General features: G+C 28.5%; 3 protein-coding genes and 1 non-coding gene across 7 annotated transcripts; 3 read left to right on the top strand and 1 right to left on the bottom strand.

Moving 5' to 3' along the window:
• Positions 1 to 9,224: 9,224 nt before the first annotated feature.
• Positions 9,225 to 10,845, top strand: LOC124914468 (trihelix transcription factor GT-3b-like). The gene is made up of 2 exons (XM_047455027.1): positions 9,225 to 9,493; positions 10,111 to 10,845. Exons 1-2 carry the CDS (start codon positions 9,341 to 9,343, stop codon positions 10,675 to 10,677), a joined length of 720 nt encoding a protein of 239 aa, XP_047310983.1. The 5' UTR covers positions 9,225 to 9,340; the 3' UTR covers positions 10,678 to 10,845.
• A 31,785-nt stretch (positions 10,846 to 42,630) lies between these two features.
• LOC124914442 (pre-rRNA-processing protein TSR2-like) lies at positions 42,631 to 45,011 on the top strand. 4 transcript variants are annotated; one of them, XR_007096816.1, is made up of 4 exons: positions 42,631 to 42,749; positions 43,137 to 43,733; positions 44,251 to 44,339; positions 44,791 to 45,011. XR_007096816.1 is itself a non-coding variant. In XM_047455012.1 (3 exons), the coding sequence occupies exon 2, from the start codon at positions 43,162 to 43,164 to the stop codon at positions 43,726 to 43,728; it is 567 nt and encodes a 188-aa protein (XP_047310968.1). In that variant the 5' UTR covers positions 42,631 to 42,749; positions 43,137 to 43,161; the 3' UTR covers positions 43,729 to 43,733; positions 44,251 to 44,537. The 4 variants fall into 4 exon arrangements, 3 of the variants coding, with proteins under 3 accessions (XP_047310968.1, XP_047310951.1, XP_047310960.1); XM_047455012.1 differs by lacking the exon at positions 44,791 to 45,011 and having other exon boundaries at positions 44,251 to 44,537; XM_047454995.1 differs by lacking the exons at positions 44,251 to 44,339; positions 44,791 to 45,011 and having other exon boundaries at positions 43,137 to 43,945.
• Positions 45,012 to 60,490: 15,479 nt separating this feature from the next.
• LOC124920073 (pyruvate decarboxylase 1-like) lies at positions 60,491 to 62,492 on the top strand. The gene is made up of 4 exons (XM_047460474.1): positions 60,491 to 60,979; positions 61,061 to 61,224; positions 61,298 to 61,948; positions 62,014 to 62,492. Exons 1-4 carry the CDS (start codon positions 60,491 to 60,493, stop codon positions 62,489 to 62,491), a joined length of 1,782 nt encoding a protein of 593 aa, XP_047316430.1. The 3' UTR covers position 62,492.
• Positions 62,493 to 65,886: 3,394 nt separating this feature from the next.
• On the bottom strand, positions 65,887 to 65,958 carry TRNAE-UUC. Its single transcript has one exon. It is a non-coding gene; the product is annotated as a tRNA-Glu (tRNA).
• Positions 65,959 to 72,089: the final 6,131 nt, after the last annotated feature.

The following is a 72,089-nucleotide window of genomic DNA, read 5'->3' as shown; positions in this document are numbered from 1 at the left end:
TTTTCATGACATCTTATCCGTCGCTATTAGTATAATTTCCACTAGTGATTATACATATTACCCTAATTAAATATATTTATCTCAATACACACATATAATTTGAAGACCTAAAAGATTCAAGAGATCGCCCTTGACCTATCTTGATTAAGACCGAAAACCTATCTAAAGTGGAGCCTTGTTTAAATTGCCAAAGAATGTTGAGCTGGAAACTCCTGATAGTCGAAGTTCTCATCCTATAGAGGTTTATAAGATATTGGGATAAGGAAGAAAAAGAAAAAGAGGGAGTGTAGTTCTATATCACCTGACAATACATATCAAAAAGTCGGCCCCAACCAAGTCAAGTTAGTCAAATATGTATTTCTCTAAAGGTTCAAACACACTTACTTGCAAGTTCTATCCTTTATGTTTCAACATTAGTTACACATTCATTTGGATATATAATTATAAAAAACAATATAGTCGAAGAAAATACATCCTCAAATGAATGGTTTTGTTTTAGATGTTTTTAATGTCACCAAGTGGAATGCATCTAAAATTTGTAATATATATAATCTCAATTTTCTTAAATAATTGGCTACTCGCAACACACCACATGATATTTTTGTAAACGGATCGGGTTATTATTTTGTAGGTTGACCTGTCAATAAAATTTGAAAATGATAAATTTAAAAAATAAGATTAAAAATGACATATAAATTTTAAACTTGTAACCTAACAATTTAAATACAAGACTTTAACCAACTAAACTAATAAAACTTTATATTTAAAAATCAACATAAAATTTGATAAACATATGACATTATATTTATATAATTTTAAATTTTGTATTAATTTTTTATAATATATATATATATAAAAACATAATTTTCTCAAATCACTATGTCTTTCCACCACAATACACTCCCATTTTGTTAGAGTAAATGGGTCGGGTTGCTAATTTTTGGGTTGACCCGCCATAAAACTTAAAACAATTAAATTTTTAAAAATAAGATTAAAAATAACATATGTAAGTCTTAAACTTATAACCTAACAATATAAGTAGAACACTATAACCAAGATAAACTAATAAAATTTTATATTTTTTAAATTAACAAAAAAAAAATTATAAACGTGTGACATTTCATTAATATAATTTTAATTTTTTTTATTAATTTCTTATAATATATATATATATATACAATTTTTTTCAAATTACTAAATTTTCGCACCACAACCATAGTTTTAAAATCCGGCCCAACCCGTCGGTCAGATTGGAAAACCCGATGAATCAGTCGTCAAACTGGGCTGGGTTGATAAAAAAATTGGAAATGCAATTAACCTAATTGAACTCGGTCAACCGGCCGATTGGACTAGAAATCTGGAAACCCGGGTTAACCCAGCTGGTGTATCCTATTTTTAAAAAATTACTTCTTTACTTTCTTAATTATCACTCTCTCAGTTTCCCTCTCCCCATTTTTTGGTTCTCATTGGGTTTACCTATTTTTAGTTCTGTGTGAGTGAATTATTGATTTCTAGTTCTAGACACTAAGAATGATAAACTCTTTCATTTATCTCGAGCTCCATCTCCTATTTAAATCAGCTAATTCCGCTTTTACCAGACTAAAAAATGATTTAAGGTGACATTGTAAGTCATAACTTAAACCTAGTTTCTTCTCTAGATAAAAACATAGTTATCCAAAAATTGGATGTTGTAGTTTGATTTGAGTCTTGTCCCCTGCATAATCTAATTAAGTCTCTTTTATTTTAACTTCTTTTAAGTTATTGTCACCATTTTTTTGTCAAAATTTGGCTTATTTTGAGATTCATATTTCTTATAGTTGATGACAGTAGTTTTATATTATTTTGAGGTTCATACTTCATATAGTGAGATACTTCATATAGTGATTATTAAGTCTTTGTATTATCTTTTTATGTGTAGTATGAAACCCACTAGTTGAACCAGTTGACCCACCGGTTGGAACTAGTAACCTAACACCGTCTCTTCACCAAGTTGATGACTGAGATAGGTTTTAAAACTATGACCACAGCATGACCCATTTTTTAGAGTAAATGAGTCGGGTTGTTAATTTATGGGTTGACCCGTATATATATATTATATTTTAACCAATTAAACTAATAATATTTTATATTTTAAAATAAATATAAAATTAGTTAAAATTGAGACATTTAATTTATATAATTTTAATTTTTTTATTATTTTTTTATAATATATATATATATATATATATATATATATATATATATATATATATATATATATATATATATATATATATATATATATAAACACAAATGAATAAGGTGGCTGGGTTAAATTTAAAAATAATATTAAAAATGAAATATATAAGTTTTAAACTTTCAACCTAATAATATAAGTGCAACATTTTCACTAATTAAGTTAATAGAATTTTATATTTTAAAATTAATATAAAGTTTGATAAACACGTGATATTGCATTAATATAATTTTAATTTTTTTATTAATTTTTTATAATATATATATAAAATTTTCTCAAATCACTAGGAACAAGCACCACAAAGCGTGATCCATTTTATTAGAGTAAATGAGTCGGGTAGTTAATTTACGGATTGACCCGCCCATAAAATTATAAACGGTTAAATTTAAAAAAATATATATGATAGAATTTTAAATTATATTCATCATATAAATATTACTATCAATATAAATGGTGAAATAGTTTTTTTTAATAAATTTTAAATATTATATTCACATTAGTTTTATGTTATAAAATATAAATTTATAACTAAACGTGGACAATGGACTTAAAATGCATTTTCTTATAATTTTCTTTTTAGATAATAGAAAAAATTTCAAACTCTCTTTTAAAAAGATAATTATATAGATAAATATTTTTTAGGATAAGTATGTTGATTAGGATGACTATTTATACAAATATATACCTTTAAGGCACCTTATATAAGATATAAAATTATTTTATATTTAGTTCAAGTAATAAGCATTAAGAATTTTACTTAAAACATCAAAATTCTTAAATTTAATTTATAACACAAGTAATTGTTAGAATAAAGAGAAGTTTTGTATTGAATGATAATATTTAGAGTTACACAAGTTATATCTAATATATAGGAGTGTTCATCGGTTTGGTTTCGGGTTATTCGAGTTTTGGTTTTAATTTTTTGAATTTTTATTTTTTTAAGCAAATTTGAAAACCGAACTTATTTGAATAAATTCAAATTCGATCGAATATTCAAATTCAGGCCAAATATTGAACACCTCATACCCATAACATGAAATAAATATTTTTAAGAGAATTATACGAAAAAATAAGTTGTTAGAGATCTTATTTACTAATATTATAAAAACAAATAGTATAAAACACCCAAACTATGTTTAGTGATTGACCGTCAATGTTCGGCAGTTGAACGACGAAAATAAAAGTAGAACGGTGTTGATGGCGACCAGATATGATGGTGGAGAGGTGTTTGTGATGGTAGTGAGTGTTTTTGTCGAGAAAGAATGAGAGATAGGTCAATACTCAAGAGTGGACGGTTGGAGTGGTTGACCTAAATTAATATATAATAAAATATATAATTATTTAATTATATATAATAAATTATATAATATGTAATTAAAATAAATAATACAAAATAAATTCAGGGTTTTCGGGTTGAAACCCCAACTCAAAAAACAAATCGAAAACGTAATTTGAATTTGAATTGGTTTAAAATTCGATTCAAAAACTAAAAATAAAATTCGAATTCGATTTATTCGAAATTGGTGAATTCAAATTCGGTCGGATATTTGTTTCAGACCAAATATTAAACAACATTACTAATATATAGACATTAGATTAAACTTATAAGGAAACTAATATAATATTAATATTATCACAATTTATCATATTATGATAATATCTTACATATATATTATCTTTATATTATAACATTCTTCCTCAAACTTAAGATGAAAAGGACTTGAACAACTTTAGGTTGAATACGAGAGGTTAAAATGTTGATGATGTATTTTTCAAGTTTCAGAAACTCTTGAGTTCCATTTAGTTACATATTTGCAATATTTTGACTAATAAACCAGTAAAAAGGTAGAATCACGTAGGCATTAAATTCTGGGTGAAACAATAATCGGATGAACTCTGAAGTTACTTGTGAGTCTCGAGATTCATCCAACAACGGGATGACAATGTGTTACATAAAAGAAAATCAGCGAAAAAGGTAGAATTTCATGAGTATAGAATACTTTGGTGAAACAACACCTGAAAATAAATTTATTCTAACGAAATGATGAGATTGTGTTGACAAATAACTAATAAAGAAACACATATAATTAAATGAAGACCAATAAAAATATGAACATTGACTACTGGTATAAAGTAACAACTAAAAATAAAACTCAGACAATATGATTGTCAAGAAAAATAAAAGCATTAACAGAATTATTTAAAAAAAAGTATTATTAAAAAATATAATAATAATTAATAAAAAATTATTAGAGTCCTTCATTCATGACTAAAATAATTATTGATAAAAGACACCTAAATATATTAAATTATCCGATAATTAATTAAGGGACATAAATTAAGGGACATAAATAAAATATTAAAGTGGTTAAATTTGATTCATATTAGGAATAAATGACCCTCGTAATATTATAATTCCCTCTTATAATAGGAATATTAAGGCACATTCCATTTCAAGTTTTCAGATTCAACATGTTTATCGGTCAATGGACCATATACACGTGTGGATACTCAAATACCCAAACCATTAACTGAAGTCATAGTCCTGAAGTCATAGTCGTGCTCTTATAAATGACTTAAATTCTTATTATTATTCTGGTTTTAAATAAATATAGTTTAAATAATATTATGTAAATTTTGATATTCCTAATTTTATAATTTATTAGTTATTCTCTGTTCTGATTCTCATTTGATGTGCGTTAAAATGCTAACCTTTCTAATCGGGCAAAATAAGTTGGTATGCATATGCCCATATTGGAAATAAAAGTAAATTTTAATTTTAAATATTAATGAATCAAATTTAAAACACCAACTTAAAAAGAAAGAAATTCATTCAAAAAAGAGAATAGTAAATCACACAACATAGAGAAAAATGAAAGAAGCATAGCAAATGAATTATAGTATATGAAAACAAAATAAAATGCTCAAAAGATGATGAGTTTTTTTCCCTAGAATTTTGTTTTGTTAGATTAGTTGGCTTTATATATCTTATATTATTATTATTATATATATATTATTTTATTTTTACCAAAATGTACATTTTTTCATGAAAATTGTGAACGAATGAAAAATTTTCACTTTTCAAATCTCACATAAATAAAATTTACATTTTTTTTTATAGGATTAAGTATTTTAAATTGTCGGTCATATTGCCCAATATTTAAAGTGTTAGGAAGAGATTCTCCTTGCACCTTTAAGCATGTGCATTGAGTTTTTAAAAAAATCTAAAATAGAGTTAGCCTATTATGACAATAATAATATTTCTCTCTAAATTAATTAAACTAGCATTTTTCCCGTGCATTTGCACGAGTATTAATATAAAAATCGTGAAAAAAAATTACGGATAATATTTTTTATTTTATTTTTAACCGTTTTAAGTTTATGGGTGGGTCAATCCACAATTCGACCCAAGTATCCATTTACTCAAAACCTATATATATTAGTTAGTTAAAAAGTTGAACTTATATTAATATTAAAACGTCCCGCGTTTATCAAATTTGGTGTTGAATTTAAAATATAAAGTTTTTATAGCCTAGTTGGTTAAAGAGTTGTACTTGTTTTGTTAAGTTGCAAGTTCGAAACATACCTCTAGCATTTTTAATTTTATTTTTAACCGTTTTAAATTTAAAAACGGGTCAACCCACAATCCGACCCAAGTATCCAAATTAACCACAGCTCTCGACCCGCCAATCCGGACACTTTAAAAATTAAGCTTCATTATATATATATAGATTAGTTAGTTAAAAAATTGAACTTATATTAATATTAAAACGTCCCGCGTTTATCAAATTTGGTGTTGAATTTAAAATATAAAGTCTTTGTAGCCTAGTTGGTTAAAGAGTTGTACTTGTTTTGTTAGGTTGCAAGTTCGAAACATACCTCTAGCATTTTTAATTTTATTTTTAACCGTTTTAAATTTAAAAACGGGTCAACCCACAATCCGACCCAAGTATCCAAATTAACCACAGCTCTCGACCCGGCAATCCGGACACTTTAAAAATTAAGCATCATTATATATATATAGATCTTGACAATTGAAAAGGCTTTTGACTTAAAAGCCCTCAACTTAATAGGGCGGGGATAGTTTTTATATCCATATTCCTTAAAAATATATATATATAATATATCAATATATACTTATTTACAAAATTAATTATTTACAAAATTAAATAAATCAATCTAGATTATTTAAATAAAACTTGAGTTAGCTTAAAAATCTTAATTGTACTCTGATTTTGTGATTGTATTCTTTTACAAGAAAATTAATTTAAAGGATATATATTTTAAAATTATAATGTATTTTAATATTTTATTAATTAATTAAATGATATAATTAATAGTGAGTGTATAAAATAAAAAAATACTTTTAAAAAAAATCAAAATAACTTTATCATTGTTTTTTTTTGGTATTTTAATTATATAATATAAATGGTATTGTTGTTAGAATTTTTTTTTTTAAATAGTCATGTATATTAAAAATGATATAAATCGTTTGAGTAAAAATAAAAGCATTAAATAAAGATAAAAAATAGAAAAATAGAAAAATACTAAAAAAATTAAAAACATTATTGAATAGATTATCGAGTTCGTAAGGTCTCGAGAAAAATGATTAACTCTCCGAATTCTATCGACTTTTAAGAATGAATCTCAAAAAACATCGTAATAACAGCATTATTAATGATATGCATCGTAATGTTATTATTATTAATATGTATTGGACGACTACGATTAGTGAAAATTCGACGATTTTTATTTTTAAAAATGAAAACGTTGATAATAAAATATATAAGTTTATTCCATCTTAGTTTCCTACGTAATTTTTCTCTTATTTTTATTTAATTACATCAATTCTATTAATTATAATTTATAATTTCTTATTAAAATATTAAATTAAAACATATATTAACATGAAATGTGAACATAATATCAAAATTCTGCATGTATGACACGTGTGTCACACCGCGTAGAAAATAATGGTATTTATAAATTATAAAAAGAAATCTAAATTTAAAATAATTAAAATGGACGGCCCACAGAGACGACTAAAGTAAATGAATGAAATCCCCCAAAATTAAAAAGCAGTATCTAGTCACTGGATTATACAAATCCTTCATAAGATAAACACAATAATTACGTTAATTTAAACAATGCAAACTTTATAATTTAATATTCACAATTTCAGATCATATGAAGTTTTTATTATTTTATTATAAAAATATAACACAAACTATAGTCATCTCTCATTTCAACTTAAAATTATATTAAATACAAAATTTGAAATCTCTTCTAAACACAATTATTTTTACCTAAACTATATAATGAGTTAATTTTGTAACATATTAATATATCAATATTTTAAGTAAAATCAATAAACATATTTATTGAAAAGTCAGTCAAAATTAAAATTAATTTAATTTGTTTTGTTCAATATAAGTTTTTTTTAATGGATTATGATCTGAAATATGGTTTAAATCAGGATCTAGATTAAGTGTGATATTTTACTTTATTTAGTATAATTTTTTATATGAATATCTAGTTTATAATGGATTTTTTTCCTTCATTTGGTAGATTTGTTTTTCCTCTCGATATAATAATCCATATTATTTTTAGATTATTATAATTTTAACAAATATAATAAATGTGGATAATTATTTTAAAAAATAAACAAACTTTTAATTAATCCATTTATATTTTTAGATCATAATCTAAATAAAAAATGCATCTAAAACAATCCTATTTAATTTAAATTTCGATAAATAATTTTACTAGAATAAAGATATGCAATATTATAGTAAAGTACGGATAGTAAAACTCTTTGTTTTATAATATTGTCTAAGATTTTCATCAATTGTATATATACATGCATGAATTCTAATTTAAATAATACTTTATTTTTATTTATAATTCTAACAAATTAACTTATAGAATTAATATATTTTGATAATAGATAATTATTAACATTTTAGTTAATCTTTAATTTTAGATAGAGTTGAATAAAATCAAGAGTCTAGATTTGTTATTATGAAATATTGTTTGGATATTAAAGAATCTATTACATTTGTTGTATACTTGTAATTTAATATAAATAAATAAAAATTACGCTATAAAAAAATCTAAGGTAATAAGCATACGACTAAAAAGTCAAAGTCTAACATTTCCGACGACTACCGATGAACATAATAAACTAGTTCGAGATACATATAATTAGAATTATTTCTAAATTTAGACCAGGAAACATGTCGTACCTATATCACGTTGATGTGATATTAGCCTAACCCTTTACCTAATATTGAATACACGAATGCTTAATTAATAGGGAATAACTATTTTTATATTGTTAGTCTAATTTTAGATCGAGGTTTTACCACGGTTCAATGAATTGTCTGAATAAAAATGCAATTTATTTTTATTAGGACATAAAATTAAATATAGTGAAAATAAAGGATGAAAATGAAGACTTATAAAACAAGTTTCTACAACTGGTCACAGATAATAAAAAGCCCCCACCAATTGATTTACATCATGGCTATAGACTCTATTTTCACGTCAGCATGACGAATGTGAAGACGAAATAAGACAAATACAAAATAATAATAAATAAATAAAATATATATATATATATATGGACCCATAATATATATTATCATTACTTATGTACACAAAAAAGAAATTCTAGAGAGAGAATAGTATGCGTTTCCGCGTCGAATGATGATCAAGAGAGAGAAGCAGCCATTTTCGATCTATCTTCTTAAATCTTGCAAGAAACCAAGTTTTCTTTCTTCATCTTCTTCTTTAATTTTGACGATTCATTCACACCTTCTCCCATTTTCACACCTTTTCCATATAAATCTTTCATCTTCTTCTGTCTTTAATTAGTTTTCATATCCTCTCTCTCTCTTCTTTCTCTCTCAAGTATTAGCCATGGAAGGTCATCATCCTCTTCATCAGCAACAGCAACATCAGCATCAACATCATCATCACAATCATCATCAACAGCAGCAGCAACTTCAGCATCATCATCAGCCCACACATCATATTAGTGTGAACGTGGACGCAGGGGATAGATTTCCTCAATGGAGTGTTCAAGAGACTAGGGATTTCTTGATGATTAGGGCTGAGCTTGATCCAACTTTCATGGAGACTAAGAGGAACAAACTCTTATGGGAGGTGACTTCAACAAAGATGAAGGAAAAGGGTTACAATAGAAGTGCTGAACAGTGCAAATGCAAATGGAAAAATCTTGTCACCCGTTATAAGGTTAGACAAATAAATGTTTAGTTTATAAAATTAATTGTTTTTCTTCACATTTAATGAAATAATTAGTCTTTAACAAATGCTTCATTCATTGATTGAATTCATTGTTATTAGGTTTTAAATTTTCTACTAAGGTGATTCATATACATATATATCATTCCTCTTTATTTATAAGCATATACAAGGTGATACATCATTCATTCTTTAATAGATATGAGAATTGAATTGAATTATACTTGATCTACTTTATTTAACTAATTAAACTAATAGACTATTTTTTTTTTAGAAATAGTGGCCTAAAAGACCTTCACCAATCGCAAGTTTTGTTAGTGAAGATTGATTTTTCTAGAAAAAAAAAGTTAAGTTAATTCATATAAGAAGTAGTTTTAAGATTTTTTTTTATTCTTCTAAAATCTTCTAATGGTAATAAACCTCGATCTATTTACTTCATTTATATTGTCATATTCAAATCTAATCCAAGTATCTACTATCTACTATATGTTAACTTGAACTATTTTAGAAGCATTTATTTATTCATATTTTCTACAACAAGTTTTATTTTTGGAAGGATATTTTGTCAATGATCTTGCGGAATGGATCCATATGTTTTCATTTTGTAGGGTTGTGAAACAATGGAGGCGGAAGGAGTGCCACAACAATTTTCATTTTATAGTGAACTTCAAGCGATTTTCGGGGCGAGAATGCAGCGTATGTTGTGGATAGAAGGAGAAGGTGGCTCCTCTAAGAAGAAGGGTACCAACATTTCGTCGGATGATGACGAAGAAAATGAGGATAGTGACTTAGTAGGTACGGGAGAGAAGTGGAGTAACAAGAAGAGAAAGAAGGTTATGGGAAAATCAAATAATATAGTGGGAAGTAGTGGTAATTTGGGGAATGGAAGTGTTAATGCATTGAAGGATATTTTGGACGAGTTCGTGAAACATCAGACACAAACAGAGATGGAATGGTTAAAGGTGTCTGAAGCAAGAGAACAAGAGAGAAGGATGCGAGAGAATGAGTGGAAGCAAAGAATGGAAGCATTGGAGAACGAGAGAACCATGATGGAGAGAAGATGGAGAGAAATAGAAGAACAAAGGAGGATTAGAGATGAAGCTAGGGCTGAGAAGAGAGATGCATTGATAACACAACTTCTAAACAAGCTTAGAAGAGAAGATCGGACTATCTAGTACATAGAAAGATCGAGATTTATTAAATGGCTTTTAATTTCCTTTGTAATGTATGGAAGATGGGAAAGCCAATGAGAGGTTTGTCTTAAAACTCTCAACTTTTGCACCACATCTCTTTGTTTATTGTTCAAATCTTAGACTAACTATTATATCAAATATATATATACATTGTTACACCTTTCTCGGGAATATGGGCGAGTGATCACTAATAATTTTTTGAAAAGGAATTTGTCAAAATCTTTATATTTACATTGTTTTTTTTTTTAGCAAATATAGTCTCCTTAAGTATCTATAGTTATGTGCTCCAATTTTGTGTGCATATTGTGAAGAGATGACCGTGGTTACTGGTTAGACCGACCATAGGGTGAGGTAAACAAGACAACCTAAGCGCTTAGGGTCAACCCTTCCCGGGACCCTAAAAGAACAAAAACAAATTTACTCTCTACAAAGCTTAAAATTGCAACCTTAATTTGTAAGCAACTAGACTAATTAAATTATTGTTTTTTAATTATAATACAAAACTATTATATACTATATATTTTCAATATAACATAAAAGATAACTAGTCAAATAAAAATTAATATTTTTTTCATCTAGGACACTTCAAACTTCGGGTCAGCTCAAAACGTGGATAGGAACCTGAATCCTCTTGTTCGAGCCAACATGTGTCACTAGTTCATCGACAACTAATGATTGAACTATTTTTTGCGTAGCTTAGGACCGAGTCCATTTGGTATTTTGGTGGCATATATCTATCTCTAGCTATTAACGTTTGGTTATAGGTTAGGCTATTCGATTCAAATCTCATTACGTACACTTTGCATATTGTTTTAGCAAAAGAGATATTCTAACATATCAACGCATCCAAAATATCAATAGCATCTAGATATAGTGGATAGATATATAGCTTGTTTCCCACTAATTGGTTAATATTGGGGTTGTTTGTAGTGCTTTATTTGAAATTAATATAAATAAATTAATATTTTATTAATGATTACTTTTTCATTAAATTATAGTTCAAATAAACCCCCCAAGAGATTATTAATAGGTTAATTAGTTATACACTTTTTTTTTCATTTCTTAATGGAAATATCATTTTATCAAATGTGAACATTGTAATTTCAAACAAGAAAACTTAAGGAATCAAAAACCTCCAAATATCCATAAACAGTGAGTAGAGCCAAACATATATATTGATGAAAGTTAATAATTAGAAAAAACAAAAGTCTCATATTTGATTCAGAAATTTGGGAATATAACTATGAATGATCTGTTAATTTTTTAAATTGGAAAAGATATCAAAAGGCCAAATAGAACTCACAACTAGAAAGATTTCAATATGAAGTTTGATTCACTTTTTAATAGCTTTTCTTTGTGGTCCTTAAATTACTTATTTGTTTGTGTGTTTCTCCGCAAATTTAATTACTTGATTATTTTTGTTTTTTTTTAATGTAAACAATATTTAACTAGTCTTTTTTTTTTATCAATTATCTCTAAATCAGAAACAGATCCAATAACCTGAGATTCATGAATATGAGTTGAGGTGGGCTTGAAAAAGTTTTGGATAAACTTAAAGTAATAACGAGAAAATTATGGATAAAATAAGAGTAAATAAAAGTAAATTTTGTCTTTTTTTAAAAAAAAAAAATTAGATACAATAAATTGTGTATTAAATTAAAAAAAAATATAATATTATAAATGATTTATTTTTATTTGATAAAAACCCAAGAAAATGTTAAAAATAAATAATAATTGAATTTGTGAGATAAAAAATTGAGTTTGAAACGTGAAAACTCAAATTCATGACCAAGAATACATGAATTACTACATTCTACTTATGGTTATAAACGAGTCAAGTCGAGTACATACTATTCGAACTCGACTCAATTGGTATTATATATAGTTGAACTCGATCGAGTACCTAAATTTTACTAGAAACCGGCTCGTTGACAATTCTAGCTATTCGAGCTTGAACTCGAAAACTCAAAAAATTATATTTTATTAATTAAAATAGCTAACAAGGACCAAGACAATATTACCTAAGTGAAAGATCAAGCATTTGGAAGATCGATTTGTTTATTTCTTGTGTAGGCAACCTATTTTTACACTAAAATAATTAAAATTAATATACTCGATCTAGTATGATGATCAAATTTGAAGACTAGGCCGAAATATTTAAAATAACAATTAATTCGTAAATCGTCCTGTAAGCACTAAAATTTTACTACCCCAATTTATAAATTTTAAATAATTATTTTTGAATAAATAAATTCAAAATAATTAGAACTAAGGCCAAAATAAAAATAAAAATTAGTCTTAATTAAATCATGGCCAAAACAAATAAAATAAAATAATTTGAGGTAAATATTGTATTTATTTTATCTACAATTAATTTAACAGGACTTAAAATAAATTAAGTAAATAATTTGAATTAAATGTTATATTCATTTAAATTCCAAATTAATTATTTATAAAACTCAAAATATAAAAACAAAATAGACAAAATAAATATTTATGTCTATTAAAATAGTTTTGTATATTTTGTAGGATAAAATAAAAATAAAAGACAGAAGGAAAATCAATTTCAAACAAGCTTTAAGGCTGAAAAATGGTCGTGATCTAGTGCAACTGAAATTAAAAGAAATTGGTTGCAACAGACCACTCAACCATTAGATGAGCGCACATGTATCATTCAATGGACAACAACATGTCGCATCACCCACTACAACGAAAGTTAGGCACTTTTGCGTAGCAGCAGATCGACTAACACCTAAGACAATGTCGTCAGCCCAAACGCGAACGCGACGTTGAACGTTGACGGAATGCGAATGAAACACCCAACGCCGCACCCAGACGTAGACGCGCATCCGTGGCCTCGAAATGTCTATTTCCTCGTGACGAATAAGATAAACATCGGCAAAAACTTTTGATTTTTCAAAAGTGGAACTCTGTCGATATTTCATCAAACAAGTTGATTCAAAGGCTGAAATGATCACTATAGCTTAGTGATTATTTCGCTATGATCATAGGTTCAATCTTAACTTAAATGGATGAGGATGATCGAAAACAGACAAAAGTTATTAATGACAATTTGTCTCAAATTCGATCTACTTGCATCCTCAACCGACCTTGGTTGCCTGTAAATAAACATCCCTGCCCAAGACAACACCAATGATCAGAATCCTGAGCCTCAAATCTAACTCTTACAAAATCCTCCATAAAGTTTTTTTAAGCTTTTGAAAATTTTGGAGATCTTGTATAAAACTCTAAAGCTTTTTTCTGGATCAATAAGAAATTTCACATAGAGTTCAGGAGTGTTTTCCAACTCTTTATAAACTTAAATTCATGTTGTAATCCGACTTATAAATTCAAATCGAAAATTTTACATTCTAATTTCAATAATCTTTGATATTTCTCAATTACTCATTTCTTTGATTTGAATTCGTTCATCAGACTATTTCTAAGCTTTCTATCAAAAACTAATTGGAACAAATCAAGTTAAACAAAATACCCTAATACAATTTAAAAAATTCAAAATCTGGTTCTTGTTTTTGAGATTTAACTCAAGAATAATGATTTAAAAATTTCTTAACGCAATCTTAAAGATGTTAGGAATATTTTCAAATTGATCTTAATCAATTTCGAGCATATTTGCCTAATAACCAAAGTTTTAATAAAATGGAAAATCACAATTCTTGAATTTGTTCACATACATAGTCAGTAATGGTTTTATATGATTTAGATCGATTCTAATAAGTATAAGGAAGCTATTGATAAATTTTTAACATTGAATCAAATTGGAAAAAAATGAATTCAATTTTTGTCCACAAATTTGGAAATTTCGATTCGATCTCCCCTTGATCAAATGATACTCCGGGATGATGTTAAACATGTTCAGCATGAGAAGATAAATTTTCTCATGCCTTCAGATTAAAGGATGAAATCTTGTAGCAAATTCCTAAAACCTGCACATACCTATTGTCAGAAGTTGAAGAGGATCGAGAATTTTTGCATTGGCTTGGTTTTCGACAAAGAAAACCAACTATGTTTGTCTTTTGACCGAGGATTTTACCATGGCCTGATTTTCGACCGAGAAAACTAGCCAGAAATGCCACTCGACTAAGGAACCTTGACACTTGACTAAGGAAATTCAGTTCGGCTTGATTTTGGACCAAGAAAACCAGTTAGACATGCCACTCGATCGAGAATCCTCGCGAGCGACTATGGATCAACCGTCACGTTGACTTGGAGCCTAAGCCTGTTGACCTTGGGCCGAATCAGGCCTAAACCCGCGTATCCGACCCATTTCGTGACCTGGACAACTACCTAACGATCGGTTTATTTGAGGCTTTTAATTTTAATTGTTTTTAACAATTAGAAGCTATAAATCTTTAAAAAATCCAGAAAAATTATAAAATGATATTAAAATATTCTTAAAACATTTTCATAAAAATTATTTTTAACAAAAGCCTGTTTAAATTTATTTTAAAATTCTAACATCCTAAATTGATATTTTTAGGTACATTCCTCTATAATTCTCGACATCAATCGCAAGTAATATCATTTAAATATTATTTTATAATTTTAAATGCAAAAAAAATAAATACATGTCTAGAAGTTATTAAATGTAATAAAACAAAAATTTCAAAGGAATAGTCAAAATTTTATGAAGTAGAGACTGTTTTTTAACGGGCATAGAGGACATAGTTCGAAAGCTCTTTCTCGAGTGCCACCAAATATCGAACTTAATAGAATTTTTGATAAATTACGTTTATACACGTATGAAAATATTTTATTGATTTTAAAATTAAAATCAAATGATTATTTTATCAAATAAATAAGTTTTTAAATTAATTATTTTAAATTAGTTTAAAATAAAATTTCTCCTAATAAAAAATGATTGAAATATTTTAAATCTAAGATTATTTAAATGATCACGAAAATTAAATATTTCCATAATTAATTTTTAAACATCAAAATCGTATAAATATTTCAAATAAAATATTTCCAACACACAAATTTAGACCAATAACTTTTCGGGAAAAGAGATTTATGGGCCTTACATAGCCCTTTCCGACTTATTCCGAGTTAATTTAAACGTGAATTTTCATAAATACTCAAAATCTGAATAATTTGACATATTCTTGACGACCGACTCGAAAAATGATGAATTTTGAGTATAATATTGTTGTATACGTTTTCGAAAAAATGTCATCTCACGCCTACTCTTTGGATTCAAACACGAATTTTCATAACTCAAAATTTATGAAATCTAACACCTTATCAACGATTAGACCGAAAAATAGTGAATTTTGAGTTTAATATTGATTTTACGATTTTAGGAAAATGCTTGAAAAATAAACAAATAAACAAATAAAAAACGGAAGGGAATGAATGATGAATAAGAGACAAAAATATATTTTATCCCACATTGGAAAAAGAAGAATCTTCATGTGCAAAAAAATATATTTTGTGCCACATTAAAAAGAAGAGAATCTTCAAGTGCCAATGCAATTATAATCAAGAGATAACTTTTCACAAGAAGAACACCCAAGATTTTTGGAAGAGAGAAGACCTAGGTTATTTTTAACTTTTTAACACTCTCTAGTTTAGTAATTTTTTTCTCAAGGGAGGAGATCAAGGAAGGTCGGAAGAGAGAAGAAGCACGAAAATAACGGCTTCTAACTCTAAATAAAAATTCGGAGCTTTGGTCGTCGTCAAAAACATACATATCCGTCCTCAGCCACCTCATTTAGCTTCTTACTAATTGTAAGTTCGTCTTTGAAGATTGTAAGGATTTTCTAAGTCCATTTGTTCATACTCACAGTTTTCAACGAATCCTTTATAATTCTCTTCCAACTACTGAATAATTGTATGTAATTGTTTGATTGCCTTAAACGCTAGCTGATAGATTTAGTTAGAATCCTTGATTAATTTCGTTTGATTCTCAACCTAATTCTAAGTTAAAGGCTTAGGAACTTCGTCAGCGTTGTTCTTGAGCTACGACTGTGACGTAGATCATCCCAACACGTAAACATAACTAATCTAAGCTTGTGTTGAACGAGAAATCAAAGACTGAAGAATATCAACTGCCTCACTTAAAATTCAATCGCTCGGAGCTACGGTCCACGTGATATGTCTCGGCTTGATCATAGAAACATCGTAGAAGCCGCATGAGGCTATGTCGAGGAGGGAACCAAGCCGAGATTAAATCAATCATCTATGGTCCCAATCGAGACTCTCTACATACATCATTGATCACCGGGACTCTCCGAGCAAAGCACATGCTGTTAGGAGATACGAGGCTCGCCAATAATCATTTGGTTTAATCTTTTCACCAAAACGACTTCTCTAATTAATTTATACATCTAAATTAATTTAGAAAATTCAAAACAATATAAAAGAAATCAAGAATATTATTCTTGGAAAAAAATCATTAACTTTATGATACCATAACTTGAGTTTCTAGAATTCATAGGTGCTTATAAAATTATTCTTTACAATTTTATGCAAACAAACACCTACTTTAGCAAACTTGAATTCTAAAGTTTCGTTTGTTTACTCTCTTTGTATTAGATTTGTGATAATTTCGATTTTCAATCTCGTCTATTATTATGAATCTCCTATAAATTCTCTATGACCGAAATTAAGCATAAAACTTTAGATGAACAACACAAGTATTTAATCAAACATAGTATAATAATCCTTCAATATTCAAATGATCAACCATTTTGGAGTAGAGACAGTTCGTTTAGGACGGGCGTGTGGGCCATAGAACGGAAACCCTTTCTCACATGTAACAAAGCACCGAACCATTAAAACGAATATTCTAATTTTCTTTCCTTAGTTTCTTTGAGAAATAATCTAAAATGACGACTCTAAAGTCAATTAGATCGATATGTCCGAGCACGTCATCGATCTAAAACATGTACGAGCAAAGGCTTTCTCTAGAGAACTCAATTTTTTATTCCTAATCTCATTTTAAGGATGAGACAACTCCCAAGAGTGGTATTCTCGTATACTTTTACGAGATTCGAGAGAAAAGCAAGTCAAAGGTTCTCTAATAAAACCTAATCGACAAAACATTTTTCTAAAATAGTACTCGGGTCGAGCCTACCATTAAAATCTCTCGTACTCTCTATCGACGGGATTCGAGCAGAATGTAAGACATGAGGCTCAAACTAATTTTAATGTACGAACATCCCTTAAAGATGAGATAATGTTTTGTCACACGAACAAACTAATAAAAACTCGTACAACTTTGAATGTGGAAGATTGATTTGTTCATTTGATTGTAAAGGAGAAAAGAAGAAGGAGAAGACGATAATTTTGGAGAAGATGCTCATATAGAGAAGATGAAGAGTTTGGAGAAAAGATGTGCGGAAAATATTTAGTGTTTCTATTATTATATATATATATATATATATATATATATATATATATATATAATTTATAAAGTGAAAATATATAATTCGAACTCGAGCTCGGTTCAATTTTAAACGACTTACTCACTAGAGTCTTAACTCGTTTACAATCCCTATCTCTTCCTCTAGATTATAAGTTTTCACACTATTTAAATTAATATTAAATAAAAAATAATTATAAATGATACAAAATCACTTTTGATAGGCTAATATAGTAATGTACCTTATTATTATTTTTAAGAATAATTTATGTATATATATTTTTTATTTAAGAGAAATTATATAGAGAATTTTGAAAAAAGAATGAAAAAAAATGTGTTTAAAATAAAAAATATTTCTCTCTCCCCTATCCTATCCTCTTAATTTTTTTAGTCAATAATTCTTTTGTGGATCTCTATCCTAATTTGTTTCTCTATCCCTCCTCCTAATTTAAACAATATTACCAAAAACATTATATTAAAATTTATAAATATATATATATATATTTTATCGCAAGTAATAATAATTATGAATTGTACTGTGATGAAATAGTCAACAAAAGGAACATATTTGATAGAGAGGAGACAGACTATAACATTCATGATTCATACATAATAAATGAGACATATCAGATCACATCAAAATCTAAATTAAGGTTAAAACGAGCTTAATCTACACATTAGTTTGTTGTTTTAATCCATATTAAGTTCATCAACAACCTTCTCAAACATGTCATCAAGCAATTTCTTTCCTAATTCATTACAAATCGCTTCAATTTCTTCAAACCAATCAGAATCACAGTCAATCTGCAATATCTGATCAATCACTTTCACACTATCCTCATCATCTGATGCTTCCCTTTTTCTTGATTTCATCGACTCTTCTTCTTCTTCTTTAAGTGGGTATTCATACTCTGTGATGTCTTTCCTTGCTCGTCTTCTTCTTCTTGAACTTGAAACTTGTAATTCCATTGATGATCCCTCTGCTTCAAATAAGATTATCCAATACATTCAATAAAGATCGTGTTTTTATTACTTTGTAGTGAAATGTTTTACCTCCTAATCTTGTTTCATTTTCAATTTCAGATTTTCTAGAAACAGAACATTTCTTATTCTTCTCCACCACCTTCATTGATTCTACTTCCTTTGATCTCTCTCTGACCCCTTCCCTGGTTCTCTCTGTTAAGATCTTCTCTTCCAAACCCATATCAGATTTAGTTACTCTCAGTGGCATTCCATTTCCGTCTACTCCAATTCCCTCCAAGCACAAGAGAAAAATATCATAACTTGGATCGTCTATAAACGTGGTAAATTCTCGTAAAGACACTGAGGTTTTGACTCTCCTATGTTGATGGTCCTGGTCCTGGTCCTGGTCCGTATCGGGGAGGTAATTGATAGAATTTAATGACCTGCTATGGAGAATCGATTCAAGGGTTCTTCTTCTTGGAACAATAGAACTATCAGTTTCCGGTAATGAATCCAAACCCATTAGTCTAGCGACTATTCCTGGTTTAGCACCTTCGCCGCACTTTTCGGTTTTCGAATCTTGATAGTGATTGAACTCGACGCCAACCACGGCGTCAGAAGGATGATCGGCGCCGCTGCAGAGAAGCCGACGGAGTATACCGGAGAAATAGTTGGATGTGGTAACCATTGTTGTTTGTTTGTGTGAGAGTGAATTGTAGTTTCGACTGTTTGTCATTAAGTAGAGACAAAAAGTAGGCTTGTTTGATTTTTTAATATATATTTTATAAAAAAAACTTTAACATGTTAAATTTATTTTGAAGTTATCAAATAATTCTATTTATCAATACCCTATATTAAATTTAAATAAAAAATATTAAAATTATTAAACAAATTCAAAACTAAATAACCTACCTCATTTATTTTTTATAATGCTTATCATAATCTTATCTTAAAATTAAGGAATTATAAGAAAATCGAACTAATAAGATTTGATCTCTTAAAAAATCCCTTACGATTTGAAACATACTTAATGATTAATAACATATTTATTCGTTAAATTCAAATAACCAAACATCAATAGCTCTAATTGGCCTAGTAATAACTAGGAATGGTGAATATTAGAAGAAAAGTTATAAATGAATTTGGAAGCTACACTATTATGGTGGCATATTTAGGCCCATCCTAAGCTTCTGCCTACCGAAAACAACTACTACTACCTAGTACTAGTTCTTACAGACCCATCTTCATTTTCTCAGTTCCATTTATTGTTTGTCTTGTTTCTTGTTGTTAGTTCTGGTCTCTTTTACCATTCATATATAATAAGTGAACAGTTCACATATTTACTCATATTCCTATATTCACATTTAATTTGTAAATATTTTGTGGAATATTTTATGCACATTATTTTGTTATTAAAAGTGATGTTTTATTTTTATTATTTGTTATGAAAAATGTATATGAGTGGGAAAATGTTTACAACATATTACCTAAAGTTTTTTTTGTTTATGAAATAAATCTATTATCTTGATATTTTGACTAAGTGAAAAAAGAAGGTATCATAAAGTTCAACATGTGTGAAATGAAGAATACTTCCCCATTATAGATCTTTCAGATTTTGCTAAAAGTTGTTCTCTTGTTACGATATTTGTTGCATTTAATGACTTTATGATGTCTCTATAGTCTTTTAAAATTCAGTGTACATTATTTTTGTTGATAATGTTTAAATAAGTGATCAACCACTTATTTTCTTATTTAGTTAGTTGAAAATTGATTAAATTAATAAAAAGTGAAAATTGAAATTTGAAATTTTATATCTTAATGATCACTATTGTCACTTAAACTAGTTTAGTTCGTTTCTTTTATTCAAATAGGGTTCTAAATTTGTATCGGAATAAGAGAGTACTTTGGTTAAATTCGTGAGATGCGTACACTGGTAAAAAAATGGTCAAAACCGAGAGTAAAAACTCTCGGTTTTGAGCCTATAACTTTCGGTATAGACCAAAATTCGAGAGTTAAGGTAACTGTCGCCATCCCTCGGTATTGACTCCGTCGTTAAAAATAATTGTGTATTTACCGAAAGATATCCTCTAGTTCTCGGGTTTTCTTCAAATGAGAAAAACCGAGAGTTATTAACTTAACCTTCGGTTTTTCCCTTGAAAGAAAAACCGAGAGTTATTGAATGAACCTTCGGTTTTTCCTTTGAAGAAAAACCGAGAGTTATTAGCTTAACCTTCGGTTTTTCCCTTTAAAGTAAAACCGAGAGTTATTAGCTTAACCTTCGGTTTTTCCCTTTAAAGAAAAACCGAGAGTTATTAGCTTAACCTTCGGTTTTTCCCTTTAAAGAAAAACCGAGAGTTATTAGTTTAACCTTCGGTTTTTCCCTTTAAAGAAAAACCGAGAGTTATTAGCTTAACCTTCAGTTTTTCCCTTTAAAGAAAAACCGAGAGTTATTAGCTTAACCTTCGGTTTTTCCTTTAAAGAAAAACCGAGAGTTATTAACTTAACCTTCGGTTTTTCCCTTTAAAGAAAAACTGAAAGGTTCCATTTAACTTTCGGGTTTTCTCTTAAAAATTTACAAAATAGCCCTATTGTTTTGTGCTCAACCGAAACCCCAACCGAAACCTAAACCTGTTCAGCCAAACCAATCAATTCATAAAACAAAATCATCATTCCAAAATTCTCCAATCAATCTTTCCAACAACATGTTTTATATTAAACCATTAAACATATTCAATCAAATTCATATAGTCGAAACGTCTTAGAACTAGCTGGTGGGGGGAGGGGGTGGTTGATATTGCCGCATAAACATTTCAAAACTCTCTAATCTTGCATTCAATTCTAACCTTTCCTTCTCCTGTTTTGCACTTTCCCTATCCATTCTTGAAATCAATTCTACCTTTTCCGCTTGGATTTGATTAATCGTTTGAGTTTTTTCTTCATCCCTTTTCTTCAATTCCTCAAGTTCCATCGCCATTCTTTGATTCTCCTCAAACAATCGATTAGTGGCTCGTTGAGAATTGTTAGAACTTCGTAGATCCTGACGAAAGTGTGTGGGTCGGACGCCTGATCCCATACCGAATACTCCCCCATGTTTTTGGCGTCCGAATACTCTCTCCGTCAATTCAAAGTCTGATATTTCCGGTTCGTTACTTAGAACTTCCTCCATCTCAACCTACAAATTTGAAATAATTTGTCAATTATATAATAATTTATAAACTAGTTATAAGTAATTTAATTAAATTCAATTCACTTACAATTTTCTCTTGAACGCGGTCGTCCGGGACGGGAGTTGGGTTTTCTTTTGTCGGTTTTGGGGTACGGGTCCTCTTGAACACTTCAACCACAGATGGAGCCCGTCCCATTTCAATCGCCTGTTGAAAAAAAAATTATATAACTCATAACAATCTTTATATTAAGTTATTTATATAACTCATAACAATCTTACCAACTCTTCTTCAATTTGAGCAAACGGTCTACTTCCCGTATGATGCGGGAATTTTAGCTGCTTTCTGTTAGCCATATTTGTGCTACTATTTTTCTGAAATTCAAATAAAAAAAATTAAAGTTAGAATAACTAATATCATATTTTATTTGAATTATGAAACCGTACCTTAAATTTCTCCGTAAAGAAATGGTTGCGACACACAAACTCCCAATCATCTCGATCGTAGTCTGGTGGAGGATTGGCAAGTACCGCGGCCTCGTCTCCTTTATGGATGCGGATATATTCCTTGTGCAAATCCGAGCGCCATCTATCCCATATCTGTCTGACGTGTCCCATTGCGGTCTTTCGAAAAGAATCAATAGGACCATTAGTAGCCTCGAACGGATCCTGAAAATAAAAACATTCAAATGTTTTAAAATAATTGTTGAATAATCAATGTATAATTAATTAATCTTTACCTTCACAGCATTCCAAATGTAATCCAATTGGTCAGCACTTAATGCCTTCCACTTCAAAAGACGGTGCGAGACGGCTGAGGGATCCCGCACAACCGACCCCACATGTCTAGACCACCTTGTTCTTCCAACGTCAACACCGCCCGGCCTCCCATCTACCTCTCTAAAAGTGAGAGGAATCCTTGTTCCCGCTGGTCTCTTAGATAACGCAATATTCTTGTTTTTCCCTCGTCTCTTGCGGGCACAAGATTCTTCAAAATAGATCAAATTCATAATCAGAAATGTGAATCAATTCAAACTATAACTAATAGTAAACAAGTTACCTGTCGATGATGGGTCGGGAGTCGATCCATGCTCCTCCTCTTCATCCACGTCCCGAGGGTCCTCGTGACCCTCGTCGTCAGCCTCATCGTCCTCATCCCCCACATTAGCAAACGTACTCTCTACAAACTCTTCTGCCTCAGCAGCCTCAACATCCTCGTCTGTTGGGGGAGCAGTAGCTATCGGGACTACAGCAATAGGTGGTGCATCTCTAGTAGACGATTCTCGGAGCCTTAAGTTTTCTGATTATGCAATGAGGTTCTGGTACGGCTTTAAGAGTTTGCTGGGTGTTTTCCTCATACTCCACCAAGGTTCTTTACTACCTTTAGACATTCTTAATGCATACCATTAATAAATGAGCGACTAATTGAAATAAAGTAGTAATAAGAAATAATATATAGTAAAAAACATATAATCTATCTAATTAATCTGATCTATATATTTGTAAACCGCGGTTTTATTTTTGTCACAATCTTCCAACCGGGTCGGGCTGACATATCAAGGGCGTAGAAGACTTGTTTTGCTTGACTCGCCAATATATACGGGTCTTGACTTTAGGTTTTTAAAAATCGGTTTACATTTATACTTACGAAGCCATATTTATCCACTTTCACTCCTAGTTCCCCCGAGTGTGTATCAAACCACTTACACTTGAATAAAACAACTCGTTTGTGAGAAAAGTATTGCACTTCGATTATATCTGTTAAAACTCCGTAGTATGACATAGTTTCAAACCCATTGAACCCTTCAACAACCACCCCACTATTTTGAGTTGTCAAACCTTCGTCGTGTTTTTCTGTACAGAATTTGTATCCGTTTACTTTACACCAAACATACATAGACGAGTACATAGTTGGACCTTCTCCTAAGATCTTGAGGTCTCTTGATATGTCGTTAAATTCGGTTAATTGAGCAACCTATACATACATTTACCCGACATGTAGTTGTTAAAATAAATATAAAGAGTTATAATATATGGTTTATAATGAACTCACTCTATGTTTGAAATATGCGGCAAACGTTTCTCCACGAGACTCGTTGTTATTGCAATACTGCATGTAATCTCTGCAAATAGATCGAATATTAAATAGCATACTTTTTAATGCTAATTAATAACAGCAACATAGAATCTTACATGTAAAAAGGTTCAGCTTCGGGGCAATTTTTCAAAATGTAAGAATGAGCTGTCACTCGATCGATATAATCCAAGTTGTATATTTTTCCGTTAGAAAGGTCTTCCAACGATGAAAATATAGAAATGCCCGAGATTTCAGTTTGTGCATTCTCTTGCTCTTCTTCCTCCATATACCTTGCACATAAACTAATACTCTCATTTACAAGATAGCTCTCGCTTATAGAGGCTTCTGGGTGGTTATTATTCCGCAAATATCTTTTCATTGTACCCATGTAATGTTCAAACGGATACATCCATCGATACTGAACAGGTCCCCCAAGCAAAGCCTCAAATGACAAGTGAACCGGGAGATGCATCATGATGTCGAAAATTGACGGCGGAAAAATCATTTCAAATTTGCAGAGTGTCAATGTAATATCCATGTACAATTGTTCGAGGTCCGCTTGAATCAACTCTTTGAAACACAACAACTGAAAGAACCGAGACAAATTTACTAACGCATCATACACATTATCTGGAAGTAATCCACGGGTTGCTAAAGGAATAAGATATTCCAACAAAATGTGACAATCATGACTCTTTAATCCCGAAATCTTTTTCTCTTCCAAATTTACACAACCACTGATATTTGAGCAAAAACCATCAGGCAACTTGAGATCTTTCAAGAATTTCCAAAAACGTTTTTTATTATCAGATGTCAAAGTGAAAGGCGCTTCTGGATAATGAACCACTCCTTCATCATTTATAGGATGTAACCATGACTTTATGCCTAATAGTTGTAAGTCTTTACGCGCTTTAGGACCATCCTTCGTCTTCTCTTTCACATTCATTATTGTTCCCAACACGCTATCACAAATATTTTTCTCAATATGCATCACATCCAAATTATGTCTCAATAATAATGATTTCCAATAAGGCAAGCGGAAGAAAATGTTCAATTTGTTCCAATTGTCTCCCCGCGTTTCATGATATATCTTGGTTTTCTTGCTTAGATCCGTACTAAGAATTATGTCTTCTAGGTCACGTGCTTGCTCGTAACTTTCTTGACCCGTTAACAATCTAGGGGGCTCTCCATAATCAGTTCGACCATCAAACGACTCTTTATCCCTTCTGTATTTGTGCTTCGGTGGAAGGAAGCGTCTATGACCCATGTAATATTGTTTGGAACCATGAACCAATCAAAGAGATACCGTGTCGTTGTTACAACAAGGACAAGCAAATTTACCTTTCATACTCCAGCCCGATAAATTCGTGTATGCGGGAAAGTCGTTAATGGTCCACAACAACGCTGCTCGCATGTTAAAGTATTGCGAGGTGTGTGCATCAAACGTTCTCACACCAATTTGCCACAGTTCAGTCAACTCGTCGATCAATGGCTGGAGAAATATGTCAATCGCATCTCCCAGACTCTTTGGACCCGGAATTAACATGGATAAAATAAAATTGCTAGAATCCATGCAAGTAGAGGGTGACACATTATAAGGAACGAGAATAACCGGCCAAACACTATATGACTTTTTTCCATTTGCAAATGGTTGAAACCCATCGCTTGATAAACCTAGTCTTACGTTTCGAGATTCAGACGCAAAATCTTTATAATTTTCATCGAACGTTTTCCAGGTTAAGGAATCAGCGGGATGTCTCAACGTATCACTATCAACTCTTCCTTCTTTATGCCATCTCATCATTGAAGCCGTTTTTGAGGACATGTATAGTCTTTGCAGTCTTGGTATTAGAGGGAAATATCTCAACACCTTCTTTAGAATGAATTTCCCATTTTGCTTCTCTCGAACTGTCCCACTTGTTTGGTCGACTTTCCATCTTGAAAGACCACAAACTCTACAAGAATCTTCATTTATGTCGTCTTTCCAAAATAGCATACAGTTGTTCCTACATGCGTCTATCTTGTCATACTTAAGCCCAATATCAGTAATGAATTTTTTACTTTCGTAGTAGGAGTTTGGTAATTGAGCGTCAATCGGTAATATGTAGTCTTTAAGTAGACGCAACAACATATCGAACGAAGAATTTGTCCATTGACAGACATTCTTTATGTGAAGTAGTTTCAATAGTGCCGATGATTTCGTTATTCGAGCACCTTCATACAATGGCCGTTTGGAATCATCAAGCAATTTATAAAATCTCTGCGCATCTTCGACTGGTTCATGGTTGTTCGGGACATCATTAACGTTGGAGAACATATCGTTTATGAAATTGTGCATATAACGTTCTTCATTGACCTCTTCGTTAACTGTATTATTCGTCTCCGTTCTCGGATCGTGAATTCTGGTACGGCATCCTCTGACTGATCATCATCATCATCATCGTAGTCATCGGCATCTTCATCGACATCTTCATTAACCACTTCAGTAGTACGTCTTTTTTCTCCATGACAATACCAGTACTCATAATGCACATTTATTCCATAAATGATGAGGTGAGTCTTCACTTCGTCTATTTCCATAAACGGCGTGTTCAAGCATTTCACGCAAGGACATTTCACTTTTTGTCGGGATGTACTCCTAACAGCAAACTCGAGGAATTTGTCAACACCTTCCTCGTAATCTGGATGATCTCGACGTAAGGTCATCCAGCTTTTATCGGGTACTTCCATCTTTCTAATAAAATGGAAAAAAAACCCTTAATTATTTACTTAAATTTGTCTAAATTAATTAGGCTTACATAATGCTAACATTATTTCTACCTAATCTATCATTATCCAACCAAAATTCAACATACATATAATCTAACATTATTTCATTCATACACAATTCATCCCATATAACAATTCTAACCTAAAATCAAATCTAATTCAAACTCAATCTAATCCAACATAATCTAACATAATCTAACAAACATAATACCTAATCTAACATAAATCAAATCAAACATAAATCAAACTTAAATCTAACATGAAAAGCTAACATTATCTAACATAAATCAAATCAAACATAAATCAAACTTAAATCTAACATGAAAAGCTAACATAATCTAACATAAATCTAACATGATACCTAATCTAACCTAAATCAAATCGAACATAAATCAAACTTAAATCTAACATGAAAAGCTATCATAAATATAGCATTAAACTAAACCTAACCATATAATAAACCAACAAGAACTAACCTAGCACAAAAAGAGCAACGAAGAAGAGAAGCGGATGTAGATCGACGGGCGGGCAGCGGGCGGCTGAAATTCGTAATCCAAACCTAATAAAATTAAATTACAACCAAATCAAACCAATCACAACCAAACCAAAACCTAAATCAAACATCAATTAAACCTAAATCAAAACTCAAATATTTAACCCAAATCAAAGCAACCAAAATCAAACCAATAACACAATCCAATACAATTTCTAAACTTTTTTAACAAAAATAAAAACCTAATCTAACAATAATCCAACATAATCTAAGCAAAAACAAAATCCAACAACCAATTTGAAAAACCTAATCCAAATCTCAATCCAAAACCAAATCTAAAAATCCAATTCAAACAAATTTCAATCCAATTCATACCAATTCCAATAAAATCCAATCCAATTCATACAAATTCCCAAAAAATCCAATTCTAAATTCAATCCAAATCATATAAATTCCAATCAAATCCAATTCAATTCTGATTTCATTCCAATTCTAACAAATTCCCAAAAAATCAAATATAACATATAAACCTAATCCAACCAAATATAACCAAAATCAACATCAATATACAACCTATAACATAAATCAAAATCATATAACCTAATATATAACTTACTCTAACCAAATCATTATCAACATATCTATATCAATTCACATATACAAATAACCAAGAATGAAATTCGATTGTAACCGGAGAAAAATACAAAAATATGAAATTAGAACTGTGTACAATAAATCTAACCTAATAAACCTAAACAAAATAAACCTAATATAAAAAACTAACCTTCAATCGTGTTCTTCAGGCGGAGGCGGAGGTGCAGCGGCGGCAGATACGCAGTCGGATGGACAGAGGAGGTTCAGCGGAGGAGTCTTATTCAGGCGGAGGCGTTGTCGTCTTGGAGGCTTCGTCTCGGCGTCGGCGTCGGCGTCGTCTGGGCGGCGTGGTCTGGGCGGTTTCAATCGGGGAGGGCGGACGGCTGGCTAGGGCGAAAAGAAACGGGAAGAGAGAGATCGGGCAGAGCGGAAAAGAAAAGAGGCTAGGGCTTTTTAATTTTTAAATAAATCATTTCCGAAAGTTTTATATAAAACTTTCGGTTTTGATTAATGTCATTTCCGAAAGTTTAATATAAAACCTTCGGTTTTAATAAGGGTGATTTCCGAAAGTTTTATATAAAACTTTCGGTTTTGATAACGATCATTTCCGAAAGTTTTATATAAAACTTTCGGTTTTGGTGGTTCATTCCGAAAGTTATATGCTTAACTTTCGGTTTTATAATTTTACAAATTGTTAAATTATTTGGTTTCTCAATTTCTAATAACCATGAACAACATTAATTTAACACATTTGATATCCATAAAACATTTGGCAATCCATATGATCAAACATTATACAAATACATAGGATAATCAAACATAAACATTCATATACACTTCTATATATAATCAAACAAGTTCATAAACATTTTAACATTAAAGACAATCTAAATTTTTAAAATAAAAACACACACTGGATTATATTACTTGGGAGTCTAAATTGGAAGGTAGAAAACCAATTAATTTAACAATTTTGTGAAATGATAATTCCGAAAGTTATATAAATAACTTTCGGAAATATCCATCAAAACCGAAGGGTTTATATAAAACCCTCGTTCTTGAGAAATGTCAAAATCGAAAGTTTATATAAAACTTTCGGTTTTGATGGTTTATTTCCGAAAGTGAATTATTTAACTTTCGGAATTGGCACTTGAAAAATTGTTAAATTCTTTGGTTTTTCACCTTCTAATGACCTTTGACAACATTAATTTAACATATTTGATGTCTTTAAAATATTGCACAATCCATATGATCAAACATTACATACATTCATAAGATAATCAAACATGAACATTCATATAGACTTCTCTATAATAATCAAACACAATCATAAATATTTGAACATGAAACACAATATAAATTTTTAAAATACAACACAAAATTGATTATATTAGTTAGAAGTTAAGATTAGTGGGTTAAAAACAAAATAATATAACAAACTAGTTAGTGTTAAAACCGAAAGTTATAAAATTAACTTTCGGTTTTGATGTGTTTTTGCGAAGGTTTTAAATATACCTCTCGGTCTAGACCTTGATCAGAAGTTTTTGGGAATTCTTAAAACCGAAGGTTTATTTGAAAACCTTCGGTTTTTACCCTTCCCCATACTTAGAAAAAAATAGATTTTTTCAACACAGGGGTAAAACCGAAGGTTTATTTGAAAACCTTCGGTTTTTACCCTTCCCCATACTTAGAAAAAAAAAAGATTTTTTCAACACATGGGTAAAACCGAAGGTTTATTTGAAAACCTTCGGTTTTTACCCTTCCCCATACTTAGAAAAAAAATAGGTTTTTTCAACACATGGGTAAAACCGAAGGTTTATTTGAAAACCTTCGGTTTTTACCCTTCCCCATACTTAGAAAAAAAATAGATTTTTTCAACACATGGGTAAAACCGAAGGTTTATTTGAAAACCTTCGGTTTTTACCCTTCCCCATACTTAGAAAAAAATAGATTTTTTCAACACATGGGTAAAACCGAAGGTTTATTTGAAAACCTTCGGTTTTACCCTTCCCCATACTTAGAAAAAAAATAGATTTTTTCAACACATGGGTAAAACCGAAGGTTTATTTGAAAACCTTCGGTTTTTACCCTTCCCCATACTTAGAAAAAAATAGATTTTTTCAACACAGGGGTAAAACCGAAGGTTTATTTGAAAACCTTCGGTTTTTACCCTTCCCCATACTTAGAAAAAAATAAATTTTTTCAACACAGGGGTAAAACCGAAGGTTTATTTGAAAACCTTCGGTTTTTACCCTTCCCCATTTTTTTAAATAGCGGTCTAACCCGAAGGTTTATTTGAAAACCTTCGGTTTTTACCCATAGAAATGGGTCAAAACCGAAAGTTTTCAATTAAACCTTCGGTTTTGGCAATGCGTTTTTTTTTTTAAAAAAAATTGAAAAGTCAATCAAACATTATTATTTAACAACATATTAAACCAAACCAAACCAAACATAATAACAATAATTCATAAATATTAAAACATAACGCATAAAAATATTAATTGTCATAAACCCATAATAAATCCATAATAAATCTAGAAATTAATTATTAGATGGGGTGGAAGGAGGGGGTGGTTGATTCAGTCGACTCCTCAACAATACAAGTTCCTGTTCGAGATTCTCTAATCTCTGAGACATTTCGGCCCGGTCCGCTTTGATTTTACTGAGCAAACGACCTCTTTCCGCATCCCTTAATCGGATTTGTTCCATTTCTAGCGTCATCTTTCTTACCTCTTCCTCACGTGCCGCAATTTCTAATTGTGCTATCAGATTCTAGTAACACAGAGGCAGTTTCTCCGGTGTACTCCGAAGTCTATTCCATGTCGAATCACCCATATCCTAAATGCATTTCAGATATATGTATATATATATATTAATCAAACAAAATAACGTAAACTAACATAAATCTAGATCTATAATATATATATATATATATATAAACTTAAGAAATCTAAATCTTATAATAAACAAAACAAAAAAAACCAAATGAAACAAATTACCTGAAGAGAGGAGAAGAACCCGCGGCTTGGAGGAGGCAGGCGGCGGCGGCGGAAGAGAGAGAAAAGAGAAATGAGCGGAATGAAAAAGAGAAGGGTTAGGGTTTGTATTTATAGAGGTTGAGGCCGAAGGTTTTCATAAAACTTTCGGTTTTGATATTAGTCAAAACCGAGGGTTTATTAAAAAACCTTCGGAAAAAACAAATTCAAAAATTAGAATTTTTTTTATTGAGCAAAACCGAAGGGTCTGTGTTAAACTTTCGAAAATGAAATTTTCAAAAAAGGCAAAACCGAAGGTTCTTTGAATAACCTTCGTAATTAAAAAACCAAGGGATTTCAAAACCGAAGGTTTTTACAAAAACCTTCGCAATTAACCCACATCCAACACTTAGAATTTTTTTGGGTTTTTTGGGAAGGTAAAAACCGAAAGTTCTTTGTAGAACTTTCGGTAATAATGAATAAACCCGAAGGTTTTACACCCCTCTCGGAATCTATTTTTAATCCCGAAGGATTTGTTCCTCTCGGGATTATTTAGGAGAGGTTTACAAAACCTTCGGGAAAAACCGTCGGTAAAGGTCCTTTTTTACCAGTGGTAGTTGTTCATCAAGAAGTCTATAAGCTCATGAGATTTAACATTTAAAGTGATATCTACGCAATGTTAGATGGTTTTGAAGAGTGGACACTGACAAATTTCGAGGACAAAACTTGGTGTGATGATAAATATTTGGTGCCCTAGTTTCTTTTATTATCATTCATAGAGATACAAAAATAAAAATTATGATTGATATTGTTGGGTTTTGTCTTCTTAGTTGGAGAGACCTAACTTAGTGTGAAATTTATTTAGGCTCAGAATATATAATGTGAATAGAAATTATGCTTCATTTAGATTTTTAGTGAGTTTATAAAACAACACGAGAGAGCAGAGAAAAAATAGATTCAGAGATTTTAAGTATCAGTTGGAGAAGATTTCCGTTTGTCAGAGTTTGTACTGTTTGATCGACTTCAAACGTTGACAGCTTGTTGGTTATTTCTAGTGCTACGTTCTGAACGGTGAAAATCAATTTTCTGAAACTTCTAAATCAATCCAAGAGAAACCAGATTTGCATAATTGATAAGGTTGGTTGATCTTGCTTTTTCTACTCTTTGTTTTTTGTCAAGATTGTTGTGTGATCTTGATGCAGATGATTAGATTCTAGTTTGGTTATAACTAGAATGAACCATTAATTGTAATCTTCTTGATTATAGTGCCATGTTTAGGTCTCGTAGTTTTACTCTAAATTTAAAGAGAGATTTTTCCACGCTAAAACTTGTATTGTATTGTCGTTTCAATTTCCTTCTATTTTCCCCATCTCTTATATTCAAATAGTTAAGAAAATGATATATTTTAAAGAATATTTTTTCCCATCAAAGTGATATCAGAGCTTAGTTTTATTTGAATATAAGGATTGAGACTAACATATCCAAAATAGTGAGCTTGAATGATTCTAATTATAATATGTAGAAAGCTATAATGAAGATTTGTTATATGTGAAATTTTTTAATTTGCTAGTGTTCTCTTAAAAGTATGAATGTTGCAAAGTAAGTTGCGTTGACATTCTAATTGAAACAAAGAATGTTCTAAAATATATATATATATATATATATATATATATTTTGTTTAAAGTCAACCAGCACCACATTAATCCACTTATTAGATATTTTCTCTCTCCTACTTTCTCTTTCTTAATTAAATTTTGTTTTTCATTAATATATATTTATCATCTACAAAATTATCTATATTAATATTAATTCAAGATATAAACATATTTTTATTTTTATAAATGCACCTAACTTTATAATTTTTTTATTTATTTATTATATATATATATATTAGAAACTCAATAAATTAATAATCGATTATTTAATAAACTCTCTAAGATAATATTTTTGGCCGGTCACAATTCGGAAATAGGGTGCTAAATTAATAATTCGCTAAAATTATAAGATAATATATTTTTGATAATTTCTTTAGACCCCATATAAATATAAATTAATAATGCTCTTCGAATTTCGTCTGTCATTGTTGTTTTTTTCACACCTTTAAGATGGGAAGCTATGTTTTGTATATGATTTGTTTGTGTTAACCTACAATATTTTGATCTTGTTTATATAGAAAATATTTTTAATGTCCATAAAGTGATACATTGAACCAAGAAACATAATAAGGTGGGAGATTGAAGGTTTCTTTCAAATTGTGTCATTCATTTGATATACAGTACATGCATTGTATACAATAATTAAGTGGAAGTTTAAAGGTATTTGTAAACTAAGTATTTTACTATAAATTAATAAAATGTTAATTAATATATAAATTAATAATTATTAATTTACCGATTAATTAATAAATTTTGGTCGTCCGAAGTGTATTATTTTATAGAGTTTCTACTATATATATATATATATATAAATGTAACTTTCATAATTTTATATTTATTTGTTACCTTATATATATATTATATTATTTTTCATCATTAATTTTATATAAATACATTTTTTCTTTTATCATACATTTTTTCTCTCATCATATATATATATATAATATTTTCTTTATGAGTATAAATAATTTTTATGTTAATATAAAATTAAATAATGGGTAATAAATATTAAATACAAAATATATATACATACACAAAATAATAAAATTATTTCAACAATCATAAGTGGTCTAGCGGTTTAAGTGTTCGCATTTCATACTGAAGACCTGAGTTTAAATCTCAAACCATACGAATTTATATTTTCAAAAATGTATTTGCAACTTTTAAACAAATGATAGGTATTTAAAAGTGTGAGGTCGGAATTAGTGGTTGCTTTGGCAAACATTTGAAAGTCTGAGGTCACGAGATGGAGGTCAGATGGTGGATGGTTTGTCGAGTGTGAGGTCGGAATTAGTGGTTGGTATGACAAGCATTTGAAAGTATGAAATCACGTGATGATGTCGGGTGGTGGGTGATTTATCGAGTGTGAGTTCAGAATTAGTGGTTGGTTTGGCGAGCATTTGAAAATGAGAGGTGTGGTTTGTCGAGTGTGAGGTCGGAATTGGTTGGTTTGATGAGCATTTGAAAGTGTGAGGTCACGAGATGGAGGTCGGGTAATGGGTAGTTTGTCGAGTGTGAGGTTAAAATTAATGGTTGGTTTGACGCACATTTGAAAGTGTGAGGTCACAAGATGAATGTAGGGTGGTAGTTAGTAATAAATATTAAATACAATATATATATATATACATACACAAAATAATAAAATTATTTCAACAATCATAAGTGGTCTAACAATTTAAGTGTTCACATGTCATGCTGAAGACATGGTTTGAATCTTAAAATATGCAAATTAGTGATTGGTATGACGAGCATTTGAAAGTGTGAGATCACGTGATGAGGTCGGGTGGTGGGTGATTTGTCGAGTGTGATGTCTGAATTAGTGGTTGGTTTGACGAGCATTTGAAAGTATGAGGTCACGAGATGGAGATTGGGTGGTGGGTGATTTATCGAGTGTGAGGTCGGAATTAGTGGTTGGTTTGACGAGAATTTAAAAGTGTGAGGTCCCGAGATAGAGGTCAGGTGGTGGGTGGTTTGTTGAGTGTCAGGTTGGAATTAATGGTTGGTTTGACAAACATTTGAAAGTGTGAGGTCACAAGATGAATGTCGGGTGGTGGTTAGTAATAGATATTAAATACAAAATATATATATATACATACATAAAATAATAAAATTATTTCAACAATCGTAAGTGGTCTAACAGTTTAAGAGCTCACATGTCATGCTGGAGACATAGTGAGAATCCTAAAATATGAAAATTTATATTTTCAAAAATGTATTGTTGACTATAATATATGGTGACACAACTTTTAAACAAATGATAGGCATCTGAAGTCGAAGTTAGTGGTTGGTTTGGCGAGCATTTGAAAGTGTGTGGTCATGAGATGTAGGTCGGGTGATGGGTGGTTTATCGAGTGTGAGGTCGGAATTAATGGTTGGTATGATGAGCATTTGATAGTGTGAGGTCATGATATGGAGGTCGAGTGGTGGGTGGTTTGTCGAGTGTGAAATCGGAATTAGTGATTGGTTTGATGAGAATTTGAAAGTGCGAGATCACGAGATGGAGGTCGGATGGTGGGTGATTTGTCGAGTGTGAGGTTTGAATTAATGATTGGTTTGGAGAGCATTTGAAAGTGTGAGGTCATAAGATTAATGTCGGGTGATGGTTGGTAATAAATATTAAATACAATATATATATATATACATACACAAAATAATAAAATTATTTCAACAATCATAAGTGGTCTAACGGTTTAAGTGTTCACATTTTATGCTGAAGACCAGGGTTTGAATCCATTTATATTTTCAAAAATCTATTGTTGACTATAATATATGGTGGCACAACTTTTAAATAAATGATAGGCATCTAAGGTCGGAATTAGTGGTTAGTTTGGCGAACATTTGAAAGTGTGAGGTCACGAGATGGAGGTCGGGTGGTGGGTGGTTCATCGAGTGTGGGGTCAAAATTAGTGGTTGGTATAACGAGCATTTAAAAGTGTGAGGTCACGGGATGGAGGTCGGGTAGTGGGTGATTTGTCAAGTGTGAGGTCATAATTAATGATTAGTTTGACGAGCATTTGAAAGTGTGAGGTCGTGATATGGAGGTCGGGTTGTGGGTGGTTTGTCGAGTTGAGGTTCGAATTAATGATTGGTTTGACGAGCATTTGAAAGTGTGAGGTCATGAGATGAATGTCGTGTGGTGGTTAGTGGTTGGTTTGACATTGGATAAGAGGTTTGTGATCAATTGGGATTGGTTGTTGATTTGCTGAAGTGAGAGTAAAAGAGAGGTTGACTAAGATTGGCGAATGATTTGTCGAGTGATAGAAGCATATGAAAAAGTGTGATTCACAAGATTAGGGTTAGTGAGTGATTTGTCAAGGGATAAAGAAGCATATGAAAAAGTGTGAGTCACAAGATGATGGTCAATTGGACGGTTAGTGGTTGAGTTTTTGACGAGATATAAGAGGTTTGTGATCAACTAGGATTGGTTGTTGATTTGTTGAAGTGAGAGTAAAAGAGATGTTGACTAAGATTGGTGAGTGATTTGTCGAGTGATAGAAGCATATGAAAAAGTGTGAGTCACAAAATTAGGGTCAGTGGGTGGTTTGTCGAGGGGATAAAGATGTATATGAAAAAGTGTGTGTCACAAGATGAGGGTCATTTGGAGGGTTAGTGGTTGAGTTTTTGATGAGATATAAGAGGTGTGTCATCAATTGAGGTCGACTAAGATGTGTGAGTGTTTTGCCGAAGGGATAAAAAATTGCATATGAAAAAGTGTGAGTCACGAGATAAAGAGTTAGTGAGTGTCGAAGAAATTAAATATATGTTAATATTAAGTTTAAGATTAAACTTAATTTTATCTAAAATATTTATAAATAAATAATATTTTATATATATTCATTTGCACGGATATTCATGGCAGTATAATATAATGTGTCTTAGAAATTACCTACTTTTAGAGCCTCTTCTTTCTACATAGTTATCTATTATGAATATTGAGAAAAAAATGTTATGGATAAAATATTTTAATTTCACAAACATGTATTGTTATTTTTAACCATGTCAGTGCTTTTTTTCTCCAACCCTACAGCAAAAAAAAACTCAAAATGAGTTTTTTATTTTCTCCAGCCAAATGCATATATGCTTGTTTGGACAGTAAATCCTGTATTGTGGCCCTTTTTAAAAAATGGCCCTTAGATTATAATTTATTTTTTTTTATAACTTTTTTTTTACATTTAAATTAATCAACTTATATTTTTTTTATTTTTAAGATAAAAAGTTAAATTATTTTTTAAATATATAATTAAATCATTAAATTTATTATATTTGAAATTTAATCTAATTTATTTTATATATTATAATTTATTTTATATTTTTAACTTATATTTTATAATTTTAATTTTATAAATTATCTTATAATATTTTAACAATATTTGTTTTAATATAATAGGTTTGTTTATTTAAATGTATTGGAATTATTTTGTTGTTTATGAATTATTGATATATAATTAATTTTATTTTAATTTTATTAAATGAAAGAGAAAAGATTAGGGTTAAATATATAAAGTTGATAAATATATAGATAATATTAATAAAGTTAAAAAGTTAGTGTAAGAAAGAAATATTCAAATAATATTCTTTTGGATTTGAGAATGAATTTTTGAGTTGGAGATTAATTACTATTTGATGTGATGTTTACTGCATTTTGGGTTTGATAATGGGTTTATGGGTTGGAGATGGTCTAATGAATTACTCATTATATAATTTTATGCAGTTTTCTAACTAATTAATTTTGTAGATTTTTTTTTCATTTCCAAATTTATAAATACAACTTGTTTTTTTTTTATTTTAGTTATGTGAGTTGTGAAAAAATTATTAAATTAATACCAATGTTATTAATACAAAATAATTTGATTTATAATTATTTATTTTTTATATTTGTGTCTAACTTTGTAATTTTTTTTTTATAAAAAATCAAATTATTATTTTTTTCATATGGATAAAATAATGAAAGCAAGTTATAAATAAAATTAATTTAATAAAACAAAAAATTACCATAAATGATTAGTATAATAATATTTTAAGGATAGATTGTAATAAATTATAAAATGTGTTCAATTAGAGATAGTTCAAAGTTGATTTAAAAATTGTCCAACTTAATTTCATTTTAAATGTATTTTAAAATTGCAGAACAGAACCAATTGTAAAGTACCACTAATTTATTGTTAATGCAAAAATATTGAATTCTTTCTCTAGTAAAATTATTAATAAAACTTTAAAATTAATTATGAACAAATACAACATATTATTCCATTTTATTTTATTTTATTTTAATGCTGCGAAAACACTTAGAAAATTGACGTTCATATTTCTTTGAAACTAGTTCCCTTCATGATCTCTCTGCGTCAAATAAGGTTTCCAAATTCCAATACATTCAATAAAGATCATATTTTTATTACTTTGTATGAAATGTTTTACCTCGTAATCTTGTTGTATTTTCAATTTCAAATTTCCTTGAAACAACATATTTCTTCTTCTTCTTCTTCTTCTTCACCTTCCCTTCCCTGTTTCTCTTTGTTCTGATCTTCTCTTCCAAACCCATATCAGATTTAGTAACTTCCACTCCCACTCCCTCCAAGCAAGTGAGAAAAAGATCATAGCTTTAGCTTGGGTCCATAAACGTTGTAAGATCTCGAAAAGACACTGAGGTTTTGACTCTCCTATGTTGATGGGTCTGGTCCGTCTGGAATAAATCGAACTCGGAGAGGTAATTGATAGAATTTAATGACCTGCTATGGAAAATTGATTCGAGGGTTCTTCTTCTTGGAACAATTGTACTATTAATTTATGGTAATGAATCCAAACCCATTAGTCTGGCCACTATTCCTGGTCTAGCACCGCTGCCGCACTTTTCGGTTTTCGAATCTTGATAGTGATTGAACTCGCCTCCAACCATGGTGTCGGAAGGGTGTTGGCTCAGCTGCTACAGAGTAGCCGGTGGAGTATACTTGAGAAACATTTGGATGTGGTAGCCATTGTTGTTTGTCTATGTGAGAAAGTGAATTGTAGTTCCCACTTTGTGAAGAGGTGTTGTCATTAAGTAGGCACAAAGAGTAGAATTTGATTTGTAGAAGCTTGTTTCAAATTTATTTTTGAGTTATCAAATAATTCAGTATCAATTAATTTTATAAAATTTAAATAAAAATATATTAAAGAGAGAATAAAAATGTGAAGAGAGAGATAATAGACCATTTTTTTTAAAATTATTTTAAGTCCAATGTATTATTTCAAATTCACTTGTATATCATTTAAGATTAAATAATCAAAACCAAAACATCAGTTTCTCATTATGTCCAATTCTATCACATTTATTAATCAAAATATTAAAATATTTTTTATTAAAATATTTTTTATTTAAAATTTTTATTTTATTTTATCATTATATATTAATATTTAAATTTTTTTTACCAAAATAATTCACACCTTCTCAAAATTATCTCAAATCATTACTTTTATAAACAACGTATCCAAGCAATAACTTACATTCACTTAAAATTTAGGCGTTTTAATTTAAAATTTAACCTTTAACAATTTATTTTTTTAAAATAATTCTTTATCACTTGAGTTATCTTAATAAGTTAAATAAAACATTTAAGTTTTAAATCCGAATAACCTAATATCAATCCACAAGAGCACTAAGTGGCCTAATAGTAATAACTAGTAACGATGAATTTTAGAAGAGGAGTTATAAATGAATTTGATGCTAGCTAGTAGGGATGGACTATTATGGTGGCATATTTAGGCCCCATCCTAAGCTTTTGTCTACCGAAAATAACTACTACTAGTACTAGCTCTTACGGACCATCTTCATTTTCTCAGTTCCATTGATTGTTTGTCATTGTTTCTTGTTAGTTCTTGTCTCTTTTACCATTCATATATAATAAGTGAATAGTTCACATTTTTACTCATATTCATATCATTCACATTTTTAAATATTTTGTGGAATCTTTTATGCACATATTCGTTATTTTGTTATTAAAAGTGATGTTTTATTTTTATTATTTGTTATGAAAATGTATGTAAATGAGGGTAAATTTTTAGAACATATTACCTAAAGTTTTGTTATTTATCAAATAAGTTTATAATCTTGATATTTTGACAAGTGAAAAAAAAAAGTTATCATAAAGTTCATCATATGTGAAAATGAAGAATATTTCACCATTATTTACTAAATATTGTTCTCGCGTTACTATCTTCTTCATGTTACTTTTGGTGATAAATATTAAATAAGTGATCATCTTGATAACTTATTTTCTTATAATTTGATATAAGTGAGAATCAAATCATTAATCTTTTGAAAATTACTCTAGTCATTTAATATACTTTAATAACTTTTTTATTATCCAAATAGCGTATAGATTTATGTCAAAATAAGACAGTACTTTGGTTAAATTAATTAAATGTAACAGTTAGTTTATCAAAAAGTCTTACAATCTCTTGAGATGCAACATTTAAGGTTGTATCTAATATATTTTGTGAGCATTAAATTTGTATGGTAGGTGATGGACACTCTACCAATTTCATATTTTGATATTAGATATAGAAGAACATTGAACCAGATATACTATTATTTATAGTCAACAATAACAGTTTTAACACATCTTCTCATCCCATGCTACTAGTGAGATATGGTTGGACGGCTCTAGGTAAATCGAAAATATATTTTTTTTAACCATTTTAAAACTAAATCTAGAATAAAGAAAAAAAATTCACATTATTTATAAATAGGTTTCTAACTATTAAAATTGGTTATGTATATTACATATTTATTATTTATATATAATATTTTGCATTAATATATATATATATATATATTAAGAATATTTAAATTAATATTTATGATGTTAATATAATATTTATAAATTATTATAATAAAAAAATTGATAATTATTTAAAATTTAAAATTATTGTGTTAAATAAATTAATATTTATAATTTTTTAATATATATTAAATATTTAACTGATAAATATATATTAACATTTATTTTGTATATATATAATACTTATTTTTAATATTTATCAGAAAAAATTTTAATAATTATTATAAATATTGTATTAAAGTCTATTTTTATTTTATTGTTTAAATATATATATATATATATATATATATATATATATATATATAATAAATATATATAAATAATCAGTATTTCAAAATTTTATTTATATAGTTAAATATAATTATTAGTATTATATTAATTAAATATTTTATATTCTTAAACTTTTCAATTATTTAATTTATTTTATTTTATTAAATAATATAATTTATTTATTTTAATTAATAATATTAATTATTAATATAAAATATATTTTTATTATTTAAAATATTTCAAACTATCATGTTAAAATACCTAAATTTTATACTGTACAAATTAAATAAATAATAATAATTTTAAATATTTTCAAAACTATGTTATTAATTAACCGTATTTTTATTTTTATTTTATAAATATAAATAAATATAATTAAAATTAATAATATTTAATTAAAATAAATAAAATAATATTTTATATTATATATTAAAATAAAATATATTATATTTATATTAAAATAAAATATATTATATGTATATTAAAATAAATTATATTAAAATAACATATTACCTAAATTAAATATTAAAATAAAATATATTATATAAATAAAAATAGATTGTTAGATGAATAAAGAAGAAAAATAATTATGGTGAAAGGGTTAAAGTTTGATTTCAAATAAAATGTTTGTAAAAGTAATTTTATTTTCTATATTTTTATTTTATTGTATTTTATTTTAATATATAATAATTATTTGAATAATTTAATTGAGTATGTTTAATTATAATTATATATATTATATTTATAAAATTAAATAAATATGTGTATTATTTTAATATTGTATTTATTTTAATATATAATATTTAAATTTTATTTTATTTTAAATATTTAATTATGTATTATTAATTTTAATTATATATATTTTATATTTAATAAAATAAAGCAATAAATCTGTTGAGAATAGAGAATTAGTATCTCTTCAAATCCATTAATTAATTTATTTTATAAATAATATATATATATATATAATTATAAAATTACTTAAAACTATGATATATTTATATATATTATATAATATTATGTTATTATTATTAAATAAAACTAATAATTAATAATATTTATTATAAAAAATAATTACATTATGTTTTAAAATTAAATATAAATAATTTGAAAATTATTATTATACATAATATTATGTTATTATTATTAATTAAAAATATTAATTAATAAATATTTTTCAAAAATAATTACATTATTTTTTAAAATTTAAATATAAATAATTTGAAAAATTAAATAATTACAAATATTTAAATTAAAAATAATAAAGAATAATTTACTTTGGTTTATAAAATTTTCAATTCTTTTTAATTTTTTTATAATTTATTTTTGTTATGTTAATGTTTAAATATATTATATATATAATTAATTCTTTTAATAAATTAATTTTTTGAAATTTTATATTTATATTTTTATTAAAATATAAAAATAATTAAATTAATATTTGTGATGAAAAGTAAACTTAAAATAATAAAATAATTATTGAAAATTATCATAATAAATATGAAATAATTATTTAAAAATTTTTAAAAACTGTCTTAAATTAATTGTTTCTTATTTTTAAAGTATATATATATATATTTATTTATTTCCTATAATAACTCAATAGTTTTGATTTTTATTTATGATACTTATTATATTAATATTTGTTATAAAAATAAATATTCAACAATTATAAAATAAATTAGTTAATGTTTTAATATATATATATACATATAAATTTATAATCTGTTCTTTTATATATGGGCTTTTTGTTAGTCGGCCCACAGCTAATACATCCCTCAAAACCCTAAATTATAATCCTTTTTTTCCTCACACTGTAACCCTCTCATCTCAACTTTCTTCTCAATATCTCTGCAAGTCGTCTCTACCTTCAAGTTTTTCTCTTCATTAGGTATTTCTCTTCATTGTTATTGTTATTTCACATTAAAAACTATTTTATGGAATTTCAATTTCTTAATCATTCGTTCATGCTTATATTACTCGAATGTTGCCTAGATGATTATTCTAAGCCAGAAAAGATATGGATTGTTTCCATAGATGACGATTTTAAGCCAAAAAAGTTATGAATTGATGTGTAGATGCAGTTACTGTGATAGTTACTTGATACAGGGACTAAGTTTTACTGTTAATTCATTCATTTTTCGGATGTTTATTTATGTTCTGGACATTGTTATATAACCATAATAGTTCATAAAGGATGATTTTATTCTAAAGCTATTGTCTTAGTTGATACAACAGTTGTAAATTGCTGTTAAACTCTCCACTTACAAAATTTCAGGGCAAGTAGAGGATTAGGTTTTAGAATGGAAGGTGGTAAGGAAAAGCCAGAGCAGTTATCAGCAGAGGGTGCCAGTTTCCTTGAACAAGGAATTGGGTTGTTATTCTCGAGATGGAGTGCGCTTCAGATGGCTGTTTCTGACAATTGGGGAGGTGGTGATTCTATTATGAAGTCACAGAATTTAGCTGCAGAAGTTTTATCATGGTTTACCCATTCGAAAGAAGCAGTACTGTACATAGATGATTTGGAAGATATTCTGGATGAGTCTATGATTTCATTATTCAATACTGAGATAGAAGACAACAGTATTGAAGAGATTGCTGAGAAACTGATGGTGATGCATGAAGAATGTTTGCAGGGAAATTATAATTCAATTCAAATATTGAAAGATGATGTTCCTATTACAGTCAATCTTCCTCATATTAGACAGGAAGCTGCTGGTGATGATGAAGATGAAGATGAATCGGAAGCAATGGTTGTAGAGAATCCTGGGCCTCGGGCTAGAGTTGATGAGCCTAAGGCTCCTGAAGTAGATGAGGAAGGATGGACAATAGTTGGCTCTAGAAGGGGAGGCAATGGGAGAAGGAACTAGCTAAGGTCAATTGTTTTACTTCTGAAGAACAGAATTGGATGTGTTCTATGTGTTTCATTATTTTTTGTGCTACTAGTTTTTATTGGTAATTTTTAAAGCCATGGATACCTTAATTTCATATCATTCCTCTGTAACTTTGATTGTGGCAAATATAGGGTGAACTAAAATTCAATTCAATGTGAGTATTTTTATATTAATGATTATCCATCTTATACAATATCTGGGTGATATCTCTTTATTTGGGTTGCTTTGATCGAATCATGGTGAGTTCATCAGTTGTTTTGGCAGGTCCTAATGATTGTGTTCTAATGAATTTTGTATATTTAACTACAAAAATAATTAATATATTGATGGTTTAACAATTATATTAGGTTATATGAATAGACTCTATAGTTTACAGTGCCCTCCATTGCTGATAAAATTCCTCCCTCTTTGTTTTTTCTTTATTAAGTTTTGGAAAATGATTCGAATTGGGTGATTAGAAAGTGCTTATTTCCTGTTATCATCTGAATTTGAATGCAGAGAAGAAGGATCAAGTCACCATTGTTGCCAAAGCTACTGGTGAAAGTTCTGAAAGTTCTCTGACTATTGTTAAGACAGTGCAAAATGTTGTGAGTCTTTTTAGTTTTTGCTCATCTCTTTCTCATGATCATGAAGAACAGCCAATGAATCCTTATATACTAATTGATGAACATTAACTCTAAATCTCTGAATATCAAGATGGTAACAGATACTTGAATTAAGAGGCTTACCACTAGTTTGAAAGTTATAACCAAGTTATCACTAAATATTTTATGATTGATTGCCATTGAAAGTATTTAGATTTGGCCAAATTTGTTGTTTGAAATGACTGTTTTCTGATATCCCCTATTTTTTCCCATTATCATGAAAAACAGCCAAAGAATCCTATATACTACTATTTGATGAACATTAACTCTAAATCTCTGAATCTCTTATGATTGATTGCCATTGAAAGTATTTAGATTTGGAAGCACTAATTTGGAAATGACTGTTTTCTGATATCCCCTGTTTTTTTTTCTTTTTGGTTTACTCATTGAACAGTGGTATAAACCTAAGATGTCTTGCCCCCTAATAGGATTTGGATTTTCAGGAATTGTAGCTTTTTGGGCATCCATAAATCTGGCTACGGTAATAGTTCATCCTTTTTGTTTTGTTTTGTTTTGTTTTGTTTTGTTTAGGTGACTGATGTTTTTGGTTTTGTGTTGTTCTTTAAAATTATTTAGTTAAGCTATTGACAAGCTTCCTCTTTTGCCAAGTGTGTTTGAATTGGTTGGGAATTGGGATCTTATACGCTTAGGTATGTTTTGTTTTTCTAAAAGATATTAATGTTATTGTTTTTGTTAGTCTCTTAAGTTTAGAATTGGTTGGGTCTCTTTTGTCGATTATCTATAAATGATAATTTGAATGCTCACCTTTAACCTTAGAATTTAGTTTGGGTATAAGACTGTTATAGATTAAAATTTTATTTTCTTAATTGTGTTGTTTGGTCAATACTACATTCAATAACAAAAAATTATAAAATCATAAAATTATAAAAACTAACTTTATGAATTTTACTAATTCATTCATACTATATATATATATATATATATATATAAATAATATTCCATTTCAAAGAAAGTTGAAAAAGAGAAATAATTTTAAAAATATATGGAAGGGATTTAAAAGTGAAAAATTTAGCCTATTTGTATGCCACCAAATAGGAGTAAGTGCAACTCCCAACAGTACTCCATATTCAAACTCAAAATAGGTTTTCAGTCATTTTTTCTCTAACACACTTATTCTTAAACCCAAAATGGGTTTTCACCCATTCTCCCTATTGCAAACGCGTTTGCACTGTTCATTGTAAAACTTTTTTTTCATTTTCAATTCAACACTTAAACTTAGTTTAGGTATATTTTATACATTAAACTTATTTATTTAATTTATTTATATAATTTATTATTTTAATTTATTTATATAACTTATTTATATAACATAAACGTTCAAAAAAATTATAATAATGTTTAAATTTTTTTTATAATAATATTAAAAAATTATAATAATGAAGAATATTTAATAATATTTTTTTTAATAATTTTTGTTTTATTCAATAATATTATTTTATATTATATTTTTTTATAATGTTTTTTTTTTTTTTTTGGTTTGTTGTGTATTATTGAATTTTATAATTAATTTATAATCAAATTAAAATAATAGGGTGATATTAAAAAGTTATAAAAATTGATGTAAGAAATAATATTATAAGAATATTTTTTTGAGTTTGAGAATGAGTTTCTCAGTTGGAGAATAATTACTGTTTGATATGACATTTACACCAAAATGTATTTTTCAGTTGGAGATGGTCTAAGTAAAAAGATATAATTTTTTGTCCGTATTAAATCCAAAAACAAATATATTCAATCTGTGATTTAAACATGGAACGGTTTGAACAATTCAAACTAAAAAATATTTATATATATAGGTAAATGTTAACTTGAAATTATTCAATAATTTTAAATTAACTGCATTATTTAAATTCAATTCAAATTAAATTTAAAATCAATTCAAATTTAATCTAAACCGAAATAGTTAATCAAATTGTGTAATTCAGATTAAGTTTGGATTAGTCCATCAAATGTTTATCTCTTGGATTAAGAAAATCTAATTACTTAATTTATTTTATTATTTAATATTTAATATGTTTAATTATATAAAAAAATAATATTAAATTTTTAATATTATAATTAATTTTATTTATTAAAAATTTGAATTTGAAAAAAAATATTATTTACTAAATGACGTAAAAATAAGTAAAAAAATATGTTATATTGAGGTGGAATGTAATTTAAAGAAAAACAAATTAAAAAAATTATTTTTATTTGGATAGTTTAAATAATTTAGATAATCCTAATTCAATTTGAATTTAATTTGATCTGAACTTGATTCGATTTCAATCTAATTTAAAATATTAATTCAAATTAGTGGTTTGGATTCGAATATGATTAATCCACCCAAATCCTCCCGGTCCGCAATCAGGTTATCAGGTTAGTAACGGTTTAATTAAATGAATGAAAAAAATAATAATAATAATGAAGTTGGTTCATAATAATTTATGAAGTGGCAAAATAAAAATCATATTCTACCTGTTGTATGATATATGATAATGACTAATAACAATTAATATTATTGCTGCTAATAATCATTTTGTATTGTGCATGTCACTCCCTCATTTAATTTTTAGGTGTCGGAACTGAGAAGTAATCTGTTTCTAAATATTATTAGGTCGTCACACAAAAATACAATACAAAAAAAACGAAAAAAATCAGGTTAAAGTCATTTATTTTATTTGTTATGGTCAAAATCAAGTTATATGTTTAACCCAATTAATAAACATGTTAAAATTGTGTTGATCTGAAATGACTAAAATTAGATCCAATAATCTATTGATAATTTTATTTTTTATTTTTTTTACTCACTCGCTAATTTTTTTAGAATTTATTTATAAACAGATATGTAATTTAGTTTCATTTTTATTTCGTATTAATGTCATGTTAATTTGAAATAGAAATGTGTGAATTAATTATATCGAGTTAGTTCGAATTGAGTTAAACTAATCAGGTTAATCACAAATAAATAAATCAGGTTTCTGTTAGAGATTTTGACATTAATTACTAAACATGTTAGGTTCATGTTAATATCTTTCAACCTGTTAACCTACTTATCCGAACCCGCCAACCTGAAACTGATTTGAATGATCACCCCTAAATATTAGGTTGTTTGTAAGTATAAAATAAAATATAAAATATAAAATCTAACTAACTTCTTAAGTTAAAAAGAATATCAAATTCATAATTTTTACAACTGAAATAAAGTGGTGAATTATATAATTAATTTTGAATGATTGATGAAACTTAGTTTGTTTAAGAATAACAATTCGATCCGTTTATTCTAATAAAACGGATTATAAGTTGTGATTACAAAGAACTAATTCCCAACTGACCTAGTTCCCAACTTTACTATTCAAACTTAAAACTCAGTTTTTATTTTTTATTTTAATTAATTATTATATTACATTTAAACTCGTTATTAAATATATATATATTATTAATTTTATAAATTTGGTATATATTTATATTTAAATTATTATTTATATAAATTAGATTATTATGTTTTAAATTATATTTTTTATAAATTTGATTATTTATATATATATATATATATATTTATATTTCAATTATTAATTTATACAATTCTTTTTTTTTTCATTAAGTATTATATAATTAATAATTGTTTAAACATAGTAAAAAAAACGTTAAAAAATATAATCGTTCAAGAGTTATCAAACAAAGTGAAAACATAGTTATATTAATTATTTGAGAAATAATAATAAAAAGATAAGAAAAAAATGTTTATTAACAAACAAGTCTAACATAAAATCTAGCGTTAACAATTTCAATGATGCTCAAAAAAACTAATAACTTCACCGATTACTTCTACCGATTTTCCAAAAAAAAAAAACATTCTCTGTCGCCATAACAATATATTTAAATTATATTTTTTTTATAAACATTTACTCAATACAATTTTTTATTATGAATATTTTAGTCTCACATTTTATTGTGTTGTTTATTCTTAATAAATTTATTATGAATATTATGATTAATTTTTTATTTTATTGTCTTTTCACATCCAAATGAATCATATTAGACTTCTCAATAATACATGATTGGGAGAAATATAGTAATCTTGTTCACAATAAAAAAAATATAGAAAGAATAAACTAACAAAGTTAAAACCAGTGTATTCGAACTGAGATGGATAAACAAAATATAAACAATTAAATTTATAATTTATAAAAATAATAATTTAAAATATATATCAAATATAAATAATTGAATTTATAAAAATAATAATTTAAATATATATATATATCAAATTTATAAAAAAACAATAATTTAAATATATATATATATAATGAGTTTAAATTTAAATTAATTAATTAATTAAAAAAATTAAATTTGAACAGAAAAGTATATTAATTTCGAGATGAACGAAGAAAATATGTTAGTTGGAAAAGTTAAACAAAAATTATGTCATTTTGAGAATAAATTCGGTTAAAATACTCAATGAATTGAGAAAACTGTATTTCTATATATCTGTACATATTTATATCTAGATTACAAAATTAATAAAAAAAAGTAAATTATATAAATTTATTTGTCACACGTTTATCATATTTTAGGTTAATTTTAAAATATAAAATTTTATTAATTTAAGTGTGATATTTATACTGTTCAGTTATAAATTCAAAACTTATATATATATATATTATTTTTAATCTTATTAACGTTTCAAATTTTATTGTCGGATACACTTGTAAATTAAAAGTTCGATTTTTTTACTTTAACAAGGAGTCCAATTTGTTTACTTAAACAAAAGGAATCTTGAGTTATGAATCATGTGGTTGATTTAAAACTACTTGACAAAACCAACAGCTACTTTGTTTTCTACCTAACGTGTATTCAATTGAATCAATTTAAAAGTATATATATATATATATATATATATATATATATATATATATATATATATATATATTTTTTTTTATATATCTTAATCAATTGAAAAATATAACATGTTAGAAAATATTTTTAAATAGATAAAAAATTCAATTTTTAAATAAAAACTTCTTAAATGAGAATATAAATATTTAAAATGTGTTATGTGAAACAAACCATAAAACTAATATATATAAAAAACCACTATTCTTATTAATTGATGATCATATACATATAGAAATGACATTATTATTGCGAATAATATGTATTAAGAAAATATAAAAATAACTTAATTTCTTTTATATTGCTATGTTGTAACAAATATTTAAAGTATTTTATAAAATTTGACTGACATGTTATTCGATAATTTAGATAAAGATAAGTAAAGAGGGAGTCTTGAGAATAAATTTTTATTCTAAAAAAATTATTTAGTTGAAAAAATAAAAAATATTTAATAATTAGTGTAGATTTTTAATGATTATTTATAATGTTAATATCCGATAATTTAATTTTGGATAAGATATCGGAAATTAGATTGGAAATTTCCAATAATTCGTTCAGGACTTCATTGCTTTTAATAGAATTAATTTATATTTAATTATTTTTAGATTTTTATTTTTTATGTTATATTTTTGTTGTACTCAAGTAATTTTTATTTTATATATATATATATATATAAATTTAATTGCTTCCAGTGAAATAAAAACCAAAATATTATTTTTAAATGTTTTTAATAAATATTTATTATTTATTTTGATATAGGAGATTTGAATATATATATATATATATATATATATATATATATATATAAATTTAATTGCTCCCATTGAAATAAAAACCAAAATATTATTTTTAAATTTTTTTAATAAATATTTATTATTTATTTTGATCTAGGAGCTTTGATGGGGATTATTTGATTTTTTCTACACATACTTTTATAGATATAAAAAAATTGTAGGTTATTTAGATTATTTGAATTGAATTATTGAAAAAAAATTGATATTTAAATTTGAAGTTTTATTAATTAAATAATTGAATATTTAAAACTATATTAAAGTTATAGAAGATTTTTTTTATAAACAAAAACTAGAATCAAACTAGCTTTGTAAATTTAAATGAAGTATTCCAACCTTGAAAAATCATAATTAAAAAGCAATTATAATTTTTCTACATTTGTATTTTACTTCAATTTTATAATTCTAGGGTCATTCTTTATTGATTTTCTCTACCACTTTCTAAAATATTTTAATGAATAATCAATCCATCATTAGTAAATGACGATACGAGGTCGTTCTCCATAACGATGGAATTGTCATCGAGCATTTAACTTGTCAAATTCTCACTATTAATTTACTCATTTGTTTGTGAGAAAGAGTAGGCAAACTAATATTTTTATCTTTTAATTGAATTTCATAACTCAGTATCAAATATTATAATATATGTCAATTCTAATTTTAAATATAAAAATATATTTAAAAAACACTTTACAATAAAGTCACAGTAAGAAATGGAGCCATAATTCTTACAAAATTAAAAAGTATTTAACAAACTAAAATAACATTATATATATATATATATATATATATATATATATATATATATATTATAAAAGACTCATTAATTATCTAGAAGTTGAATAAAAAGACAGTTAACTAACTACAAGTGGCAAATAGTAGTCAAGTAACGTTTTGCAATGATCTCCTATGAATTATATTCTTTTTATTTTTGTATTTTTATTTGAATTCTAATAAATGAATATTATAACTAATCTATATATGTATATAACAAACAATAATAATTAAACTCCCAATAAAGCTTACTTTTATTTTATTGTTCTTTTTTTTACAAATGATCCACTAACTTTATATAAAAAATTATTTCATTTTGTATTTTTTTTTTAAATGGTACTGGAATATTTTAGACCCGACTCTCACTCTCTCGACTAGACACTAAATTTTTTAAGGGTGTGTCTGTACGATATATCTTAATTTTTTATTCATATTTTATACTTTACCGAATATTTCGATATAGAAAAATTTATATATTTATCTTACCTTAATTTCAGTATATTTTAATTTCGGTACAGTATCAGTATTATACTTTTCATACCTAAAAAAACATAATAATTTAAACAAAAAAATTAATTTAATATAGTTACTGCATAAACATTATACAAATTAAAAAATTAAAGATATTTATCATTTTAAGCACTAAAAAACTACCTACCCAATTTATAAATTTTAAAATAATTATTTTGATTATTTTTAAATAAAAAAATCAAAATAATTAACCCCAAGTCCAAAGCCTAATTAAAAAGAATTAATTAGTATAATTATTATGATAATTAAAACCTAAATAATTAAGGATAATGACCAAATAAAATAAATAAAGTTATTTGGGATAAATGTTGTACTCATTTTATCACAAAATAATTTTAGAAATATCAAAGAGAATAAAATAAATATTTTAGGATAAAATGTGGTACCCATTTATCCCTAAAAATTATTTATTTAACCCAAAAATATAAAAAGATAAAATAAATTGGCAAAATATTTGTCATATTTATTTTAAATATTTTGTGTGTTTTAATGATTTAAAAATAAAGCCAAAAGGGTGAAAGGAAAATCAATTTCAAACGAACCCTTAAGGTTTTAAATAAAAAATAAAATTGCATTCAAGTGTAGCCGGAATTTGGGAGAATGGCTACAACTGAAACCGCATCCATCTAATGAGCGTTGAATATTCATCCAATGCTTGAGAGCAGCCCGCGTCGCCCATTGCAACAGAAAGAATGCGCGCCCACGCCGCACCAGATCAGTTAACTCCCTGTTAACTAAAACACAACAGAGCACTCGATCGCGGATAAAACGCAACAGAGCGCTAACAGAACACTCTGTGTTCGCCAAATACGCATGTAACCCCCACAACTCACGATCTCGATACCGAACTCATAACTTAGCACGCGCCACAATGAGGTGGACACATGACAATATGGGGGAAGACCACGGGCTGTAGGGTGGCTCGAGGTCCGATGCGTTTCAACCTTGGTTTGCGTGCTAGACATCTTTTAAAATGAAACATTTAGTTTTTAAAAGATTTTGAAAATACCTGAAATGGTAAGATATTAATTATGTAAAAATAATTAATCATTTGTTCAAATTTTAATAATATAGGAGCTAAATAACAATTTAACCATAACTCAATTTAAATCAATTAAACTTAACTAATTTAAAAGATTATTTAATTGAAAATCAGAGTCGCCAAGTGATTTTATGAAAACCCATAAAATGATACGTGTATAAACGTATTTATACAAGCGTTTCTGAAAAGGGTGGTTCGTTGTCTGTTTACGCTTGGAAAAAGGCTTTCGCGCTATGTCCTTCGCGCCCGCCTAATGAAGGGTTTCAAAAATTCTTCTAAAATAAACAACGTCTGGGTATTATAAATCCATTTATAACATTCATTACCTTTAATTAGTAGTTCAAGGGTCCTAAACAAGGATGATGTTAGATCATAAATAATTGTACAAAATTATTTAAAAAGGGGTGTGTACTGGTTGCGCTAGTATTTAGATTTAACAAAACCTAAAATATAGAGAAAAATGTTAGAATTTAAAAATAAATTCCAAATGGGGCCTTATCCAAAATATTGGTTTAGGAAATGTCTCGAAAATATATAAATATCATTTTTTAACCTTTCAAGATTATTTGAAAATGGGTTTAGGCTCCAAAATTACAAAAATAATTTTGGATTTGAAAAAGTGGAACCAAACATGCCTTAGGACTGGAGTCCTAAGGTCTGGGTTTTGTTTTGCCGATCTAGGCTCGGTCGGGCTTTGTCAAGACCGTGGTGGTCTAGACTAGGGCTCGAGTTATATGGGTCAAGGGATCAAAGAGCTCGGTTCTAGGCTTGGGAGGCTCAGACCCAAACTCAGACAGCTCGGTCGCAAACTTGGGAGGCTCAGTCCCAGGTCAAGTCTACAAGTCTAGGTGCTCGACCCTAGGGTTAGGTAGTTATCGGTCCTAGGTCTAAGGTTAGGGTTAGTTTTACCAGTCCTAGGTCTAAGAGGCTCGGTCCTAATCATTTGTCCTAGGGTAGATGTTCTCGGCCCTAGTCCATGGTCTTAGGATAAAGGCTCTCGGTCATAGGTTAAAATAAGGCTCGGTCATAGGTTAGAAAAATCGGTTTTAGGCTAAGGGGAGGACTCGGTCCTAAGTTAAAAAACTCGGTCGGACTCCACAGTCCTAGGCTTAAACCACCGGGGCTCGGTCCTTCCTCAAGAACACCGGTCCTAGTCCTCGATCGGAGCTGAAGAACACCAATCTTTGGTCAGAAAATTTGGTCTTGGGATTCTCGGTCCCAGGTCAATTTTCTTAGTCGGTTCCTCGTTCGCTGCCTAAGTTCCTCAGTTAGACTCATCTGTCGTCGACTAAGATCCTCGGTCGGATGTAGGAACGAGGTGTTCTTGATTTGGTCAAAATTTCATAAAGCTATAACTTTTGATTCAAATAATGAAATCATGACTTATATTATAAGCTACATTTAGTTCATATGATCATGAAGAACAAAAACTCTAACATAAATAACGATTTCATGATCTTTAAAAAGATCGATTTCAAAATACCATTTTTAAGTCAAAATTTGGGATTTTTTTTTTTAAATTAGGACATTTCATGATATGATTTTGTTCCATTAGCTTTGAAATGATAAATATAGTTGAACTTAACCAAAACAAGAATATTATTCAAACATTAAAACAAATTTTGAAAATTGAATCAAAATCCAAATTTTCCAAAAACACAATTTGATCAAACATGATCAAATCGATAAAACAGTTGCTTGGAAATCATTCTAACATGTTAACAAATATGTATAACAACTAATTGGAGCAAACAAATTCAAATTAAAACCAAGAACACAAAACTTTTAAAAGTCCAATTTTGAACTTAATTTGTAAAAATTTCAGTTTGATCTAACATGATCAAAATGTTGTTACAATTGCTTGGAATTCATCCTAACATGTTAACAAATATGTATAGCAACTAACTAGATAAAAAAAAAATCCATATTAAAACCAAGATTTTTAAAAAAAAAATCCAGTTTTCAAACTCAAATTTACGTAATTCTTGATTTAGGTTTATTTGATATGATCTCTTTCAGCAAAAAGTTCATACATGATATATATAATGATTCTAAACAAAGAAATCACATAATCAAGCTTAAAAACAGATCAAACCCAATCAAACCCGATAAGAGTATGAAAATTTGAACAAATTTTTTTATTACAAAATGAAATACAGAGTTTCTGGATTCATACCAATACTTGGAGAATACTCCTAGGAGGTGTTGGAAGCCATCTAAAATCCTGGATCGAAGTTGTGGTGACCGGAGAAGGTTTTGACAAAAACCAGTTCTTGGTTAACCTTCAAAACATTGATTCAGATCATTATACTGTGTAATTTTTTGCTATTCTTCGATGATTTGGTCTACAGACAATGGTGGAGTATTTATAGCAGGGATAGGTCGGTTGAGGAAAGATAATTCAGTCTAAATTACCCTCCGGTGAACTTATCTTTAAAGTTTTATCTAGCTCACCGACAGCCTTATCTAGGACATGATAAGGCTGGAGGATAAGGGGGCTTCATAGGCGAAGACGAGGGGAGCACGTGGCCGAAAAAATCAGCGGATTTGATCGCCTATAGAGGAAAAAACGCACCGACGACGATCGCGATTCCGACGACCACTGCATTCGATTGGAGACGATGAGTGAAATGACGCCGTTTCGGGTAACGGAACGTCGGGTTCCATTAGAGTTCCGTCTACGATCACATCATTTGACTAATGGGGTTTGTCAATCCCATTATTTGATCAAGTGTGGCATGCGCGTACTTGATCCATTCTAGCTGGCTGCGTGGGAGTGTTTAGGCTGTTGGATGAAGCCTAGGCGCTCATCTGATGGTCCAAGATCCTACTTATTTGTATTAAAAAGGTTATTAAATATCGATTTTAATTCAATTTTTTATGTATTTTCTTCACTAAAAATTTCACAATTTTTTTTCTAGAATCATAATAAAAGTTATGATCATATTTTATTTTTTGGGTAATTTTAGAAATTTTGGGGTATTTTATTTCATTGTTTTAAGTTATAAATTAAACATAATTCATGATTAAATCACAATTAAATATTTTTTACCCTTTCTTTGGTTTAGTTTGAGTAAAATAAATACAATATTTTATTCTCAAATTATTTTTGGAATTTTGAATAATTTTCTTAATTAGAGTTTAATTATCACAACAATTAGCCCTTAATTATGTTTTAATTTTTTTTGAGTTATTTTGAATATAAAAATTCAAAATATTATTTTAATATTATTAAAAATAATAATATTATTTGAAAATAGGGTAAGTCAAATTTTCATGCTTATAACACCCGAAACGACGTCGTTTCTCCTACCGTCGTTGTCTTTGTCGCGATCGCCGGAAGGATAAAAACAATAGCCATATTTGATTTTTCAAAGATGGAACTCAAGAGATAAGATATCAAGCCTCAAATCGGAATTTACAAAAAATCCACAATAAAGCTCAAGCTTTTAGATTTTTTCAAAAACTTCGTATAAGATCTTAAAGCTTGGATTCATGCATCCAAAAAGCTTCCTTAATGTCTAAAGAGTGTTCTGAACACTTGGTATGCTTCCAATTACCCTTTAATTCATACTTCAAGTTTAAAATTAATATTTTAATATTTTATTTTTCATAAGCATGTATGATATCTGGTGATATGAAAACAATTCCAGGATCATTTATGAGATTTATGTGAAAGACAAGATATCGAATAATCGAACTTAAACAAAAAACCCAAATTTGAATTTGGAAAAATTGAAAAATGGGTTTTTTTGTTCTTGGGCTAATCATCAATAATATCAGCTTAAAAAGCTTCCCAACATGTTTCTAATGACGTGCGACAAATATTTGGATCATGTTTAATCCATTCAGATCATGTTTGATCAAAATCAAAATTTTCAAATAAATAAAATTTTAAGTTCATGAATTGGTCTAAATAAACAACTAGTGTTCATGTTTTGGTACCAATCAATCATATGAAGGATAAGGAAGGTATTGGAAGACTCCTTACACTTCATTACAATTTTAAAATAAAAAACCCAATTTTTGGCTATAAACTCTTTTGAACAAATTAATCATCACTTTAGTCGAATGGTACCTTGGATGATGTTCTAATGTTTTGAGAGCTTTGTGAATCAACCCAAGCCATATGATAAAAGGATTAAAGCCTCCATCAAAATTACAAAACCTGTAATTTTTATGTTCTTGAGAACCAACAAGTCCGACCAGGACCGAGAAATTCGATCGATGATCTTTGGTCAGGATCGAGACGTCCGATCGATAAATTTTAGCCAGGATCAAGAGGTCCGACCGATGCTTTTTAGTTAGGACCGAGAGGCCCAACTGATGTTCTTCATCTAGGACCGAGAATTTAGACCTAAGACCGAAGAGTCTCGCACCCGAATGAGAACTCCCAAACCAAGGACCAATGACTTCCAATTAAGACCAAGGTGTCCGACCAAGAAGTCTCGCACTCATGACCGATGAATTCCACCTAGGACTGAAATGTCCGACTGAGAAGTCAACCCTATGATCGAGGAGTCTCGCACCCGACCGAGAACTCCCGAACCTAAGACTAAGACGTCCGATCGAGAAATCTAGGCAAGGACTAAGAGGCCTTAACACTCCGACTAAGGATCCTAAACCTGGATTGAGGGATTCTCGACCAAGATCGAGGGCTTTTTAGTCTCGATTGACAAAAACGAACCTAGGACCTAGGACACCGGTCCTAAGGCCTATTTAGTTCTAAATTTTCAAATTCCAAAATTATTTTTGTAATTTTGGAACCCCAAACCATTTTCTAAAAATCTGAAAAATTAGAAAATGATTTCAAAATATATTTGGGATATTTGTATAGAAAAATATTTTGACAAAGGTTTGTTTAAGATTTATTTTTAAACCATAATGCCTTTTAAACTAACGTTTTTCAAGTATTTTCATCCCTAGTCATCATCACCCATATGTACATGCATTTAAATAATTGTTGTTACAATTATTTAAATACGTAAAAATCTATGCATGTCTAGGACCAGAAGAATAATTTGTTATATAAAACGTTATACAACTGGTTTTCAAAAGGCAAGACTTTATAAAGTAGAGACCGTTTTTAAAACAGGTCCCGAGTATTATCAAACTTCGAACTAAAACGAATCTCTATTGAAAAATATGTTTGTACACGTACACATTTAATTAATTTTCAAAAATACTAATTAGCGACTCTGTTTCAAATAAATAATCTTTTAAATTAATTATTTTTAATTAATTTATACCCAGATTTTAAAAAATAAATAGTTTGATAATGAGTCAATGACAAATCTAAAGGTTATTTAAACTTTAACACCATATTAATTATTTTTATAATTAATTTCAAAAGTTATCAAAATTATTTAAAATCTTTTAAAATAATATTTTATTTAAAAAAGATCTCTGTCACGTAAACCAAGCTTGAAATCCTCAAACCTTGAGCTTCTCCGGGCCCAAAGAGTTTTTCTCGGGGTTACAATCATAAAATAAAATATTATTTTTAAAATCCAACATTTTTAAACACTAGAAAATGTTAAAAATTAAATTTAGTTATAAAATTAAAATTATCAAGAATAAACATAAGTATAGTCTTTAAGTTAGATTAAAATAGATACGAGAGAGGGAGATTCAAAACGCTCTTCAATCGTTTTTGTATTTGCATTTTTTTTTATATAAATGATAGAATAATTTATGTTAGATAATAATAATAAATATTAGTTAATTTAGACTTAATTAATAAAAAAATTATCACTCTTTTTAATTTGTTCATTTTCATTGAATAATTCAAGTTCATCACATGTAAGATCTTTTCCTAAGTTGAATTCATCTTCTTTTAGTCAATCATTTGTGCACACTACCTCCACCATTTAAGACTCAAATTTCTTCTAAAAATATCAACTATCCTTTTAGCCAAGCTAAAAGCATACTCACTAGCCGTTGAGGATGAGATTGCAAAAATATCATTGAGAATAATTGAAAGAATTGGATACTTAGTTTCACTCATTTCCACCGCTCCAAGAGATTGAAAGTTTGGTTGATTTTTTTTTCATTTTTATCGTCAAAAGATGACATATAATTATATTTTGATTTGATTTAAAATAAATATGTTTCTATAATTATATTAATATTACATTTATTTATTTCCTTATAAGTACTATATATATTAATTTATAACTAATATTTCGATATTTCAGTATATCTCGATATATCAAAATTTTAAAAATTTCATACCTTTACCGTACAAATAATTTGGATATTGATAGCATACCTTATTTTTTTTCGGGATACCATAAAATTGATATTTTTAATATATTACAGTACATTATTTTCAAGTTTTTCATCTTTATAATTCTCGTGTGTTCTGAAGGTTTGTTTGATATAAATTGTTTAAATAATTTTTTAGATATTATTTTAAAAATCAAACATGTGACTTTTGATATCTTAGATGACTATTTTCACTTAGGCACTTTTGTAGGTATAAACACTATCATAATTTAATAATCATCAATTAATTAATCTAAATATTAAAATACATTTTACTTTAATTTTTTTTTTAAATCTATTATATAAATTTATTCAAAATATTCACTTTTTAAAATATAAAGAGTGGAGAGGAATACATTAATTAATTATTATTATTATTTGGTGAGAAAAAGAGTATAATTGTTAAAAACAATTAATGAATAAGATTTTATGAGCAAAATTGATTAATTGATAATCAACTCTTTACCAAAATTTACAAATTTTTATCCTATTTAATCATAACTAGTTATCTCTCATTTCAATTATATTTTCTTTATAATTGATAGCAGAGCCAACAATAAGTAAGTCCAGGGCCAACAATAGGTAAACCCTAAACCCAAAAAACCATCGAGCTTGCGCAACTATTTAATAAAAACTTAAAATAATTAGTTAAATTTATTATATATTTAAACAAAATATGATCCTACGTTCAAATCTTACTAAAAAATAATATATACTTTTTTTTATTTTTAAACTGAACTTATGGCAGAAAACAAAAGTAATTTCACATTTTTGAACTAGGGAGCAGGAGCAACTTAAAATTCGGGCTTATTTTTGGTAGCTAGGATAATATTTTGTTTATTGTTGGTTTTAGTTTTTTAAATTTAAAAAATTTATTAAATACAAACATAAATTAATTTCATTTTTTTTTGCATTAAAATATATTTGTTAGAATATTTTCTAATTTTATTTTAGAAAGAAACAATATTATTAACTCCTATCAAAATTCATATGAACAGACATAATAGTCAAATCAAGATTAAAAATCATCTTTCTTTTTTTTTTCTTTAAAATTATTTTTTATTTTTTATTTTTGTCCTAAATGATAATTTGGAACTGAATCTTGAATTATTTTTTATAAGAGGATATACCAATTTTAAATTGGACCGTATAAAGCTTAAACTATTAAAATCGGAGTGATTTGCAATTATTCTTAAATGAATAAAATATTTTTTATCTTATTTTAACGTATTATTTTTATTTTTTTAATTAATTTATTACATTTTAAATTAAAAATGTTTTAAACGTATTTTTTAAAATTAAATATTATTTTTGAGATTTACGTAATTTAATTTGTCGAAATTAGTTTGTTAACTAAAAAGTGTGTAATATGATGAAAAATTTGATAAAATTTAAATAAATATAAATTTTGTTGATTTAATAAGAAAATCTTAAATAATTAAAATTTTGATAATATACTTGCTACACAATTTAAAATAAAAAAGTCATAATTTATAAAACTGATCCAAGTTAGTTCAAATAACAGTTAGACAATTATTTTTATTTATTTTTAATAAAAACACATTAAAGATTTAAGTAGAGCAATAATATACTTAATGTTGATTTGCAATAATATTTGAATTCACATATTTTTAAATAAGGTTCGGTTTAAAACAAATGATAACCGCCATTTTTGCTAACTGATTTGTGGCCGTCCCCAGTTTGGCCATTGAGTATAAATTCCAACTCTACTTCACAGCCATATTCTAAACTACAAACCACACTTTCTTCATCTTCTTCTTTCTACACCGGCAATGGATACCATGATCGGATCGATACCCAACAACGGAAACGTCTCCACAATCCATAACTTAACTCCCAGCACCTTCTTTAACCAAGCCGAAGCCACGCTAGGCCACCACCTAGCTCGCCGTCTAGTTCAGATTGGCGTCAATGATGTCTTTTCAGTTCCCGGAGACTTCAACTTGACTCTCCTCGACCACTTAATCGCTGAGCCTGGCCTCAATCTTGTCGGCTGCTGTAACGAACTCAACGCCGGCTACGCCGCCGACGGGTACGCTCGTTCCCGTGGCGTCGGTGCTTGTGTCGTCACTTTCACAGTTGGTGGTCTCAGTGTCATCAACGCCATTGCTGGAGCATATAGCGAGAATCTTCCTGTTATTTGTATAGTGGGTGGCCCTAATTCAAATGATTATGGCACAAACAGAATTTTGCATCACACTATAGGGATATCCGATTTTAATCAAGAACTTCGTTGCTTTCAAACTGTGACTTGTAACCAGGTAATCTCTTGATCTTTATATCCTTTATGCTATTCCTGAAACGATTTTTCTTGAGATGTTTATGAATTTTGTTTAATTTAGGCTGTGGTGAATAACTTAGAGGATGCTCATGAATTAATCGATACTGCTATAGCAACTGCTCTGAAAGAAAGCAAGCCTGTTTATATAAGCATTAGCTGTAATCTGCCAGCAATACCACATCCAACATTTAGCCGCGAACCGGTTCCATTTAGTATAGCTCCTCGGTATGACTGATTGTAGTTTTGTAGATTTAATTTCGGAAACGATTTGATTTTGAATTTGGGGTTTTTGGTGTAGATTGAGCAACCACATGGGTCTGGAGGCTGCGGTAGAAGCTGCAGCAGAGTTCTTGAACAAATCAGTGAAGCCAGTTTTGGTGGGTGGTCCGAAACTTAGAGTTGCCAAGGCTAGCCAGTCGTTTTTGGAATTGGCTAACGCATCTGGCTATGCGGTTTCTATAATGCCGTCTGCCAAAGGGTTAGTCCCTGAGAACCATCCTCACTTCATTGGAACTTACTGGGGTGCAGTTAGCACATCATTCTGTGCAGAAATGGTTGAATCTGCAGATGCATATCTTTTTGCTGGTCCCATTTTCAACGATTACAGCTCTGTTGGGTATTCTCTCCTTGTGATGAAGGAAAAAGCTATCATAGTTCATCCTGATCGTGTTTTGATATCGAATGGCCCTTCATTTGGATGCATACTGATGAAAGACTTCCTACAAGCTCTGGGGAAGCGTCTGAAACACAACAGCACAACATATGATAACTATAACAGGATCTATGTTCCAGAAGGACATCCACTTAAATGTGAGGCTAATGAGTCCTTGAGGGTTAATGTCCTGTTCCAGCATATTCAGAAAATGTTGTCTGCTAACACTGCTGTGATTGCTGAAACTGGTGATTCTTGGTTTAACTGCCAGAAGCTAAAGTTGCCTGAAGGATGCGGGTAAGTTAGAATGAGAATTTCTTTGGCTTTAACAATGTATGAATCTTAAGAATTGGGTTTTGCAGATATGAATTCCAGATGCAATACGGGTCGATTGGGTGGTCAGTTGGTGCAACTCTTGGATATGCTCAAGCTGCTAGAGATAAACGTGTGATTGCCTGCATAGGTGATGGAAGCTTTCAAGTGACTGCACAAGATATCTCAACAATGTTGAGATGTGAACAGAAAACGATAATATTTTTGATAAACAATGGTGGGTACACAATTGAAGTAGAGATCCATGATGGACCATATAATGTGATAAAGAATTGGAACTACTGTGGTCTGGTTGATGCGATCCATAATGGTGAAGGGAAATGCTGGACAACGAAGGTGCGATATGAGGAGGAGCTAATAGAAGCAATTGAGATAGCCACGGGAGAAAATAAGGATTGTTTGTGCTTCATAGAGGTAATAGTTCACAAAGATGACACAAGCAAAGAACTGCTTGAATGGGGCTCAAGGGTCTCTGCAGCCAACAGCCGACCACCAAATCCTCGTTAAAATTAATAATATCTATTTCTCAACTTTACAAATTAAAACAGATAATATTAATAATAAATTAATAATTTATATACAAAAATAAATAAATAAATTAAACATAATAAAATTACACTACTCGATATGTAATTTTTATTTTAATGATTGTCCACAATTATTTATATTTGACATGTAACTTCTCGATTGAAAAAAATTGAAAGTGTTTGTTTTAACTATGTAAGAGAAAATAAATAATAAAATTTTAATTGTTTTTTTTATAACTAATTTAGCAACATAAATATATTATACATAAAGTCTATAAATTAATAATGTTCGAAACCGATATATTTTATTAATTAAACGATATTTTATTATATCGATAAATTAATAATTTATTAATTTAAAAAAGTTTACGTATGACCTTTAAATTTATTAGATAGAGATACAAAATAAATTATAAAAATAAGTTTTAAGGCACATTCATTTACATTCACAAATTAATTGAATTTATTAAGTTTATTATTTTTGAATAAGTTAAATGTTAGTTTATGGTACTAAAAAGTTTATAGGACTAACGAAGTGCATTAAATATGTTTAAAAATTGATCACTATAAATTGTCTATTGAAATATATATATATAATAATGCTTAATTTTGAAAATGTCCGGATTGCTGGGTGATCGAGAGCTGTGGTTAATTTGGATATATATGTGAGAGTAAATAGATATTTGGGTCGGATTGTGGATTGACCCGCCCATAAACTTAAAACGGTTAAAAATAAAATAAAAAATGCTATAAGTATGGTTTGAACTCGCAATCTAACAAAACAAGTACAACTCTTTAACCAACTAAACTACTAACATTTTATATTTTAAATTCAACACCAAATTTGATGAACGCAGAACGTTGTAACAATATATTTTTATCCGTGTGCATCGCACGGGGATCTTCCTAATTTTTTATATCACATAAATTTTGACTCATAAACTAAAAGTTGTTCAAAAATCAACCATGGCCAATCAACAACAAAAAATGTTATGTGTGTATAGGAGAGACAATGCTCAACTCTTAAGTGCAATGAGAATATTTAAAGATAAACTTAATATAGATTTGAAGTAAAAAAAAGTGACTTATAGATTATTTTTTACTAGACAATCTTAGATATTAGAATTTTTTAATAATTAATAATTTATAGTTTTGTTGAAACCAATATATATATATTGAAATATAAAAAAATTATTATCTTATTATTTTATCGATTGTGGTCCAATTTTGTACTGATCTCAAGTTCGGACCGAACAGATAATTGATTTTATTGAAGTTATTAATTTGTCAGTATTAAATTATAGAGGATTTATTGTATATATTGCACTTTTATATATATATATATTTTGTAATTATTTTGTAACTTATTTTGCAACCTAAATATATAGAAAAATGTGTAACTTATTTCGCAACATAGTAATAAAATTTAAATTGTAAAATTACTTGCAAATCAATAACATAAAAGGTAAAAAAAATTTGAGCTCTTGAATAAAAACAATATACATCACATGCTTTTTAAATTATTTTACAATTCGTTTGTCAACATAATATTACATAAAGTTATAAAATAAGTTAGAAGGTGGTTTAGTATATTGCAAACTTGAACCCTAATAAATGGCGAACCTAAAACTATCATTCTCTTCACCTAATACAATTTAATACTATTAAAAAAAAACATATTGTTAATACAATACATGTCAACCATAATATAAATTAAATGTCTATTCATAAATTGCAATTAAAACATTTCATTAGATGAGTTATTCGATTCTTCATCATTTTATATGAATACTTCATCATCATATTCACTTTCTCCTGTAATGTTACTATCTTCAAACTCATCATATTCACTTTCTCCCATTGTGTTATAATCATCGAGATCATCAATTTGACCATTATGATCACACATATTAACTCTTGATTCGAATTTACATGTAATATGTTTCAAATTTAGGACAATTTAAAAGAATGTATGTAATCAACTAACTCTTCTAGACTATTTAAGTATCTTTTAGTTGTCGCCCACTAGAACGTCTAAGGTAATTAAAATCATAAATTGGAGGTTCGAAATGGTTGTTGTTCCTTTGTGATTGTGTTCATTTGCATTGCACATTAGATTCAAAATAATACGAAGCAAATGTCGAAATTTACTTTAGAAGATATGCATTTAAATGAATTTTTCAATTTTAACTTTATTTGTTACCTTTTGTTTTACATTTTTCAAACCAATGAATAGTTCAACATTGACATGTATATATTAATCAAAAATATTACTATTACAAATAAAAATTTTAAGATATATATAGAAGTACATACTTCTCAAAAGAATACATCCATCAGAGAAATTGACATGATACCTAGTATTAGAATAACCAATTGATGCGATTTAAGGAGTATATGACTACTAATGCTCAATAATTTTATTTTAGGGTTTGGATTCAAATTTAAACAGAATCAAGAATCAAGTTCTCCATTTGTTGTATAAGATGTGATAATGTTTAAAACGAGAACATAACTATATTTATATAGTTTGATTATAAAGAAAATGATATATGAAGAGTATATAGAAATTATTTGTATTTTTATTTGGATGAAGAAGAAATTAAAATGAATGGATAAAAGAGATGGTTTTAAAGTTGAATATTGGTTGATTAAAGTTAGTAAGGTGATTAATGACTGAATATTGCAACTCCAATATATTTCAATTTTAAAGTTGCAAACAAATTTTAACTTTGTGCTAAATATGTTAAGTTAAAACATTACTTGCTCATTATTTATTTGAGTTACAAAATATGTTCTAAATTATTAGAATGATTTTATATTCAAGAGCTCAAATTTTTTTCCACTTTTTTATTTATTTATTTAAATTTCAATTTATGTGGGAACATAATTTTAATATAGAGTTGAAAACTAAGTTGAAAATTTGCAATGTACTCTTTACTTTAAACATTCATATCTCTAAATAAAGTTGGTGGTTGCGAAACATCTCTCTAAAACTCTAAATTTGTACATCTCTTTTTCTCTACGACAATAAAAGTCGGCACTCCCAATAGGAGGTTATACGCTAAGGAGAGTTTTTTTTTTCAAGTTATGATTAGGTCTTTTTGGATGAATGATTGATCATATTTACTCACAAGAGAAAATGTAATATAACTCATTTATAAAATATTTCAGTTGGAGACTCTTAATTTGCAATAGTTTCATTGTAGCTTATTCTCCAATACCAATAAAAATAAGAAAAAATTCCGATGTCGAGAATCGAACCCGGGTCCCTAATACCAATAAAAATAAGAAAAAATTCCGATGCCGGGAATCGAACCTGGGTCCCCCTGGGAAAGCAGCTTATTCTCCAATACCAATAAAATAAGAAAAAAATTCCGATGCCGGGAATCGAACCCGGGTCCCCTGGGTGAAAGCCAGATATCCTAACCGCTGGACGACATCGGATTTTATGATTTTAAATTGTTATTGTAATATCTTATATTACATAAATACTAATCTAAAAAAATATTAGACAACAATTGGACATTGAATATCATAATCATATAGACTCATAGTCGACAACATCTACTCTTATGATTGTGAGACACTAAACTATCATATTTTATAAACTCTAATCATATGAATATTCCAAGACTATTATCTTTTTTATTTATATATTTAATTAAAAGAGAAGATGTGTTTTTAATTTGACAAAGATAACTCAATATACTATTTATGATTATAAAATGAGTCAAAATATAATATTTCACGGGTTCCGGGAAATCAAACACAAGTCTTGAAGTGAAAGCCAAATATCTTAACTGAGGTATAAAATCCAATTTTTAATATTGTGAAATGGTTATGTAGGGTCTTATATTAAATAAACGTTAATATAAAAAAAATATATATATAAAAAATAATGATGGTGATGTGTAATATAGCCTTTTTATAACATAAATTATATTCATAATTTTCTTTATTTTTACATAAAAGAACAATGTTGTTAATTTTATAAAATGACCTAAATTATTATTAGTTGAACATAAGAGTGATTCAAAACAATAAACAACCTGAACCAATCAATTTCATGTTTAAGTTGTAATTTTGATTTTTTTTTTTTTTTTAGTAATATCGTTGGGTATTTTCCCTCACAAAAATGTTGAGAATGTTTGACATGAAATATTGAAATATTTAGTTCTATTTAGAAGTTTATAGTTATATATAAATGATAAAACTCCAACAATAATCTACAAAAAAAAAAAATAACCATTAAAACTTATAATTTGAAAAAAAAAAATTATTCTACAAAAAATTATACAATATAAAATAACACAAATGTGGTGACAATAGTGTATATGATTTCAAACTTGAACATGCGTTTTTTAAAATTTAGTCATAATTTTTAAATTAGGTTCAAAAGGGCATTTTGTAGAGACCATATTTTACCCCTATTTATAATTAAAATTTAGCAGATTTTTTAAATAAAAATGGTACAAATAAATTAAATAGATTTAGTGGATTTAAAAATGTTTTTTTTTATCTATTTAATTATTGTTTGCCCTTCTTTTACAGATGATTTTTTATTTGTACATACCAAACAGCAAGGCACCAGACCCCAAACGCAGGAAATCAAACAGGGCCCAAGCATAGATGCCTAAACCCAAATAAGCAAACCATACAACCCTTTTTCCGTTTCTTCTCCAGACTCCAACACCTTTCTCTCTCCCCGACTCCCTACATCACAACCCACATATTCCCCATTTGAAAGAACTTGATCTTCTAATTTGTTGGACAAATCATTAGAAATTCTGTTTTAGTTTGATCTAATGGTTGGTCGCATTCTTCTCGCTGATCTGTTTGGGACCACAACGAAGACTAACGTGTAAATCAGCCGAGTTTCGAACAGTAGAGCTCCACTCAATCGCGAGCACTTTTACGTTCAATCCCTAAATCACTTTGCCAAGGCTAATTTTTAGTAGTTAGAATTCGATCTTGTAACTTCTTCCTAATTGATACTCGATAAAAAAAAATTCGCACTTCATCCACCGTACCCATTTTAAAAACCGTCTCTACTTATAAATTTCGTTTTTAAAAATCGATCGTATCATTTTTTTTACTATTATTCTTTCGGTCCTAAGCATGCATAACGTTTGTGCGTTATTTAAAATATTTTAACAATAATATTTAAAATGCTAGTACATGTTGCTGATACCGTTGACTTAGGAGAAATACCTGAAGAACATCAGTCATTTTTAAAGATATTAGGTTTTAAACATAAATCTCAAACAAATTTTATCGAACTATTTTGTGGAAATATCCCAAAAATATTTTAAAAGCATTTTTTTTATTTTCTTAGATTTTAAAAAATGATTTAAAATCCCAAAATTACAAAAATAATTTTGGATTTTGAAAAGTTGAACCAAGTAGACCTTAAGACCGGAGTCCTAGGCCTTGGGTTCGTTTTTGTGGGTCAGGGTCTAAAAACCCTTAGTTCAAGTTAAGGAGCCTCTCGGTTGAGGCTCGAGATCTTTAGTCGGAGTGCCGAAATCCCTTGATCTAGGTGTTAAGGATCATCGGTCCTTGGATATGATCCTCGGTCTAGGTGTACAAACTCACCAATTTTGGTCTAGCTTTGGGCTAAGTTAAACGGTCTTAGGTTCAGGAATCCTCGATCCTAGTTAGACCTCTTGGTCTTGGATGTAAAAATCCTCGTTTGGAACTCTCGGTTCTAACTCAAAAATATCGGTCAGACCTCTCGGTCCTATCTGATTTCTCGGTCCTAGGTCTCGTTCTGGACCGATGATTGTCGCTCAAACCTCTCGGTCCTCAAAACATAAAAGTGTAAGTTTTGTAATTTTGTTTTTTTATCTTGGATTCTTTGATACAAGGGCTTGGGTAGCTTCACAAAACTCCCAGAAATATGTAGATCATCATCTCAATGTATCAATCAACTAGGATGATGATCAAATTGTTTAAAACAATTTGTGATCCAAAATTACATTTTTGATTTTAAAGTTGTTTTGAGGAGAAAAGAGTTATCCAATAACTTCCTTATATCTCATATACTTGATTGGTACCAAAACAAGAACACAGACTGTTCGTTTTGACCAAATCAGGAACTCAAAATTTCAATTCTTTTTTTTTATTTTGATCAAAAATGATTGGGATGGATCAAATATGATCCAAACAGCTGCCCAACATAATTACAATCATGTTGAGAAGTTTTATGGGATGTGATTTAAGAGAATTACCCAAAACAACAAATACGTTTTTTTTTTTATTTTTAAAATTTAAATTTGGGTTTTTTCGGTTTTGGATTGATTGATTGTTTCTAACCTATCTAAAAAATTCATAAATCATCTAAGGATGAATTTCCAACCATAAAACACCATAAACATTAATCATACAAGTTTATACAATTTGAAATATATAATTTCACATTCAAACTGTAAATATGAATTAGAGGGTGATTGGAACCTTACCAATGATTGTAGAACACTCATTGATCATTAGAGCATCCCTATCGGTGGGTGGAAATCTGATGTGGAGACAAATTGTACATGGGTAAATGAATGAGAGTATGGGTATAATTGTGGAGAGAGAAATGAGAGGGGCAAATATTTACTACCGTACAAATGAAAAAAAGTAAGCCAAAAAGTGGTCTCCCACCTGACATGTTGTTTATTTTTTGATTAAAAATGTAAAATTGCTGCTTTTTAATTTTTTTTAATTGATAAAATGTGGATCTCTTTTATTTGAAAAAAATAACCGTTTCTTTCATCAATTGAAAATATGACCGTTTTATTACAGTTTTTTTATACATATGATGAGTTTTTTTAATTTAAATATATAAATATTAGTTTTATTATTTAAACAAATTAATATAATTAAAAATGAAACAAGATTTACTTGAATTATTTAATTAAAAAATATTGTATGAATTAGATGATGTGGATGGTAGAACCCTAAAATAGTAACAATTGTACCTGAAATGGTTGGGGAATAGAGGTATAAATTGATAGGTATAATTTACTTTTGATGTGGCAGCTAATGTGACACATATTTTTACATGTGTATGAGTATAGGGATGGAGATGCTCTTAGGAAAACATTTGGGATGCTTAGATTCAAGCTTTAAGGTCTTATACGAAATTTTCAAAAAATTAGAAACTTTTAGCTTTAATGACGGATTTTCAAAAACTTTTTATTAAAAGCTTGAGATGTTCTCCCTTGCCCTCAAAATGACTTAGGGGATGTATTTATAGCATACTAATTCGGTGGAGGTTTCAAGTGGACTAAATCAGCCAAAAGTCATTAATAGCATTTTGCCTATTATTGAGTCAACTTGGAGAAATATGGATGAATCATCCCTATTGATGTAGAAGAAATAATCATTGTGATATGGTGACCATTTCAATCTTCAAATTAGTCAAAATGGTTGACTATAGGCTAAGTTCTAAATTGGAAAAATTAAAGACGAGTCTTTGATCTTATCTCTTGGTGTCACGATCGAAGACCAAAACAACGTCGTTTTGTGCACGTTTAGCGTTCCGTCGGCGATTCATCAAGGTGTCATTGCGTCTGGGCATTCGGTTAGCAATCTGGCTAACGGGCGTTAGTCAATCCGATGCAATGTGCGCGCGTGATTCCTCGGTTATAACGGGGTACGCGGCCTGCTCCTAGGCGTGGGATGAGAATCTGATACTAATCGAACGAACGCAGTTTCAGCTATAGTCATCTCACAGGATTTCGACTACACCCGATTACGATTTTATTTTTATTTTAAAACCTTAAGGGTTTATTTGAAATTGATTTTTCTTTCACCTTTTGACTTTAATTTTGATCTTTTTAAATACACAAAATATTAAAATAAATATGGAAAATATTTTACTAATTCATTTTTTTTATATTTTTAGGGTTAAATAAATAATTTTGGGTTATTAAATTGGTACCTCATTTCATCCTAAATTATTTACTTTAATTTATGATTTAAAAAAAAAATATTGTAAGATAAATGAGTACAAAATTTACCCCAAGTATTTTTTTTTATATTTTGACCATTTTTCTTAATTAATTAGGCTTTAACTATCACAATAATTAGTTTAATTAATTGTTTTAATTGGTTTTTAGTCATGGGGTTAATTATTTTGATTTTATTTATTTAAAAATAAATCAAAATAATTATTTTATTTCTATAAATTGGTGTGTATATTTTTAATGCTTATAGAGTGTCTTTCTCGAATTGAGTTTGAATACAACAAACTGATTTTGAAAATATTGATTTGATTATGACATCTAACACTAGGTTATCTAGTCAAATTTATAACGAGGGATTTAGAAAGATAGAACCTGTAGCGTGCTGATTGTTGGAGTGACCTAGTGATGTTGTGTATAGCAGTTCGTCGAAGTGCTTCCAAACGTTGTTGTGGGGATCTTTCTTTGATGATTATCCTAACAAGGAAAACTTTTGGGAATCCTGTTTAACAAAACATAACAAATTACCCATAAAATCCACAGGATAATGATAATCATAGGTGTTGAAACATCAATTCCAATCTAGCATGAATATCAACAGATTATTCATGTTTAGTCATATATAAATGGCTAAGGTTATTGCCATGATATATGTATGGGACATGAAAGAGATGGTAACAATCTTTCCGTGAAGGTAACAATCTTTCCGTGAAGGTTGCTCACATGAAGAGATGGTAACAATCTTTCTGTGAAGGTCGCTCACATGTGAGATTGAAGATGATCATGTATAAATGATTGTGGTGCTATTAACAGATAGACTTTCGTTAATTAGAAAAAGAAGAGATATTGAAAATATGATTTTATCGGCGTACCTATTGAGTGATAGGATTTTCTTGAGTACCTTATCAAGAGATATGGTTTGGTTACCTATCGAGTGACATGGTTTTGTTTGAGGACCTATCGAGGGATAGGGTTTTGAAGTACCTACTCGAGTGATAGGGTTGTTGTACCTATTGGATGATATGGCGTTGGTCGGATCATGTACGAATGATCGATGTGCTTGTTGACATATAAGGCTCGACATTTTTGTGAATTGAGAAATATACCTATTGATGAATATGATTTTGACTAGAGTACCTATCAAGATATTGGGTTTTTGTTTGAGATATTTAGTCACAATGATGTTGGGAGAGATGATACATATCGAGATATATGATTTTAGCGGAGTCGTATATAAACGATGTCTCGACCTATTGACAAATAGGGTTTTCAAACGAAATTGTCTACGAACAATTAGCGCACCTATATACAGATAGAGTTTCTAACGGAATTTTATACAAATAATGTCTCAACTTATCGACATATATGGTTTTTAGACAGAATTGTGTACGAACGATTAGCGCACTTATCAATAGATATGTTTTCTAACAGAACAATATACAAATGATGTCTCGATCTATCGATAGATAGAGTTTTCATACGGAATCTTGTACGAACGATTAACGCACATATCAACATATAAGGTTTCTAATAGAATCATATACAAATGATGTCTCGATCTATCGACATATAGGATTTTTAGATTGAATTGTGTACGAACGATTAGCGCACCTATCAACATAT

The sequence above is a fragment of the Impatiens glandulifera genome, chromosome 1, assembly GCF_907164915.1.
Source record: "Impatiens glandulifera chromosome 1, dImpGla2.1, whole genome shotgun sequence".
Taxonomy (NCBI): Eukaryota; Viridiplantae; Streptophyta; class Magnoliopsida; order Ericales; family Balsaminaceae; genus Impatiens; species Impatiens glandulifera.
Note: the sequence above shows the minus strand (reverse complement) of the source record. Positions and strands in the feature narration are given on the sequence as shown.

Coding starts and splice junctions, on each gene's coding strand:
- LOC124914468 (XM_047455027.1), top strand. CDS start 9,341: ATGATTAGGGCTGAGCTTGATCCAACTTTCATGGAGACTAAGAGGAAC. Junction 9,494..10,110: donor ATCTTGTCACCCGTTATAAG/GTTAGACAAATA, acceptor TTCATTTTGTAG/GGTTGTGAAACAATGGAGGC.
- LOC124920073 (XM_047460474.1), top strand. CDS start 60,491: ATGGATACCATGATCGGATCGATACCCAACAACGGAAACGTCTCCACA. Junction 60,980..61,060: donor AAACTGTGACTTGTAACCAG/GTAATCTCTTGA, acceptor TGTTTAATTTAG/GCTGTGGTGAATAACTTAGA. Junction 61,225..61,297: donor CCATTTAGTATAGCTCCTCG/GTATGACTGATT, acceptor TTTTTGGTGTAG/ATTGAGCAACCACATGGGTC.
- LOC124914442 (XM_047455012.1), top strand. CDS start 43,162: ATGGAAGGTGGTAAGGAAAAGCCAGAGCAGTTATCAGCAGAGGGTGCC.